This window comes from Phaethon aethereus (genome assembly GCF_964289735.1).
Source record: "Phaethon aethereus genome assembly, chromosome: Z".
NCBI classification, from domain to species: domain Eukaryota; kingdom Metazoa; phylum Chordata; class Aves; order Phaethontiformes; family Phaethontidae; genus Phaethon; species Phaethon aethereus.
Window position 1 is genome coordinate 73,434,346 of NC_138577.1, and position 51,833 is coordinate 73,486,178.

At 51.8% G+C, this 51,833-nt stretch overlaps 2 protein-coding genes across 2 annotated transcripts in view; one reads left to right on the plus strand and one right to left on the minus strand.

The window, feature by feature from the left end:
* Positions 1–20,238: 20,238 nt before the first annotated feature.
* On the plus strand, positions 20,239–21,123 carry FOXE1 (forkhead box E1; the record flags this gene model as incomplete). The annotated part of the gene is made up of 1 exon (XM_082012904.1): positions 20,239–21,123. The coding sequence occupies one exon, from the start codon at positions 20,239–20,241 to the stop codon at positions 21,121–21,123; it is 885 nt and encodes a 294-aa protein (XP_081869030.1).
* Positions 21,124–49,070: 27,947 nt separating this feature from the next.
* The window catches only part of SPINK4 (serine peptidase inhibitor Kazal type 4), a gene marked incomplete at both ends in the record, with an annotated part of 2,819 nt that continues 56 nt past the window's right edge, over positions 49,071–51,833 (minus strand). Inside the window, 4 exons of the mRNA XM_082013332.1 lie at positions 49,071–49,125; positions 50,358–50,470; positions 50,787–50,821; positions 51,829–51,833. The exon at positions 51,829–51,833 is cut by the window's right edge and continues 56 nt beyond it. Of these exons, the coding sequence (XP_081869458.1) occupies positions 49,071–49,125; positions 50,358–50,470; positions 50,787–50,821; positions 51,829–51,833 (208 nt within the window). The remainder of the gene's footprint in view (positions 49,126–50,357; positions 50,471–50,786; positions 50,822–51,828) is intronic.

The following is a 51,833-nucleotide window of genomic DNA, read 5'->3' on the forward strand; positions in this document are numbered from 1 at the left end:
TTTCATACTGCCGCAAAGGTGGCCAGCAGATCATGTGCGAAGACCTACAAAAACCCCAATGACGTATGAGCCATCCCAAAAATGCTGAAACATCTCGATTGTATAAGAGATCCTGTGTTGGAGGAAGCAGTGCTAAGCTTCCTCCCCTTTCTGCCTGGCTTCCATTTGAAATCTGCAGCAGCCATGCAGGAAACCAGGGAAATGTGACTCACTAATTTACACTCATGAGTGATGCTGGATTCTCACCAGTCCTGCCCAAACTCCAGCTAAAGGCACAGCATAAACAGGAGGATGGTAATTATAGCAGTCAAATGGCTTTGCCAGCATCTTCCACTTAATCTCATTTTAGGTGCCTAATTCATATCCCTTGAAGATCTGTGATGTACTTGTCACATGGATTAAAAAGCAAGCTACTGATAAAAAATAACTCTTTGTGGAAAGTCCTATTTCTGATTATTCTTGACACAGATCCAGCAGGCACCTGTTCTCAGCACATCACTTCAAAGTAAAGTAGCCGGAGATCTCAGAGAAGATGCTGTTTCTGGTGAAGTTTACAGCTGATAGAGGCACAAGCAGAGTGGTACCTATGCAAACACACGGTGTTGTGCCACACCTCCCACACATGGAGGATGCATGACTGTCAGCAATTTTTGGAGAGTGAGGACTCACTGAAATGCATAGGAAAGACTCAGTGAGACCACTTGAGCAGCCCCCAGGGGAGCAACAGCTGGAAGAGTTAACAGGTCACAGGTAGCCATGGGAGTCAGTGGTCCCCTCTGTATGGCTCTAATTAGGGGAGGATCATGGTTTGGGTCTATAGTACAGATAGACCAGCCCGCTTGTAAGAACATTACAATGGTGGTGGGATTGTAATCAGAAACTGCACCCCTCCATGCTTTAAAGAAATTAGCAATTAAAGAGTTTTTAAAGAACAATGTCTATAAGAACCTGCCTGAGAGGTGGTGTGCCCATCACCCTGCTTCTCCTGATCTCCATCCTCCCCGTGAAGAGAAGACTTGTTCGCAGCATGCAAATGCTCAAGGAAGGAAAGATTCTAACTGTGCATGGCAGCGGGCGAGCCAGAGTATTTGTTCCACCTCACCTAGACCACAGGGTGAAGTGGAACAACACTCTTTCTTCCTTTTAGAGGGTTTTTAGTCATTTAAAAAAAACCAAAGCAAAACAAAAACAGTTCAAGGTGAGGTTCAAGCTGAGAGCTCCTTATGAAACAAGAAAGCAAAAGAGTTAATTTGGAAAATATCAAAAAGGGTTGTTTCTGCTTTAAGGAACTTTTACTTCCCACTTCTCAATTAAAGCTCTTTGTCAGTTTGGATCAAATTCAAGAAAGAATTTAATTTGACACCAAACACACCTTGACCGGCCAAAGTGTGGGTCTGGAAACTCCAGCCAGGGTGCTGGCCCTGCTTGTCTGCTATCGCAGCGTTCCGGTGTGCAGCGAAGGGGTTTGCATGGGAGCATCACTACAGGTGAAACTATATGGACAGGCTTCAACTGCAGTACAGTACTACCTTTACCAAACCTATCAGCTTCAGCTAGAGCAGGTCTTTCAAAAAGAGGCAGTCTGAATCTTAAGGCTGTGTAATTAAATTACTGACGAACTAGTAACCAAGTCATCCATGGTCTGATTCCTCGCTGACAGACTTCTGTCTCAAAAATGCAAGAAATCCCTAAGTAAACAGTGCAGAGCTGTCATCAGATTTGGAGATGTGTAGCTTTGAAAGTTATCAGGAGTTCTTTTGCTTGTGTGCAAAGGCTGTAAAAAGTTTCTTAAGCCTCCAGTGCCAGAGCCAAATCTGGATAGCGTTTACCAGCAAAGCAAACACTGGTTGCTTTGGTGTTTGACTTAGTAGCTTCCCCCCGAATTTGCCAGGCTTCTTGACCAGATCCCTGGCCTGATCTCACAAGACAGGAACATGAGGACACCAGAAGCACCCACCTGCCCAGTGGTCCCTGGGCAGGGATTGCACTTGAGCCCGGCCAGGTCCCAGGGCTGTTTCTGACACCCTCTTCTCTGCGGTGGCTGTGTCCAGGGCTTGAGCCCACCCTGGGCACGTGAAGTTAAAACCCCCTGTCTTCAGGGTCCTTTATGCAGTCTGTTGAGTTGAGAGCGTGGATCTCACCAGCTTGGCCTCCCCTACATGTGTCCTTTCCACTGTGGTCAGGGACCTGGGAAGATGCTCCACTGTTTAAGAGCAGTACCAGACTTGTCACTAGGATTTTCTCCATCCCCAGAAAAAATAAACTGGTTTTCCTTTAATGGCAGAATCACAGTCATATTATAAATAGCAACTTCTGTCTTACTGGTCTGCTTCCATAACGCTCTCAGTGTTTGCCTTCTCAAGAGATAGCCGATTGCCGGCACAGACAGCAAGTATTTCATACTTATTCCAGTCAAAAGATAGCAAATGGGTTTTGCCCAGAGCCCATATGGATGCCGGTGGGTGTGCTCGGAGACGACCTGCAGCTGGTTTTCTTCAGGCGGTCGCAGCAGTGGCTGGCACAGGGCCGACGGATGTTGTGGCAGGAGAGGGGAACAACATCTGTGAGCCCGGAGGAGAGACCCCCCGCTAAGGACAGGAGCCGTGTCAGGTGCGAACATGGCCCTGTAGAGGAGGAGTGAATTGCTGTATGAAGAAAACCTGCCACGCCTGCTTCCACCAGTAGGAAAGCATCCCCTGCCACTGGGAAAATACCGTATTTTGAGTCAAAAGAACGCAAATACACAGACAGAGCATTCACACAGCTGCTTGCTGGTCCTGTTAAGATTTTTAGTCACCAAATCAAGGAAGATTCATGTGGGAAGTAACCACCAGAGGTGTCTGACCCAACCTTCGGCTAACTTCAGAGCTCAGTGCCTTGCCCTTGAAGAGTCTGTTGGTACCGCTCAGCAGCAGCAGCAAAAGACGGTTATCTGAACCACTCTGTGCCTTGGCCCTGAGATCGCTGCTCCGACTGCATCAGCGCAGGATGCCTGGGCATGATTTCGGCTGGGACCCTGCTTTGCCTGTGCCATCCAGCACACCGGGTGACCCGGTCCCGCCGCCGGTGCATGTGAAGAGCCTGCAGCCAGAGGCTCTCGGGCTCCTCAGAGTTCAAAGGGGCTTCCGAAATCACATCAAGGGTGGGAAGGAGAAGCCCTGAATGGCATCCATGCTGAGCTTCAGGCACTGCACTCACTGGTGAGCCCTCCCAGGGTTCTTCTGGGGACACCTTCTTTCCGATGAGTGTTGCTGGAATCATGTGCCTACAAAAACAAGAGAAGTGGGAAGGACATGACAGTCAGTAGCTTTTTGAATAAAAAAAAGGGGAAAGGAACAGCTGTGTTTCCCTGCTAAGGCCTTGTTTTCCTTTCATTTGGTGTGTTCAGCTCCTATACAGAGATGTGACAATACTGATGATGCTTGTGATTAATTATTAATACAACGCTTAAGAGGCTGAGCTGTGAGCTGAGCTTACTCTGTCCAGGGTAAAAACACAGAAGAGAAAGGTGAAACAAGCACAGGGCACAAGGAGCTGGAGAAAGGGAGCAGCAAGACAGCATTACTTACCTGATAAGCCTAAATTATTATCTGTAGGTTTTCACAGGTACTTCAGAGAGGAAAGCCTTAACTAGAGATCAGGAGGAGAATGATAACCTGTGAATAAAGCATTGATAAAGGAAAATGATGTTTAGCCTGTGGAACAGATGGAAATGTGGAAAATGTTTGTTTCTTTTTGCCAAGTATACCTCCTAACAGGAACACTATTTCAGCTTGATGTGGTCAGATATTTTAGAATCCATGTAGGAAAACTGCGCCCACAGCCATGGACATGTCTGCAGGAAGATCCTGCAGGGTTGTCTGGGTTGCTTTTAAGGCTTTAATTTTATACTTTGTGAAAATCACAAAGTTGACTGAAGCCAAAATTCACAGATGGGAGGGAAAATGACAGCAGTCTGTTCTTGAGGGAGGATTATTCTGTCACGCAGGACACAATAGAGACCTCTTCTTTTACTACTTTAACAAGTTTTGCTTCACGCTGGCATTCCTGCTTCAGAAAGGCACTGTCATGGGAAACGGATTCTGCCTGGAGACCAGACATTGTTCAGGATATCCCTTCTACCTCTGTGTGCTATTCAGCATTAATGCAGCTGTAAGCAAAACTCTGAGACTATTGAAATTTCTTTCTTCATCTCCCCCTTTCTCTTTGACAAATGTGTGACAAGGATGCAATTGTTTGAAAGAGCAGTGACGGAGAAAACAGAGAGCGAAGCCTTCAGACGTGCCTCAGTGATTTAGAAACCTACCCCCAAGACTTGTGAAAGGGGTCACTGGAGGTCTTCCATAGGGTTCAGCTTCCCAGCAGGGCTCTAGATACCAAAGTAAGGGCACTTAAATGCCTCTAACAGCTGACCCTTTTGCGGATGTTCCCACCTAGGATTATCCTGGCTCTCTGGCTGAAGAATAGCCCTTAGCCAACTAATGGATCACAGGCTCTTCTCTTTGAATATCTGCAGTTTGTGTTGCGTAGCCGCCCATCCAGCCAGCAGGAAGTTGTTTCTTCGTTAAAATGACTAAAGCTTTTGAAAGGTGAAGATAAGGGTTCTTCTGATGAATCGCTGCAGGGCTACATTTGAGGAATATTGTTTCTTGCTACCCAGAAGTTACTCAGCAACAGCTTGCTAGTAATGAAGCATGAACACAGCGAGGATGCTCAGGTGTTGATCTGTGAATACATTCCCCTGTCAGGGTGCAGCCTGGCCCCAAAACCAGGCTTTTTCTCTTGCAGCTGCTAAGTCACCTTGTGCTTGAGGTGTGTGCTGGGCCTTTGGCCCTCTTGGTGTGAGCAGACACGCATGGACCCAGCCTCTGCTGGGCCATGGGGAGCACTGGGAGCAGGTCTGCAGTGGAAACCCGCAGCCTACCACGCAGACACCGTGCCCCCCTCTCCTGAGGGCAACTTTGCTCTGCCTGCCAAATGTGGAGCACTCTCCCTCCCAAGGCCAGCACTGGGTGAGCTGGGTCCCCACGCTGACCCCTTCTCTGCCTGAGGGAGACCCTGAGGGGTCACACCTCCTCCTTCCGAAGAGCAGTTACTGCTCCTCTGGGCTACGTGCTGCCCCATGAGTGGGAGGGCATGAGGAGGAGGTGTCTGAGCCCTTTCCACTAAGGCTAAGCTATTTAATGGTCAATGGGCTGGAAAGAAGGACCAAGGGTCAGCATCGCTTGTGCTCCAGCTGAGAGGAGTGTTTACGCATTTTATGCATTGGCTGTTTCATGTAACAGCACTCCAGAAGTCCTTGGAGCAGGACAGGCACAATCGACTCCTCCTGGCAGGGGCAACTGTGACTGCCAGGTGACCCTCTCAGGCCAGCTATTTCGGCTGGAGACTGGGGCTCTGCCAGCCCTGGAGTGTAGCACAGCTTGTAGTGGGATGGCCTGGCTCTTGCGCCTCTGCGGTAGACACTCACACTGGTCAGGAAGATGATGCTGGATGATCCAGGAAAACCATTCCTGTACCGCTCCAGCCCCTTAAGGGACTTGGCACGTGCCACCAGTGCCACCATGACCAGTGAGTGCCCAGAGCCGTGCTAGCTGCTGTCCCCCACCCCTGCTCAATGCCAAGAGCTGAACGTGTTGCTGGGCTCGTCCTTGCTCACAGGGGTGCATATTTCCCTGTGCTGCTGCTAAACTGGTCACCCTGCTGTGCCCTGGATCTACTCAGACCCCAGGGTCCACAGGAGCTGCCAGCCATCCTACCTACAGCCCCCCCATGGGGCCAGAAGCCCTGGGAGCCCACATGTTTTCCCATCCTCATCCCTGCAGGCTCAGGGTGGGAGGCCTGGGGGCTGCTGGCACCAGGCACCCCCGGTGAACTTGCTCTGGGCTCTGGGAGCAGAAGATCAGCCCCTCAGCTGCGGTTCTGCAAGCAGTGGTAGATCGCTCTCCATCTGCCCACGAGCTGCCATGCACAGTAGTGTAGCTACAGCCCAGGAGAAGTGACATGCCTATGAGCTTCAGGTGCCTCCATCGCTGGGCCAAGAGAGGTGTTTGGGCAGCAGACTTAGATCCCAAGTCCTTTCGTAAATCTGGGCACCAGACCTCCTACGCTGAGTCAGAATAAAACCAGAAAGAAATGTCTGTCTTTCTGCTGCCTCTCTCCCTAAGTGACCCCTCCTGAAAGCCCTCTAGGCTTCCAAAACAAACAAACAAACAAAAAAAATCAAAGAAATGGAATATGATGAAAACCAAAAAAGGGAGAAGGACCTCAGGCATCATTTAGGAAAGGCACAGTGTCTTGCTCCGGCACTGTGCCATCTATGCTCAATGCCTAGAAGGCTGGGAAAGGTTCTGGGAGAAAAGTCCGCTGCGCGGGAATGTTTTAAGGGCCTGAGTGGTAATGAGTCAGCACTGAGGTTTGGATTCAGATGTTTCCTACCTAGTACCTGCCAAATGTGCCAGACCTTGCTGGGGAAGGACACGAAATACCATTATGCCTGGTTCACAGAGAGGAAACAAGAGATGAACAGAGGGAATGTCTGCCCAGGATAATGCCAGAAATCAGCTGAGGGTCTGGGATGAAAATGTACAGGTTTCAGGCCTCCTGGGGCATAAGATACAGGAGATGGAAAACTGTTTATCCCAATCCCATAGTCATTGCTGCTCTGTTGGTTTGTGGGAGAAGGAAGGTAGGGTGAAGAAAGGAAGGTGATGCCATGCTTTTGACGCAGAACCATTTCCTAATGGTGCAGAGACAAGGGCAGAGCAGAAGAGCAACGCTCTGCCCGTGGAAGATCTGGCTGAGGTCATTTCACACCCCTGGGGACCATCCTGGTCCTCTGCTTCAGCCTCTCTGCCCGTGCCCACAGCCGTACCGGGCTTTGTTCTGCACATGAGTATGAGTCTACTGGTTTTGGCTAGGATAGAGTTATTTTTCTTCACAGAAGCTAGTAAGGGGCTATGTTTGGGATTTGTGGTGAAAACAGTGCTGATAACAGAGGGATGTTTTTGTTACTGCTGATTAGTTCTTACACAGCGTCAAGGCCTTTTCTGCTCCTCACACCAGCCCACCAGCAAGGAGGCTGGGGGTGCACGGGGAGCCGGGAGGAGACACAGCTGGGACAGCTGACCCAGACTGGCCAAAGGGTTATCTGATACCGTATGATGTCACACTCGGTATATAAAGCCGGGGAAAGAAGAAGGAAGGTGAGGTTGTTCAGAGTTACGATGTCTGTTCTCCCCAAGTACCCATTACACATGATGGAGCCCTGCTTCCCTGGAGATGGCTGAACCCCTGCCTGCCCATGGGGAGCGGGGAATGGATTCCTTGTTTTGCTTTGCTTGTGTGCGCGGCTTTTGCTTTACCTGTTAAACTGTCTTTATCTCAAACCATGAGTTTTCTCACTTTTACTCTTCCGATTCGCTCCCCTATCCCACCACGGGGGAGTGAGCGAGCGGCTGCGTGGGGCTTGGTTGCCGGCTGGGATTAAACCATGATGATGAATCAGCCTCTGTTTCTCTTTGGCAGTGCTTGGCAGGCTTGGGGGCCACGGACTTCAGGGGACAATACGGTCCAGCCACTCCTGTCACCGTCAGGTCCCAGGGCCACCTGTGATGGTGGGTACGCCAAATTTGGGCAACAGCTGTTGTCCTGTGTTACAGGGAAGGGAGAAGGACCATGGTCTGTTCCTCCTCTCAACCCACGATGGAAATGGCATTCCTTGGGTCTGCTGTGGCTTTTTTGCAGTGCCTTCAAAGCTTCCTTCATGCCTTTCCCACCTCCTTCTGAGCAGCTCTGAAGGTTCAGCTGCCCCCAGGTCTGTAGTGAACAAAGAGCTGCAGATGGTCTTAGGCAGATCATGAGCCAGATGTGTGCCTTTCTGTCTCATGGGGTCTCTAGACTATTAGCTGGGACTCTGCCTTGGTGTTTAGCTGCCCGGACAGGATCTGGGCAGCTGAGACAGATCTCAGCTGGCTCCATCAAGCAGGAGGACAAGTAAGCTCCACGCCTCAAGCACCCAGCACATTTAATGCTGGACTAGCTCCTACGTCTCTGCTTCATGCAGCAGGACAAGCTATATGCCGGGTTAGCCACATGCAAAGCTGGGTGCTGCCAGGAATGCGCCTGCTGACCTGACCATGAGGGGAGAGGATCCCTGGTCATCGCAGCAGCGTCTGGCATCTCCTCTGGATGGGGAGCAGGAGCAAACCCCAAAGCAGCTGCTGCCTGACACAATTTTCCCTGGTAGCTGGACCAGGCCAAATGCCTTCATCTATCGCATGCGGCTGCTGCCCCTAGAAGGAGGTTAAGCAATAATCCGGCAGAAATTTGATCAGCAGCTAAATCCCAGTTACCAAATACGGGTTGCACCGGGGCAGCGTGTGGGCACAAACCTTCTTCATGCTTCGTTTGCCCTCGTTCTGGCGCTGACCCCACCATGAGCTCATCGGAAACCGGCTTTGTGCACAGCAGCCCCACAAGATACGCTTCCCTCCACACCCAGCCACGGCCCCCGAGGCTCACGCGGTGCTGAAGCACCAGGAGAGGCGAGGCAGCACTGTCTGACTGCCATGCGAGCTGTGCGGAGCCCGGGGCCAGGCAGAGGTTTGGGACCAGAAAGCCAGCTGTGGTCAGTCCCCCGGGTGAGCACCCTGGGGAGAGGCTGAACCCTGGGATGGAATAAGTTGGGACGAGCATCAGGGATTGAGTTTTATTTGGGACTTGCTAGCTGGCCTTAAAACAGCAACACGAGCTAACGTTGCTTTGCTGGCCACAGTGACGACCCTTGTTGCCCAAGGGGTGCTGTAGGCAAGGGCACGCAGCGGCACCCACCTCTTGATGCCACTGCTGCAGGTGCTGGTGGCTCTGGAGCGAGGTCAGCCTCTACACCAACAGCTATGCCAAGCAGCTGGATGTGAGAGGGTGGGGAGAGGACCCTCAAGCCCCAGGGTGTTGAAATGAAACCCCGTTTCCCCATAACCAACCGCCCAGCTTGCTCTGTAGCAGTGGCGAGCCCTGGTGCTGCAGACATCAGCAGAACATACCGGCAGACAAATCCAGGCCTGCTGGCAGTGCCCTCACCCAGGGTCCCTCACTCTCAGGGGATGCTCCTTCCAGCCCAGCCACACAGCATGGAAGGCCACCGCTCCCGTCCAGGTCCCCTAGGGTCTGGGCACCTGGCGAGCATCCCCTGTGACACAGCCCCGACCCAGGACCAAGCGGTGACGGCGCTGCCAGAGCTGCAAGGACGCACCCAGTTTTTCATGGGTTTCAGGTTGCGCCGGGAGGACATTCCTCCAGCACCACGCTCCCTGCAGGGCTAATCCGCGGGGGAATGTGCCGGCATGCACGGCAGCCTCGCTGCAGTAGCCTGGCCGGAGGCGGCAGCCGCAGCCCGCACCGGCCTCGCCTGGCCTGAGCCTCATGAGGGACCGGGGAGGTCCCCACCAAGTCCTGGGTAGTCTTACAGCTGCAGCAAGCCTTGTCGTCTTTGCTGCTGCTGGAGACTCCTTTGCAGCTCAGATCTGCCCATTGCAAAGTCCAGTGGACGCTGCAGAAGTCCTGCCACAGGGACTCCAGCATTTCACCGTCTGCCAGGTGTAAGCACCAAGGGATCTACCAGGTCTCAGCTCATCCATAAAGGCCAACTGGTTTTCTCCCCCCCCCGGATTGCAGAACAGGACCGGAGTCTACTGAAAGGCTGCAGCACGTCTGCTAATGTTCTGGCCATTTCAGAAATAACTTCCTTTAAAACTTCTTAGTGTTTATGCCTTGTAGTATATGACCTTTTTTAAGTGATCGCCTCATCTCAGCACACCTTTTCTGCAAGTGCCACATCTCTACTAAGAAACAGGTTGTGGGAAAGTCTGGGATGGAAATGTGTCCTCTTCTCTGTGACTCCATGATACTTTTGCTTTTTGCTGTTACCACACTAACATCTTTATCTTACAAGGTGAAATGTTTTTGGGAAAATGACCTCTAATCCACACTCTGGAGGGGAGCTCCCTTGAGCTACTACTCTGCAACCAGGTGGATGTGTCTGCAAAGGTTCAGGTGAAGAAAGGAAGCTACATCTACTAGAGCTTCAACCTCACTTTCCCCAGCCCAGATATTTAGGCTGGGCTTGTGCTTTCACCCCAACTACCATGTTGTCCTTGCTAAAGAAATGTGGTTGCAAATAAGCTTAAACCTTTGTCAAAACTCCAGTGCTGCTCTGTTTGAACTTGGCCAGTGTAACCCTTGCTAAAAAATGCAGAAAATATTTCAAAGTCAAACTTTAAAGGGACAGCCATTGTTTTATTTGTGTTTAATTAAAAATAATAATAATAATAATTGTTTTCCAGTCCCATGATAATTAGCAATCCAATCTACAGCTCCCATGGGAAAGAGCCTCTGTTTCTGGAACAAGTGTGCTTGAATATTGACTTGTTCTAGACACTGCCAAAGTTTTGAGTACAGCAATTTGTTGGGAGGGGGTTTCCAACTTTGACTCTGTAGCAGTTCAACTGTCGTGCTCCAAACCACAGAGTTTTACTACAGCCTCCATTTCCCTTTGTTTTACCTGAACTTCTCATCCCGCTCTGCAAATCCTATGCCAGAGTGAGTCATTCCTGCAGGATTAGCTCTTATTTTTCAACTCCTCTGTCGGTGTTGCCCAGACTAGTTCTGAGGAGAAAAAATTGACACTCCCCATTCAATAAAGCTGTGTAACAAGTGACTGAAAGAAATTACATCCAGTGCTCAGCTATTTACACTAAACCAGCAAGGACCACCCGTCTTACCGGGGTAACTGAGCCCTCTGCACCGCACGGCATCGCGGACAGCAGCGGGCTGGCAGCCCCAGGGGAGGGGATGCACCAGTGCCCCCCTCCTGTGAGTCACACCCCCCCCCCCCCCCGCTGCTGTGGTCCACGACGCGATGTTGGCGTGCTCCTCACCCTGGAGAGGGGTTCCTGAGGATGACCTGCGAGGACCCCCAAGAAGGCTCGGGGGCACCATGTGCTTGTGAGGTGCACTGCCCCCGATGAGCATTGGGGGGCTGGTTTGAGCCCATCTCTGGTCCTCCTGTCTTTGGGGCAGAGGTACCTTCTGGAGGCCCCCTCTCTCTGCTGACTGCCGAGGTCAGTCCCATGCCCCTTGCGTTTAGCACATGGCTCAGGCCAGACAGTCTTTTGCTTTGGGACTTACTTGCTGGAAGCAGATCTTAGCCTGTACCTGCCCCACAGACCTTTTCTTATGTTCACATCTAAATAAACACTTGTTACAGGAAAAAATACCTTTTTTTTTTTAATTTTCGCATTTAATTTTCCACCTTTCCCTTCTTCTTTGTTTTTTTTAAGTAATAAAGACACGCTTGCATAAGCAAAATTGCATTGTCTCGCAGCAGAATAATGAAGAGGAAAACTTGAATGCCTCAAAAAGATGCCACTCTCCTTTCCTTTCCCTGTCCAAAACATGACCCTGCAAGTGATTGTTTCAACAACTTCTGGAAGATCTGATTTCTGATAGTGGTCCAGCACGGTGGCAAATCTGTGATTTGCATATAAAGACCCAAACTGCATATGCAAAACTATCAGAGCCAGCTGGGAGAAATAAGAATTGAGCATCTGGCCTTTTGATAAGCCATTTTGCTTGTGTCCATGGGTGATTTTCCTATATAATTGACAGGACTTGAGCTGACTTGACAAAAACTTCTGGAAATCGGGTTTGTCTCACAGGAATGAGAGACTGCAGAAATTACAAGGTTTCTGGTCCAGCCTTTTGCTCAAAGCAAGGTTATGCCCCAAGTTAGATCAGCTTGCTCAGGGCCATGACCAGCCAAGTTTTAAAAAGCCCAAAGGACAGAGATCCCACCATCCCTTTGGGAAACCTGTCCCACATCACATGTGATTTCATGTCCCCATGTCCCCAGATTTCACATGTGAAACATGGACTGGTCAAAGAACAATTAAGACCAGACTGTCCAAAATGGAAAGAGATTTCTGAAATTTTTTGCTGTCCCTGGAAATTCACAGAATGTAGTGTCTATTTTGAATAGCAGCATAAAACTTAAAACCAATTCTTTCTATCCAGATTACCATGACCTACACGCTTTTGGAAACATGTATGGCCTCAGGTAAACACTGGGCAGATACTTATCTAGTGTAAATCCCCACAGGTCTGTTAACTTCAGCAGGACTCCAGCAATTCACAGCCTTTGCAGTCTTGTTAAAGGAAAGTTTTGAATTTGAGAAAAAACCTGCCTGCTCATCTGGGGCTAGACATTTTGCTACGGGCTCAAGCAAAACTCCAGCAAATTTCTGTAGGTACTTGTAAGTCGGGCATTACTTGGTAATTACCATGGTGATTGCTAACGGGTTGGAGAGTGGTGATGAGAACAAAAAGGCCGAGGGAAAAAACAGGAGCTCTTTGTGAAAGTATTCAGATTTTGTCTGCCAGTGCCAATAAGCGCAAACTATCCCCACCTTACATTTTGTTTTTGAAGTAAGGGCTATTGACATCCTCACTCATGGAATTACCACAGTTGGTAGTGCTGGGTCTTGCCTATCCCTCATCAGTGTCTACCCAACATCTGAATTCACTGACGGCAGTGATACAATTCACCCTATAGCCAGGTGTGACTTACCATTCCGTGGTGCTTTATGCCTTGCACAGGCACGCGCACGCGCACGCACGCACACGCACACATGATATTTTAAGTACAATCTTCCTTGCCTCGGTCAGGGCTCAATGCACACTCCCCATCCTGGGCATCCAGCTGGCTATGCCCAAGGCCAGGAAAAAGCCCAGTGAGGCTCCTCAGCTTTAACTGGGAGCTCCTTTCAAGCTGGTGCTTTTGCCTCCGGCCCCAGGGCCATGCTGCAGCTGCATCCGTGCCCCAACTTGCAACCCCCGATACGGACCTTGACCCACTGTCTTGGCTTCCCAGCTCTGCCTCTGACCTGCCTTGCTGCTGAGGACTTCCCCAAAAAACCTCAAAGCCTCAGAAACCTGACACACGAAAGTGCTGGGTTCCTGGACCTACCTACTGAAACTCCTTATTTTTGTTAATCCAGTAGAGTTGTGAAACCAAGCTGAAAGTTGCCAGGGAAGGGCAACATCTGGTTCATTTAATAATGCTCAGTAATACAGTTTCATCACTGATTTTCCTTGTTTTAAAGAAAAAAATAAGAATGAAAAGAACCCACCAGAGCAGCTCACAGTATTAGAAGTTTTCATACTCTGTGCAGACCAGTCCTAGAAAGCTGTGACATTACTTCTCATGTTTATTTGCTTGTGCAAAATGATGCTGAACATCTTTGATTCCAGGCCAAAATCTGGAGGAAAAGATACTTTGGTGGGCATAGCTTTTTTTGTCCACCTCTCCAAGATCTCCACAAAAAAAACCCTCCCAACCACCAGCAAAGGCTATTCATCTTCTTCCAGCTCCAGCCTCAACCCTTCCTCTCCACATTCACTGCTTTTCCATGGTGCTTCTCCTCCACCTCCTTCTCTTTTCCCTGCTTCACGTGTTCCCGGTGTCCCTCCCCTGCTCCCATCTACTTGCTCCCAAACACCTTTTCTTTCCTTCGCTTCTCTCCTTGGCTGACCTACTCTCTGTGACCATGGGGAAAATCCTCTGCAAGGACTACAGTGCAGAACATGTCACGGGCCAGGAAATTGGTTACTAAATTATAGGACGACTCCACTGCAATTTGTTAACAGCTTTTAAATACCCATATTTGGGTGGAGCAACATGAAGAACGTTACCAACAAAGAACTCCACCAAGAAATTTCTCCCACTTCTGTTGGGAAAATTAATGTCCCAACGCTACAGTTTGGCCAAAATGACCTGTCCTCTCTCCATCTCATGCTGAAGGGCTGGTTAGAAAAAGCCAATGTCCAGGGCAATGTGGTTCTGTCCACAACGAAGGAAAAAGAAAACAAACAACATTTCTTTCCAAACAACTTATTGAAGTAAAGCAGGATATTTGCAAAGATATTTTGTTCACAGTAAGGCAATCAATTAACTTACTTAAATAATTATTCTTAAATAAAATTCCCAGCTTCCAAAGCAAGCAATAAACAATTCTCTCTGAACTGCTGCACTCTACCATTTCCTATCAAGCATCAGGTTTCACCACCAGCTGCAGAGAGGTATGAACTAGTGCTCTGGCAAGCAAAATTTGGCTTCAGATGACAAGCAACCCTTCTCTTCCACAGGCCTCAGGGTCTTGCCAGCCCCATGGGCCCCTCGCAGAAGCTCCTGTCAGATGGCAGCAATGCCAGTTGTGAACCAGTAGAGCAGACAGGTCCCAGCAGGGCACCTGGGAAACAGAGAGTAGGAGATGTTCATCCTGCAAGCCACCACTACATCCGACACGCTTGGGCTTCACCTGCCCTACCAAAGCCAGTGGCATGAGCAACACCAATGACGGTGGCCCCACATGCAGAAGTTCTCTTGGCTGGCTGGCTCCCCTGTCCCCTGCCTTCTGCAACTGCTTTACTGCTGCTATCACACCGGGACACAAACAGAGGAAACTGTACCCAAAGCTGACACCATGCTGCGCACACAGCTGCCAGCAGCAACCACGGGAGGCTGCGAGCGGCAGGAAGGACTTGGAGAGGACAGGTGAACCTCGCTACAGGGAGCATGAATGCCAAAGACCTAGGCCACCCTTAGAGGGGATTAAAGCTCATGAAACTGTTGAATGACTGGCCAAATAGGGCATTTGATAGGCAAAACAGAAAGAACTTATTTCCATGCCAACAGAGCCTGATGGCTATTCAGAGATACGCATATGGAAGATTTTCATGAGGTGCTGAAATGTGGGAGCTTCAGGGGAGCAAAAGCCATGCAAACCTCACACCACCTGCAAAAAAAAAAAAGCAGAGCAAGTGATTTTCGGCTTACGGAAGAGAGCCCGACTCTGCTTTGCAAGTTCCCAGAAAAAGTCAGCTCCTCCTCTTTACAGCATCTGACAGATCTGCTCAACTCCCAGTGACTTCTTGGCGGTGCAAAGGCAAGAATGGGCAGCTTATGCTCTTGCAAGCCAGCTCAGAAAACTGCTTCGGCAAGAGGACAAGCTGATGTGTCATGGCCCATCCAGCTCCGGCTGGATCCGTGCTGCAGCCACCACGAAGGAGGTGTCTGCTCCTTGCTGCCTACACCACACGTAGCGTTTTCTGCTGCTTTGGTTGTGGCTCCGTATTTTAGCTAAACGAGTCTCTCGCTGCCAGTTTGCACCGCGAGGCCGCGTGTTTAACCTGCTGTTTAGGCAGTGCTGGCACAGGCCTCGGTTTGCATGACAAGCCATGTTCTCCTTCATGGGACCCAGTATGGATTGTGCCTTATTTACACCAAGAGTCACTCCTGGCCCACGTCCAGCCTCGTGCGCACCATTCCCCAGACCCTCTGCAGCAGGGCTCCAGCTCTGCCAGTCACCTCCCAGCTGGGGCCGACGCACGGGCTTATCCTGCACGGCCAGCACGTGTCCTTTGCTGGGCTTTGTGACCTTCCTGGCTGCCCAGTGCTCCCATTCCTGGTGCTACCTCTAGGTTGAGGCTCTGCCTCTTCTCATGTCACCCACTCCCTTTGGTCCAGCACTATCATCACCCTTCAGCTCCAACCCCGCACATCACCCACGCTGGGTGCCAATCCCTCTGCACAGAAAACCACGGCACTCACACCGAATTCCCCCCAGTGGGGCAGGGGGTCCCAAGGGAGCGGGTATGGGGCTCCCCATGCCTCTCGCCCCAATCAAATTTTCTCTCCTACAGCACTGAGACGTGGCCTGTTTAAAAACCACCATGGGTATTTCTTTTATTTTTTTTTCAGAAGAATGACCACAACAGTTAACTTGAACTTCCCTCTTGAACCTGGCTACATCCACATGATACATCCATTTAGTCTGGAGGACCCTAAGGGGACACCTTATCACTCTCTACAACTACCCAAAAGGGGGTTGTGGCAAGGTGAGTGTTGGTCTCTTCTCCCAAGTAACTAGTGATAGGATGAGACGAAATGGCCTCAAGTTGCACCAGGGGAGGTTTAGATTGTATATTAGGAAAAATTTCTTTACAGAGAGAGTGGTCAAATATTGCAACAGGCTGCCCAGGGAGGTGGTGGAGTTGCCATCTCTGGAAGTGTTCAAAAAATGTGTGGACGTGGCACTTCGGGACATGGTTTAGGGGACATGGTGGTGTTGGGTTGATAGTTGGATTTGATGATCTAAAAGGTCTTTTCCAACCTTAATGATTCTGTGATTCTGTGATGCTCTCAGCAAGCAATTCTTTCTCCTCTGCAGCCCCAAGTTCCTGTAGAAAACTCGTCCAGGGGATGAGAAGCAGCATTAATTTGGAAAAACAGGACAGATGATAAACAACCTGGACACTGATGCAGGGTGCATCCTTGCTCCCACAAGACAAGGCACGTGAACGCCTGATGCAAAGATGCAATGGACCCATCCCACTAGTCCACTGCTTTCCAGCCCCTCTTCTGCCATGTGACCAGACTCCATGTGGCAACTGCACATCAGTTCTCCCTCGGGGAGAACTCAGGTTTCACCTTGGTCCCCACGCCACATGTGGGATACAGAGTGTTTCCAAAATCCATGCAGTCACCTCTCTGCTTTTGTCTCCCACTAACTCCAGTCAGGTGGAAGACTTCTTAAGCTCAGTAACTGTGGACACCTCTTTGTGGACACATACTCTGAAAGTGAATGAAGGATGTCCCCATTACCTGCCTTGTTCCAAGAGGCTCAGGCTTGTGGATCCCTCTCAGATCTTATTCATGAGCTGCAGGTAGGGCTCCTTTGTCACAAAGTGTCATGAAGTGTCTGGCTGTGATGCTCTCCACACTTCCAGCAGCCCAGTCCTTGCACCAAACACAAAGCCAATAAAAAACCCAAACTTGCCACCTCATCGCAGAGGCAGCCGAGCTTGGGGTGCAGGCTGTGCCACAGGGTATGTGCTCTCACTTCATTCACGTTCAGCCATTCTGATCTGGGATTTTGGCTCTGCTGAACCCTTGGTTTGGGACACATTAAATGCAGCTCTGCTGTTCCTGGGACACAGAGGCAAAACAAAATGTTTCCTCCCCTTTGAAGAGGAGAGGAATTCTGATGGTGGAACCAAAGCCATGAGTTTGCTGCACACGAAGGGGCTGTCCACACATTTAATGTCTGCCTCCCTCTGGTTTGGTTGAGGTGGGAGAAGCCACTCAGGTCACAGGGCTAACAGAGAGCAGGACTTCCCAGTAGCTCACTCCTGAAGGATCTCAATGGTGCAGTTTGTAATACAGGAGCGACTTAAGGACTAGATTTTTTTTCCATGGGTGGAAATTGCTCTTGGAGATCCAAGCAGATGGGATCTTGGCTGGGGTAATTCTCTGGCACCTACTGGTACTAACAAACTTAGGTCTTGAGAGGGCAAGGCACCTTCTGCAGGGTACACTCTGCAGTGCCTGGTCTCAAAATCATTGGGCACTTTGCTCAGTTGAAGGCTGTAGATCTCAGTGTAGGCAGGATTTTGAGCTGGGAAATTTAGTCAGAAAAAACACTGACTCTAAACTTTATTTCAGAGGCCAAAAGAAAGTCCAAGCTATAGCTTTTGTATGGCTAATACTCCTGTAGATTTTCTATGGCATTATGAACTCCAAATGTTTAATCAATGCATGGCATTTTCCATTTTACTTACCTTTGTCCATCCTCCAGTGTAGCTGAATCAAAAGAGAAAACAAAATGTTCACAAACATGAAAAGCACCAACTCTGCTGCTCCAGCAACAGACACCGCTTTGATTTATAGGTGGAGATCTGCACTCTAAGATCCACCTGGGTGAGTCTGGGTTTCATGTTCCCCATAGTTCCCTCCCTAGGGGAACTGCTGCTCAGAAGAGACACCAATACTTAAAAAGGGACATACTCCTGCTCCCTGAGTGGAGAGCTGAGAATGTTTTTAAATAGGCTGATGATAATGTCAGATTGAGGAATAATCTCCAGACCACCACGTTAAACAACTCCCGCTTCACTCACAAATATTGGCATTACAGCTCAACCGGCCTGATGAAGAAAAGAGAAAGGACAAGAGCCAGCACACGCTGTTTGGGTATCCATTTCACTCTGCTTACAGGCTGGGCTCTGCCAAGGAAAGTGCTTTCTTGGAAAAGGATTTTCATCCCCAGCAGGGAGGGCAAAAGCAGCTGTTCAGCACACCACCCCACCTCAGCGCACACCACTCCAGTTCCCATCTTCTGCAAGTGCGAAGCGAAGCACGATCTGACTTTGCCCTCTGGAGGCACCGAATTGGCATGGCGCAGACAGACACACGGCCCCAGAGGAGCCTGAACTACCGTGCTGCTTTTTGGAAGATCTGATAGGAAAACTCACCCACAGCTACAGCTTCCCATGAACCAGACGGCAGAGCATTGCAGGAGAGGCAGCTTCGCCGCTCTCCTTTTGCACTGAAGAAGTCGGTTTCTTGGTTCCTCCAGGAGAATACTACCCTAGTGTTTCTGTGTACTTCAAGAACGTGAGTGACTGTACGGGAGGCTGATTTTTCTGTTGGCACCAACTCTGCAGCGTGCAATTTGAAATACTGCCACACGCCTGCATCCATCTACTGCGACCGCACACATGGGTCCTCAGAAAGTGCCACTTCATGGTTTATTCTGCTAGCTTCACAGTTTATTCTGCTACCTCCCAGATCGCTGGGAAGCTGCACAAATAAGCAGGTGGCCAGGGACTCTGGGGTCGCCTTATATAGCTAGAGACCAGGGCTGGGGTTTGTTTGCTGCATGCAAATGGATCCTGACACACATCTATTCTTCTCCAAGCAGAGAAACAACTTTGCTGGAAACCTCCAAGGGAGCCCTGTTTCACTAGGATGAACATCTCCCACATCTCCTTGCTCCCTCAAACACCATTTGTGCAATGGCCAAGCGGGCTTTGGGAAGCTTTGGGAAGGCTTTTTCTCAACAGAGGTTAAGACTCAGCAGCATGCTGGTGACAAGTTTTGGGAGAACTTAGCAAGAGGCAGCAAGATACGGGCAGGATTGGCTGCACAGCTATGCACAGCACCTGAACACCCATGCACATCCGCCTCTCTGCACACCCATTTCTCTGCACACACATCTGCCCGCATCCACTCCCGCATGGCTGTGGACACTCATGCCTTGTGTCCAGCCACGCGCCTGTGCACACTGGCACATGTTTGTACACACACTCACATGTCAGTACACATCCACGAACTCTCGTGCACAATCCTCAACCCTGCACCAGTGCCCCATGCACCTGTGCGTGCTCACCCTCCCACGCACACACACCCCTGTGCATACCTGCACACACTGGCCCTTTCCATCCCACCTCTAGGATCTCCTGCCATCCCCTTTATCCTCTGGCTCCCCCGGATCACCATGCCAGCAGGTGAGGAGGCTGTGATGTTCCCAGCCCCGCAAGTGGGTGCTGCAAAGGGTACAAGTTCTGGGCAAGTGTTCCTTGCCAGCTGGGCGCACTCATACACTTGTTCTGACCCAGAGTCCTGGGGTCTGGCCCTCAGCCCCAAGTATTTCAGCACGCAGGAGGAAGCTGGCAGGTAAGTGTGTCCCAGCAGTAGCCCACGGAGAGGCTGGCGTCCTTCCTGCTTAGAAGGATCATGTACCTGGAGGTCCTCTGGCACAAAGATCAGGGAGAAGCAGGTCAGATCAGGGGTGAACCATGGGCAGGGGCACTCACCTCCATGCTGAATTGCTGCTGGGGACCAGAGGTGAGGGCCCCAGTCTAAGCGCGTTTTAAGGAGCAGCTCTGCAGGCAAATTGTGCTGCCTAAGCCCTCGCTTACTACCCCTTCCCATGTAGATCGGTCACCGGGTTTTTTGCGCATTTAATTCCTTTCTACTGCTTCACGAGCACGACGGAGCATGGGGCTCCCACAGGCGACTCTGCCCGCAGCCGGCTGCCCTCTGCCCGCTCCGCTCGGTGCCCGCCGGTCCCCCGGCGCTGTGCGCTCCCGACGGCGCGGGGGCCGGGAACCACGGGAAGGGGGGCGGGTGGGGGGTGCCGGGGCAGGGCGCTGCCCCTGCCCGCGGCAGCGGCGGCACCGGCACGCCCGGCCCTGCCCGCGCCTCCCGGGCTGCGGGGCGTTGCAGGGGGAGTGCCGGCCGACCGGGCGCGGAGCCGCCGGACACCGCCGCAATAAAAGCCGCGGCGACCGGGCGCTGCGCCTGCTCGGCTCGGCCCGCCCCGGGGCCGCCCCGACGGCCCCATGACCGCCGAGAGCCGGCTGCCGCCGGGCCCCCCGCCGCCGCCCCCGCCGCTGAAGGCGGACGCGGCGCCACCGGGGGAGGAGGCGGCGGCGGCGGCGGCGGCGGGGGCGCGGGGCGGGCGGCGGCGGCGCAAGCGCCCGGCGGAGCGGGGCAAGCCGCCCTACAGCTACATCGCCCTCATCGCCATGGCCATCGGGCAGGCGCCCGAGCGGCGGCTGACGCTGGGCGGCATCTACCGCTTCATCACCGAGCGCTTCCCCTTCTACCGCGACAGCCCCCGCAAGTGGCAGAACAGCATCCGCCACAACCTCACCCTCAACGACTGCTTCGTCAAGGTGCCGCGGGAGCCCGGCCGCCCCGGCAAGGGCAATTACTGGACGCTGGACCCCCACGCCCGCGACATGTTCGAGAGTGGCTCCTTCCTCCGCCGCAGGAAGCGCTTCAAGCGAAGCGACCTCTCCACCTACCCGGCCTTCCTCGCCGAGCGGCCCGCCGCGCCCTGCCGCCTCTTCCAGCTGTCCGCCCCGCCGCCCGCCGCCGACCTGCCCCCGGCCCCCACCACCTCCTGCGCCTTCGCCGCCGCCGCCGCCTACCCCGCGCAGGGCTGCGCCGCCGCCGCCCTGCCCCACGCCTACGCCCCGCTGCCCGCCGCCCCTGGACCCTACGCGCCGGGCGGCCCCGGGCAGCTGTACGCGCCGTCGGGGCGCATCGTGCTGCCCGCCTCGCCGCCCGCCCCCGCCGGGCTCTACGGCCGCCGCTCCCCCGCGCCCTACCCGCCGCTACCCCACGCCTACGGCGCCGGAGGGCAGCTGGGCGCCGCCGAGCCCGGGCCGCGGCACGGCGCCTACCCCGGCGGCCCAGACAGCTTCGTCCCAGCACTCTGACCCCGTCCGGGAGAGGCCGGGCGGCCCGACGGCGCGGAGCGGAGCCCGGGAGAGGGGCGGGCTGCGGGGCTCGCCGGGGGCCGCCCGGGAAGATGCTGGAGGACCTTGGTCTGCGCCTCCGCATCCCGCCACCCACCCGGGCCCCCGGCGAGGAGGGCCGCCGCCATCCGTGGGGCCGGGGGGCGGCCTGCCGAGCCCCGTCCGCTTTCGCCGGAGAAGCCCTAGGGGCTCCCAAGTGCCTGGATGGGGCGCACAGCCCTTTCCTCTTCTACTGCCTTTCCTGGGACAGGTGCCCAAAGCTTCCCAGCAGGCTCTCCTGCTCCCGGTGCACCCAACTGGGCCCCCTGGGAAGATCTCACTTTTAAAAATCTCTCCACTGTTGACGATTTTATTTACAAAACAAAACATCTTGCTGGGGTGAGGGAGGAGGCAGGCAGGAGGAAGCGTTCCTGGCCTCATGCAGCCAAAGCCGTAGAAGTAGGATGTGTGGCACTAACGTGATGGCGTGTCCCTGGTGTTGCGCAGGGCTGTTGCGTTAGTGCCAGGCTTTGCACTAACAACGTGGTCAAAGCTGGGCAAGGTTTGGATGCTGGGTTTGCAGCCAAACACAGCAAGTCAGATCCCTCCAGGCATCATGCTGTGTGCTGCAGGGGTGGGAGAAAGTTGGGATTGGAAGTATACAAACTTTTACCATGAGCATGCTCAACCCCTGGAAGAGTCATCCAGCGGGGCTGTGGGATCTCTGTCCCTTGGAGGTCTTCCCAACTTCATGAGATGGAACCTGAGTGACCTGATCTGGCTTTGGAGTTGGATCCAACATTGAATTTGGACCTGCTTTGAGTGGAGATGTGGTCCAGAGATCTATGGAGGTCCTTACATCCTAAATTACTTTGATCCTCAGGTCAGCCTAGCTGTGTCTGTAGCCTAGAGAAATCAGCATCTATGGGAGAAAACTTTCCTTCTTGAAACAAGTGAGAGAGGCAGGACATGGTGCCTTTTCATCTTCGATTGCTCCCCTTTCAAGTTTCTCAGGGTGGAAGAAAGGCTAGAGGAGAACATGGAGAGGGGACAACTGATAGGAATGGCTTTGAGAAGCAAAAGCTTGAAAATAGATCCATGGGGAAACTCAAGCAAATCCCTTCCTACAGATCCCGCCACCCCTGGAAGTGGCCTGGAGAGGTGGTGGATGCCCAGGGCTCTGCTTGGGTCTGTGAGTGGAGAGGGAGCAGATGTAGCCCTGCCACTGTCCAGATTGTGTTATCCAGCTCCTTTTTCACGCCTGTGTGACCAGGACCAGGAGGATGTTGGCGAGGGGTACTGCAGCATGGTGGGGCCTTGAATGGGGAGAAGTAGGTGGAAAGTACAGTCAGAGCCTCAGCAGGAGTTTTGGAAGAGCACAGAAGAGGGTGCATATACACCAGGGTATCTCTCACCACAAAAGGGTACAGATCATAATATAACTCTGGTTGGAAGAGACCTTGGGAAGTTTGTGTTCCAACCTTGTGCTCAAAACAGGGTCAGCGATGAGCCAGACCAGGTTGCTTGGGGCTATTTAATTGACTTTTGAAAACCTCCAAGGATGGAGACAGCACAGTCTCTTTGGGCAACTTGACTGTCCTCATGGGGGAGAAGTTTTTCCTTGTATCTATTCAGCACCTCTCTAGTCTTATTTCACGTCTACTGTCTCTTGTCTTGCTGCTATGAACTGTTTGCAAAAAGCTCTTATCCCATGAAGACACTTGGACCTTCTGCTCCATGGAGGATTTTTCAGATGAGTTCCTCAGCAGGATGAAATTTGTGTAGAGGGAGCTTCCTTGCCTTCTCTGGGTGCTAAGGTCCAGGTATCCAAGTGGGACGTGAGAGGGAGGAAATGGAGTGGAGCAGGAGGATGGTTAGGTGTCCCCACAGTACAGCTTTGGGGTGGAGGAGGCTCAAGCCCTCTGCCATCGGTGGACAGAAGTTGTATGTCTGCTTTCCATGGGGCTCTGAGGTCAGAGATGAGCGTTGGATTCAAGGCACTCATCCCTTTCTCAGAGCGGTCAGGGTGGCTTATGGTGGGTGAGCCACCTTATAGGCTTTGAGGCTCAGGTTGGCCTGGTACTGCTGTCCCTTGTCCATCAGGACCTTTTTGTGGTCCTGCAGGAAACTCTGCTGCCTGCACACGGAGATGGGGAGGTTGCATTGCCATGAGTGGGGAGCAGAGGCAGGAAGTGTAGACATTCAAATCTTTGGGGTGGTGAGGTGAATCAGATTTTTCCCTCCCTTGGATTCCCTCCTGAAGAGCCACATTGTCTCTTTTGATGTTCTTTCCGGTCCTGGCGCACTCAGAAGCTGCTTCCATCCCAGAGAGAGCAGAGTCCTGCCTCTGCGGGTCAGCTGCCTCAGCCCAGGGCAGGTCTCCTTGGCAGCTGTGCTAGCTCCTCTCCCAACTTCTCCCTTCACCAGCTGGAAGAGAAGCCATAGACCTGGCTGTACCAGCTCTTAGTTTTTTGACAGCTGGCTGCTGGCAGTCTGCTTTCATTGCTTGGAAGGACTGGACTGCGTCCCTTTGCTAGCAAGTCGTGCTGACCTCTTTCTGGTTTGGGGGTAGCTGGGAGAGGAATCGTCCTGCTTCTTAATACCTGCCTGCCTTCCTTTAGGAGCAGTTATCAGTGTGGACCAGATCATTTTTCTGAGCCTAGAGACCTTCTGGCCCTTGTTCCCCGTTACTTCAACCTGGTTTTATTCTCTGCTCCAGCCCTGGTGCTAGTCTAAGGTTCAACCCAAAAAAAAAAAGGTCACCAGTCATGATACAGGTCTTGTGTAAGCTGCTCCTAACCTCAGATAGCATCTGTAGCATGTTCAGGGAGCAAAACTCAATGTCTGGAGGACATGTGTGATAGATCTTGATGACTCAGAAGGCACAAATTGGGAAGGTTCAGTTGTGTATTGTCTGCAGATAAGGTCTAGATGCTTGTTCTTATTTCTGTCCAGGTCTTTCATACCTACGAGCTAGGGGAACCAGACATACCTAGATAGTATACTTTCTGCAGCAAGTGCAGCGATGAGTTTGTTGCATCAAGGACCTGAGACATGTGGTCACAAAATGCTTAAACTTCAGCCACAAGCATCTGGAAATCCTGGGCAGGAGCTGTGTGCTCAGTGAAGAGCTAAGTGGACCCTTCAAGGGACTCTACATCTCCATGGGATCTCTGTCCTTTGGGCTTTTCAAGACAAAAATAGACAAAGCTATATTTGCCCAGTGCGAGTGCTAGCAATACTCCAGCTGTCTGCTTGCAGCAGGCTTGGAGACCCCAGAGATCCCTTTCTGCCAGCACTGCCGTGGTTTGGTGGCTACTTCAGCCTCTCCAAGCTGTTATGCAGGCTCAGACGCAAAGGGTGAGCTGAACATTACAGGTCTGTCCAGGCTCTACCTTGTGGCAGCGGGATGTTCGGACCCTGTGCTTGTGCATGTGGCTATGTGTCTCACGTGACTGCGTGACCACTAACAGAGGAAGATGACAGTTGTCGCATCCCTGGGGAGCCTTGTGGTTGGGCCTGTCTGTGAGGATATGGGGATATGCCATGTCTAACATATGTTAGACAATTGGATCTCAATGTATGTTTGTGCCATGGGGATATGTTAAACATTTGGATCTCAATGTATTTTTGGCTAGCACTTTGCTTGTAATTCTCAGGCACCATTCAGAATAAGGAAAATTTTGGTTTCTGGAAGCTTTATTGTAAATATCTGAGGGCCTTCCTTTTAGCAAAGCTAGTCTAAGTTTCAAACTAGTCTTTTTCATTTCTGGGAGATGAGTCAAATAGGTTTGGGTTATAACCCTGTAGGAGACACTAAGTGTAAGCACTGATGAGAAGAGAGAAGGGCCTTGAAAATGCTCATTCCTCAAAGGAGAGAGCCTCTCGGTTCCTGTTCTGCCTGAGTTCTGGTATGGTCAGGCCCTGTGCTAATTTTAAGAGGGAGGTGCATTGTTAGAGCCTAGGAGAACATTCTATGATATATTGGAGATTTTTTGTATTTACTCTTCTACTTCACTTGTAATGGAAATAAATCTTTGTCCTGTTGTTTGTAACAAAGTCTCTCTCTGAGTTTTTCAAGCCTTCCCTGAGCTCCTGAAACCAGGAGAGCAATGATACAGAGCAAGGTGCGCACCACATGCTGCTCCTTGCATTTCGCTGTGCCTGTCTTACCTTGGTTTTTTTTGGTCTGCCTAGGATTGCTGAAGACAGGGAGGAGGGGGTGGCAAGGCCTGGTCAGAGGTGGCTTACCAAATTTCTGCAACACCCCCTGAGTCACCAGTCTGCTTTCAAAGTCTCCTGTCAGGCCATAAGTGTGCCCCAAACATCAATGCATGAAGCTCCAGCCCAGCCAGGTGCCTCTGCTAAAAAGGGAAAGGTGGGGAAACCAAGGCTATGACCTGTGACAGGAACACAAGCGGAAAGATGGGCAAGGGAATCGTGCTTGGTGTTAATTACTCTGTGATTGCCCCAGTGTGGAGCCAGGCCAGCTGGAGAAGGTTTTACTTCTGGAGACAACTGAAGTTATGTTGCCTGTCCTGTGGCAGCAGCACCAGAAATGCTTGGTCTTGCCTTCTGCACCCCAGGCCAGTGAGTTTATTTGGCTGCAGAGATGGAGTTCCTGAAGCCGCTAGTTAACACGGTGTTCACCTTGTGCAACAGCAGCATCTGTGGGAACAATTCATCTAGCAACAACCGTAGCTAATGGGGGGTGTAACAGGCCTTCAGGGGGAACTCCACACCTCAGGGCGATGATCTAGCTTGCACATGGCAAAGACAATGGCAGATGTTGCCCCTTCTCCTGCTGAGAGGGTAGTGACTGGCTTCTGGAGGGGTTTTGAGGGAAAGCGAGCTTTGCAGCTGGTGCCCTGTCAACAGCCCAAGCTGCCTGGAGGACTATGAATGAGATGGAAACAGGTAGTTTAATCTGCTAAGTTATCAAAGAGCAGATAGGAAGGTCTTCAATAGCTCTGGGGCTCCCAGGTATGATTTATCTGCCTTTGGAACAGGCCAAGAAGTACATCAAATTTATGAGAAAGAGTAGGCGGGGGAGGCAGCTGTCATTTGGCCAGGAGGGATTGCCTTGGAGGGAGTCCAAAGCTTTGTCAGTTGTAGTTAAGAGGTCAGTCTACGCAGCTGGAGATGGGCTGTAGCCACATCTGTTACCTAGAACTGCAGTGCCAGCTTTAGTGATCAGAGAGGATGTCCCGCTCGTGCTTTGCCTGGGTGTGCACTAATGTGAGCACAGGAAGGCTGATGCTCTTTGGGGGACTAATTGTACAAAGAACAGCGTCACACGCCTGTCTTGGTGTAGGCCTGGAGCCCTGATTCACAGGCGGCACCATCTAGACAGCAGAGCTGATTTCTTGACTCACTCCTTCTGCTCGAATTTATGTCTTCTCCCCGTCTGAGGCCAAGAAGTCAAGGTGGGAGATGGTAGGATCAGCTATTCCTGGAAGCTGGGATTATTTCTGGGAGCTACTTTTGGATCTGGAGCGGTCACCCCAGCCCCTCCTTGTGTGGGCAGACTGAGAGGGAGGGAACAGGGGTCTCTGCAGGGAGCCCCAGCGCAGGGCTGCCAGACTCTGAACTCTCACCACCTCCATCAGTATTTGAACACAGGGTGCAGCTGGTGGTCCCTGAGGCATATAGGGACCAATAATGTAGTGAGCGTGAAGCAGCCTCGCCACGCTGCTTGGGCCAAGAGGAAGAGACCATATCCTAGCCTCTTCTGCTGACTGGAAGTCTATGGGGTCGTTGTATGTTTAGGGACAGATGTCTGGCTGAAAGTGGCCATGGAGTAAGCAGGAACGGTGGCTGTGGGCTGGCTCAGAGCACCTCACTGAGCCCACTGCCCTCCCTTTTTTTTCTGGTGCCAGGAAGCTCAGATTTGCTAGCCAATGAGGAATTTGCAAAGCTGTTGTCAGGGTGTGAACTACGAAAAGAGATCTTAAGTAACAAAGGAGCTAACGAGGAGCTTCTGACCGTTTTGTTTGGAGGCAGCCCTGAGTCAGCAACTAGAGTTCTTTGTCTGATGCTAAAGACACCGCTCACTTGGTGCATGAAGCCCTCTGGGTCGATCATACCTGTGGCTGGCTCTTGCAAGGAGACTGTCCACACCTCATGTTGTCCTCTTCCTCTTGGAAAAGGCACTCATTAGTCCAGGCTATCACCTTCTGAGGTTAACAAGAGGCTTCATACCACTTCTGTAGCTATATGTTTTAGCACATAGTCTCTCATCAGGTTAGTGCTCACTGGAGTGCGGGCCCTAGACTTGGCCAATAAAACAGTGGCTCCCTGGCCACCCCGTCCCAACCCATCATACTGAGTCTGGGGTGGGCTAGTCAAAAAGTAGCAACCACAGAGATGTCTGCTGTGATAGGAGCAGCAGGAGGCGGTGAGTCCACTGGGGGATCTTGCTGTGCAGATCAAGGTCTTGCCAACCCATCTGAGTGTGTGAGGGATCCTCAGAGCCATGGCAAAATGGCACATTATTTGTAAGTGACAGCCCAGTGCTGGAGTCTGGAAAAGAATACCTAGCTGCAGAAATATTCCCCTTGCTTGAATGTTGTAGTGGGATGGATCACTGTCCAGCTGTTTAAGCAGCAGCCAGCTGGATGTAGGCATAGATGTGCCAGTGTGAATTGTTTTCTTCCTAACTCCTGTGTCTGTCCCTTCCTTTACCATTACTGCATGCAAAAGTTTTAACAATATAATATTTTCAGTTATTAATCTCATAGTCCAAATGAATGCAGTGAAACCTCAGTAAGGCAGCCGAGATTGCTATACGCACACAAAAATTCTTAGTATCTACCCCTGTTTCCTGATGTTATGTTCACTCTTGCTGTGTCCTGAGGTTGATGGCTGCAGGGGTAGGGGGAAGGGGGTCCTACAACAACTTACCACCATCCTGATGTCTTCAATAGACAGATCATGATGTTCCTGGTGAAGGTTTCCTTCTCTTCATCAGGAGGCACATAGTGATGATTTCTTCCTTCTCAGTCTGAGGTTCACTTGATTTTATTTCTGCACGTATGTTGTTTTTCAATGTTTCTCAAATTATTTTTTTTCCCGTTCTCCTTGTTGTCACTAAAATTGCCTTTACTTGAATAGCATAGTTTGCACTTCTGCAGCAATGAGTGACTGACCACTGCGATAGGCTGGGACCCATGGTATATTGCCCTGGAATCACAGACAGTTCAAGACACACAGAATAAATAATCGTTATTGTATAAATTAAAACAAATATAGGTGCTAGTTGTCTGACCACCGATTGCTGTCACAGCCAAGCAAGCTAAAATCAGCTCAGGCCAAGACAAGACCAGCCAGGTCCCAATCCTCTGCACTGTGAGGTCAACACAAAGCCATGGCCCGTGAATTATAACATATTTGCAAGCTGCTTTTAAGACCAGGTCCTATCCACCCTCACAACCAAAAGACCTCACACCAGGGGGCTGGGAGAGGACTGTCTCCTGAGGTGTGCAAAGTTTGTTCTTCCTTCTGTTGTGTCTCAGGGCTCTACATCTGCTGTGGCCTGGCCTCCTCTGCTGCAAGCGGGCAAGTCTTGGGTGTGTGAGACAGATGCAGCCCAGGGAGGAGGTTCCTCTGCTGGGGTTGTGTCCACTGGCACCAACTCAGAGACCTTGCTGTGGGATGGAGGCTGGGAGCAGGGCTGGAGGCTGAGGAAACACGTAGAGGCAGTGGAAATCTCAGCACCTCAAGTCTCACCATGGATTTTTCTGCTGATGAACCACACTACGTATGACTTTGTCAAACAAAAGGAAATATGAATGGGAGAAATTCGAATGCAGCCCCATACGTGAGAGGTCTCACCACTGTGGGATCCTGACAGCGCTAAATGCCAACCCAGTGGGAAGGAGAAGCAGAGGAGAGATACAAAATTTCCTTTTTTGGAAAGGCCAACCTGAGCTTGTGGTTGCTGAGGTCTAATCACAGAATGGGGGAACCAGCCTTTTCTTTCACTAAGTGAACTACAGCTAATGTAAGTTATTTGCTTGAGCACAGTCCATGGTGCAGGAGAGCCTTTAGTTGTGCATTTGAGCAAAAATGCTTTCTAGCAAATGCATTTCAGATTGACCGGGATAATGATCCTAAACCCAGGAAAAATGCAATGGAAAGCACTCCAAACCCTGCCCCTTTGTGATGCACGTAGCGCCTTAAGGAGCTCTGGGGGCTGTAGTGAACGTAGTTTGGCTGGGCAAAAGGAAAGTGGACTGGATGGTCACATGAAAATCCCATGTTCTCCAGATGTCCTCACATGGCTTTGTATAAAGGCTGACCTCACGCTGTGGCTCCATTCTCCAAACAAGAGCAGAAATGACCGAGTTGGCCACAGATGCCTTGAGTGGTCCCACTCTGCCATGATGTGAGAGGCTATGCCTGGAGTATTATTGTTAATATTGGTGGCTTTACTCATGGAGGAAGCAGAGGATAATTCAGGGCTTAGACCTCTATTCAGGGAACACTAATTTTAAAAAAAGAATTAATGTTGTGAAGAACTGTTTTCCTTCTTGGGTCACCTCTTTCATATTTTGCCTTCATAGAGGTTTTCTCCTCCCCTTCCCTTCTAGAGAAAAGGAAAAAGAAAGCCCCACTTGAAGCAACTGGGGCAAACGGTTTCAAGCCTTCCCACTTAAGTGGATATAAAATATGCCAGCTCTCTGCAACAACAGGAGCTAGGCTTAAATCTATCACAAGGCCACCAGCGGTGTGACAATTGGCACTCTTACGAACGAAATCCTCATGTTTCCATCTCCAACAGAGCAAAGCCTTCAGAGAAATGAGGTGTCCTCCTCATCTTTAACAGCCACCGCATCCCTGCTGCTGGCACGCTGAGTGAGATACCGCGAGCTAAGCCACGCTCGGGGCTCTTTTAACACCCACGAGGACGGACGTTCACCTTGCTGCAGGCATTTCCATGGGGCCGGGACGCCTCTTCACTGCTCGCTTCTGCAGACGGCCCTGCAGGTCTCACAGTGCCCGGAGCACAAGGACAGGACCTTGCGACCACCCTCCGAGCCCCCCCGCGGGGGTGGCGACCGCCCGCAAGCCTCCCCCTCCCCCCCGGCCTGTCCCCCCGCCGCCGCCCCCTCCAGGACACACCGCCCCCTGCGCGCCGGTGCTGCCGCTTGAGGGCGCTGCCGGACCGCGCCGCCGGGGCGGCGGGCGAGGAGGGGCTGCGGGGCCGGCGGGGGCGGCGGGGCTGGCGGGCGCGCCGGGGCGGGCCGCCGCGGCTTCCAGGGCTTGGCAAGCCTGCAGAAGCCGTCGCAGGGCGCCAAGCGGCTGTGTTCGCGGCGGCGTTGGTTTCACGCGGGGGCTCGCCTGGCCTTGGCTGCGTTCACAGCCCGTGGAGCTGCGTGCTGGGGTCGGACGGCCGGTCTCCGGCTCATTGCTCATGGCGTTTCCCACGGGAAATGCAAAGCTTCAGCCTTTGGGTACCTGGAAATGGACGGCTAATTCCTGCATGGGGTGTAATGCTGAGCTGTGAAAACGCAGCGCTAGAGCTGCACCACCAGTCTGCAAATAAACTTTTCGACAAACAAGCAGTAATTTCCAGCGGCACGTAATTTTGCGCTCAAGCCACCTTTAGTGCTTTTGCAAATTACTTGGAAGTGGAGTATACAGAAGAGGGCTGAAAAAACAATCGTTATTAAGGCCACAAAGCTCAGAACACACTGTTTACCACACAAGCCGTTATCTTGGTTTCTTCACTCTGCATTTCCTGTGTTTAGTCGGTGAAAACCTCAAGTGGTCTGAGGGAGACAAAGGCGCAATCAGGCTCAAAGCCCCAGGTCCATCCAGATGGACAGAGTTTCAGCCAGTGGGCTGAGGCAAGTGGCCATTCCCCCTGCTTGATGTGGATGAGCCCACACCTGGAGTACTGGATCACTGGATATGATATATGATGGATATGGATATATTATATGTATCTCATATATGTGATATATCTGTATCATATATATCTCATATATATGGATATGGATATGATATATGGTAACCCAGTACAAGGAAGACATAGTTACACTGGACCCCATCTGAGGCCATAGAGGTAGGGAGCTGGAGCATAGGACAGGCTGAGGCAATCAGGTTTGTTCACCTGGAGAAGAGAAGGCAAGCGTGGAGCCTAACTTGCAGTCCTAAAGAGAGTTACAGAGAAGATGGAGCTGGGGTCTTCTCTGAAGTGCACCGTGATGGGGCAAGAGGCAAGGAGCAAAAGCTGTGATGAGCGAAAAGGAAAAACCTTCTTCCTGTGAGAGTGGGGCAGCCCCAGGGTGGGGAACAGAGCGGGGTGGATCTCCAATCTTGGAGGTGGTCAATAGTTCGTTGGAAAAAGCCCTAAGCAGTCTGGTCAGTTAGCCATACTTTGAGCAGGAGTTGTATTTAAGATCTCCAGAGATCTCTTCCCACAACTTTTTCTACAGTGAGGCCCCTTGGCCTCTTGCACTAGTGAAAGACCTCAAAGGACCTGAAGGAGGTTTTTCTAAGAGGAATACACAGCCGCAGCCCAGCTGAAGTGCCTCTACACCAATGCACGCAGCGTGGGCAACAAACAGGAGGAGTTGGAAGCCACAGTGTTGCTAGAAAGCTGTAACCTGTTTTCTGTTACTGAAACTTGGTGAGGTGAATCCCACGGCTGGAGTGTGGCTATTGATGGTTACAGGCCAGAGGGGACAGGCAAGAAAGGAATGGTGGAGGCGTTTCCCTCTACATCAAGAAACGGATGGAGTGCAAAGAGCTGTCTCTGAGGAACAGCCATGGACAGGGTAAGAATGAGCTTACGGGTAAGAATCAGGGACCAAGGCAACAAAGGGAACCTCATGGCTGGTGTCTACTACAGGCCACCCAGCCAAGGGGAGCCTGTTGACAAAGCCTTCACACTCCAGCAACAGGAGGCATTGCGCTTGCAGGCTCTTGTCCTGCTGGAGGACTTCAACCATCCCGACATATGCTGAAAAAGTAGCACAGCGAGGCTCCTGGAGTGCATGGAGAATAACTTCACGTGCCAGGTAGTAGACAGTCCTACCAAAGGGGATGCGATGCTGGACCTGTTGGTCACCAACACAAGTGAGCTAATTGGTGACGTGAGGATTGGAGGCAGCCTGGGGTGCAGTGATCATGCACTGGTGAAGTTCACAGTCCTGAGGGATATGGGGCAAGCGAAGAGTAAAGTCAGGACACTGAATTTTAGGAACGCAAACTTCCAGCTCTTTAGGGAGTTAGTCAACAGGACAGCCTGGGAAACTGCCCTCAGGGACAAGGGAGCAGAACAGAGCTGGCAGACCAGCTGCACCTGGGTCGGGACAGCCCCCAGTATCAGTACAGGCTGGGAGATGAAGTGATCAAGAGCAGCCCTGCCGAGAAGGACTTGGGGCTACAGGTGGATGAAAAACTGGACATGAGCTGGCAAAGTGCGCTCACAGCCCAGAATGCTAACCGTATCCTGGGCTGCATTGAAAGAAGTGTGGCCAGCAGGGCAAGGGAGGTGGTTCTGCCCCTCTACTCTGGTCAGACCCCACCTGCAGCTCTGGAGCCCTCAGCATAGGAAAGACATGGACCTGTTGGATTGGGTCCAGAGGAGGGACACAAAAACAGTCTGAGGGATGGAACACCTCTCCTCTGAGGACAGGCTGAGACAGTTGGGGTTGTTCAGCCTGGAGAGGAGAAGGCTCTGGGGACACCTTACTGCAGCCTTCTAGTACTTACAGGGGGCTTAAAGGTTGTAGATGCTCCATCCCTGGAAGCATTCCAGACCAGGCTGGACAGAGCTCTGAGCAACCTGATCTAGTTGAAGATGTACCTGCTTATTGGGGGGGACGGCAGGCTTTGGACTAGGTGACCTTTAAAGGTCTCTTCCAACCCAAACTATTCTGTGATTCTATGATTTCCTGGTGAAACAGGAGAGCCAGGTGAGCCCATGGAGTGCTGCTGAGCCCAGCTGGGTGCACAGCTGCAGTCCGTGGCAGCCCTGGCAGTATTAGAAAGGTATTTATTTAAGTGGTGAACACAGAACAGGAAGGATCAGAGCAAACACGGTCTGAGGAGGAAATGGTGGCCAAAGAGGGAGTGGGTATTTGCTGTCACCAGGATTTACTGCTTAAAGTCAATATTAGTAAATCAACCAGAAAGTTGTCTTATCTCTGCAAGACCAGGCTCTTGCGGGTTTGTATGGCTTTTCATCGACCTCTGGTAGCCTCCAGCTCTAAGTTGCTGGCCCACTTCTTTCTGCTTAGGCTTAGCTATGACCTCACTTCTGCTAAGGACGAGAAAACCCTCCTGGCTCAAAATGTCACCCATAAGCAACAGCCTGCCACAAATCACTGCTGACTTTCTGCAAATGCGGAGGACCCCATTGCACAAGAGCAATTTGAGAAGCGGGAAGCCAGGGTGCAAAAGCCAAGTGGCGTCTCTTCTCCCATAGAGCTGGAAGCATGTTTCCTGGAAGGTTACTGAAAGGTAATTGGCAGGGGACAAGGGAAAGTCTGGTTCTCCTGGATATGATGTCAGTTCCCCTTTTCTTAGCTGTCCTGTGATGGCTGTCAGCCCTCAGGATGTCTCCCCAGACTCTGCAGGACATGGGGACAGGACCTGTGGCCCTGAGATGAGCTTAGAGCAGCATGGTCAGCCCAGCGCAGCTGACATTAACAAACACCAAGCTGACTCTCAGGAGTGAGGAGACCGTCCCAGTGGTCATAGCCACTGCATATCACAGCATGCCTGCCATGGTCTGCGTGGTTCAGGTAGCAGGTCAGAGTGTCCTGGAAGAGCCTCACGCAGCCCTCTCACCCATACAGCACAGCAAAGAGGAGAGCATTGTGTTGGACACAAACCCAGCTCACTGTGATGGCCCCAAGGCTCAGAGGCCAACTCCCTGTCCTCATCACCTGCTCTTCATCACCAGGAAGGCTACAATCAGTCAAAGGTCTCTGAACTCCTCCAGCCTTCCCCTTTGTGTCAGACCCAGACCCTACTTGTCATGCCAGAAGCTGAAAATTTCCCTTATTGGACACTCTGTTGATGGCCCTGGGTAAAGACATCTGTCTGGGGCTCAGGAAGGAGGGAAGGGAGGGAGAAGGTGATGCACTGCGTCCGCAATACAGCAGCCCCCCCCCCGCCCCCAGATACAGCTGCACCTGCCAGCCTGTCCCCAGCTCCATTCAGACAGCAAGGACCTACATCAGGGGTGCACATGGACCCCCACGTGTCCAACTTTGCACCTGAACCCCATCCATATAAGCAAGACCTCTGTTATCTGTCCTCTTGTCAGAGAAAGAAACAGTGCATTGCAAGTAAAAGTGCTGTTAAGGAGGGCTTTATCTTTCCCTTGGTTATTTTGCGATAAGATTTGTTGCTTGCAGGCACCATCTGCCAAAGGAGCCAGTTAGAGCGAGAGCAGCTCTGAGACTGAGCCTGCGGTACCCAGCGTGACTCCAGGACCTCCTGGCCACCAAAGGCATCTCCACAGAGAGGGACAGAGGTGCTTTCTCGGGTTCCTGTGAGCCTCTGCCCACGGGGAGCTCCTCACCCCTCGCAGCGCAGGACAGGCACCACTGCCCACGTGGGTTTCAGCAGCAAGCATTGCCCCATGTTCACGGAGACCTCATCCTGCCAGGCCTTCGCCACTGGTGACCACCAAAGCTGCTCTGTCACTCCCCTCCTCAGCTGGACAGGGGAGAGGAACCATAACGAGAGGCTCGTGGGTCGAGATAAGGACAGGCAGAGATCAGTCACCAGTTACCATCACGGGCAAAACATACTCCACTTGGTGAAATTAATTTGATTTATTGCCAACCAAAATCGGAGTAGGGTGATGAGAACTAAAACCAAATCTTAAAACACCTTCCCCCCACCCCTCCCTTCTTGCCGGGCTCAACTCCACTCCCGATTTTTTCTACCTCCTCCCCTTGAGGAGGAAGGAGCAGCAGAGACAGCGTGTGATGAACTGACCACAAGCCCCATTCCCCGTTCCCCTGCGCTGCTGGGGTGGGGAGGAAGAGACAATCAGGAGTGAAGGGAAGAAGGAAGGACATGGTTGCTTTGTGCCCTCCTTGACTGATGGGAGCCGTGAGATGAATCTAAAACCTCCCAGAAGTTTCTTCTCCCCAAAATCTAAGGAGCTCTGGGATCCAGGCGAGCCTAAATCTCTGCGGATGTGGAGGTGGGCAACGTGGCTGATGCCCTCCTCCCTGTGAGCACTGCAGAGAGTTGGAGAGCTGGAAAGAGCCACCAGCTCTTGCTGGCCTCTACCATGGCACATGTGGGGCTCTGCCAGGCAGAGGGTCTCCTGGCCTGACTGGCAGCAGCAGGCCCTACAGCCCAGCCTCCTTGCAGTGTGGTGTGGACGCCATACTTGCAGGAAGATCCTGGTAGAGCTTTTGTGACGGTACTTAACCATAACATGGCCTCCTGCCTCCAGCTCCCTTTCAGGCCAGTGCAGCCTCAGCTGCCTTCACCCAGTGCCTTGGTCTGCGGTCAGCGTCCTCTCCGGCTACAGCTCCCTCCATGCTGCCGGGCTTCCACAAGGCCCTCTGGTTATGCCTGAAGTATTTGGGGTTATGAATGAGGTTTGGGTGGTTCATGTCAAGAAGGTGAGAGATCTTGCTCTGCTCCCACCAGTACCAGTACTGAAGGGGAGAGCGCAACCTTTGTGCTAGCTGAGATGTCTATAGAGACCAAAACAGTGCCAGGACACCTGCCATAGGGAGACCTGTCCCTCCAGGAGCTGCCTGTGGGGAATAGACTGCATTTGCTAGGTTGTGGGGCTGCTGGAGGCTTTCTGCTTTGACACCCACCAGGTGCTCTAGAGCTTCTGGGAGTGTAACTGCAGAGGCCATCCCAGGATTTTGGGGAAGGCTGTGCTAAGCGCCTGTGAGTGCATGCCCCTCATGTGGTATCCCTGGGACTGAAGCAGGGGAGTGAGTCAGTGATGTCCATCCTGTCACTGGAGAGACGGTGTTACTGGTGTCACTGGTGAGATGTCACACCTCCTGAGATAGACCCTGCAGGACTCTGGGGCAGCGGCAGCAACATCTCCGGAGCCACAAAAAATCCGTAAGTCCCCCAAATCAAGGGTGACCTCAAGGCCTGGCCAGCCCTGTGCTCTGAGAGATGGGCCCTTGGCAAGTCAGATAATGGCAGCAGAGAACTCCACCCCAAGAGGAGAAAGACCTCCTGTGTCCGGATACTACAGGAGCATAAGAGAGCCAGCCCCCCCCGCCACGCATGAGAGAAGGCTACCAGACCCAAAATGTGGGAAGAGAGAGAGGACACCCCGTTCCTGCCTGGCTCCAGGAGGAATCCTGGGTGCGTGGCTGGGGAGCCAGGGACATGGCAGCTGTGCAGAGTGGCTCCTGTCTTTGCCTCAAATGGCATTTCCTTGACAAAAGTGCATGGGAGAGCCAAGCTTTAGCCTTGTCACACTCAGTTGTTTTCAACTGTCTTTCGTCTGCCTAACGCGGCGGCTCAGCAAGGTTGGAGTGGGGTTGCCCAGAAATTGAAAACAAAATGCTTTCCAGGCTTTAGGAGACCAAGCTGTCTAACAGCGAGGGAAACAGACCGTGAGAAGGACCTTCAGTCTGAAAATAATAACATAAGGGCCCGTAGGGTTTACCGAGTGCAGGAAGAAGCCCAAGCCGGGCAGCTCCAGCCGTCTAAAAATCGCGGTGGGTTTCAGCTTTGCAACGCTGCTCGCATTTCTGCAAATCAGAAATGCCTTTCAGAAAGGCGGTTGGAGGCTTGTCTGTACACTTAAATTGCAGCGTGGTGGGGCACTGTGCAGCCCTCCATGGGACCACCACCCAGGTGAACCAGCCTGCCAGCAGCAAGCGCAGGGGGGCTCATGAGCCGCAGGCCGCAGACAACTCCCAAAGGGCTGGCTTTGCACCAGTAGCCGCCTTTCCCCCTCGTCGTAACCTGAAAGAAGCACAGAAAGTGGAGCGGCCAGGAGAGTGTGGGCTTTATTACTCACAAAGACCTGGTCAAAATCACCTTGCGGTACTTGTCAGGCAGTAGTCACAACATGAAAAAAAAACCCAAACAGAAAATTAAAATAGAACATGGGTGCTGTATTCATTATCCTAGTCGTCATTTTCCAGAGGAATATTCAAAGCTTCTGGTATTTCTGCTTCTGCTGGTTTCAGCACCTCCTCTTCACCTATAAGGCACGTAAGAGACAGTTAATTTCATGCTGGGGGGTTCTCGTGCGTTACCCCTCCGTGCTGTGCGAAAGCCCCCGTGGCCAGGCTCCCGTCATCGCCTGTGATGTTAGGTAGCTCCTGGTGGCCTGCCTCCTTTTCACAGGAGGCGGCAGTCCCAGGGGTTGTGGAGGAGAGCTGGAGAGGGTAAAGCCCAGGTGGGTTTAAACGCAGGAGGCAAATAAATGCAGCCCTGATGCTTGCCCATTTCAGGATCTCAGGGCTGGGAGCAGGACTGGTGTGATGTGGCCCCGTCAGCCCCAGTCCCCAGGGTGCAGAATGGTTGTTTTCCGTGGCACAAGGGCATTGCACGCCTCGCAGCAAGAGGCCTCTTCTTCCCCCTGACAAAGACATTGCTGGAAATGCAGTACTTGGGGGTCAAGAGGATCCTCACCTCCTCTGAAGAAGATCGTAGGTTTTCCTAGTTTTGAAGCAACCTACACGCTTGGCCCAATGACCACTAAAGTAAATGTGCTCTCCTCATCCCAAGCCAGATCTGGGACCAACTCCTGTTGGCCCAGGCTGTGTTAGCTGTAAATGGATTTCCCAAGCCCAGGCAGCAACCTGCTATTCAGACCAACTTTGTGCCTTCCATGCCTCCGTCCTGGCAGGTCCCAAAAGGGTGGTCCCCTGCAGACACCCACCCCTTGCCCTCGTGCCCACCTTTCCCTCCCAGCCAACCTGGTGTCAGCCCCGAAACTAGGTGGGCTGTGGACAGAGTGTGTCTGGGCTTTGGCTCTCCCTGGCCAGCTCTGGCATCAAGAAACCTTATCTTCTCTCCACAGCATCTCTGTCCTGACCTGGCTCTTGGCAGAGCCACAGACGTGTCCTTAGTTCAAGGAGCTATTTAGGACCTGGGACCACAGACCCCATGCCAACGATTCTATTGACAGTAGCAGGACTTTTATCACTCCCCATGACTTGGAGAGCAGTATCTGCCCCCACAGCCCCAACCTCCCCCCGCTCCCCGCCCTTTCACAGCTACCCAAGTCATGTTTGGTGGGGTAGGGACCCATGCCCTAGCAGTGCCACGGGCTGGTGGTTGATAAGGTGGGCAAACTTGTCTGGCAGTCCTCAAGAGGCAGCACTGCACTGTCCCCCGAGCCCCCATGGGGCTAGCAGCTCTCCGGCAGCTCACCCATGGGATCCTGGCTCCTGGTTGCCAGCTCCCCCTCCGCCGCTCCCGGTTGCATCTCACTGATCAGGTCCTGGATGGTCATCATGAGTGGCTGCTCTTGATGCACCAGCTCAGGCAGTGCTGGCTCGGAGGGTGCTGGCTCAGTCTCCTCCTGTGGGTCGGGCTGGGGGTCCGGCTCTGGTTCTGGCTCCAGGCTGGGCTCCACCACAAGCTGTCGGCCCCGTCCTCGCCTGGCTCCTCTGCCTCTCCTTTGGCGTTTGCTTTTCTCCTGCTCCCTGCCAGGGGTTTTCACCAAAGTGAAGAGTTGGGTGTGGGGTGGAGGACTTTCCCTCCTGTGCTGAGGCCACTTTGCCAGGCGACCCAGTCCATCCCAGCAGAAGCTGCACTTCTGCAGCCCTCCTCCCCAGCCCTGCACAGCAGCCTTCCGTGGCTGCACTGTGGGGCTTGATCTTGGACACCAAATCTTTCCCTGGCCGCATGCTGTGGTTGAGGATTGCTGACCACCCAGCCCACCACCTATATAACCCACTCCCCATCCATCTCTGCCCCCCAGTGACTGCCTAGACCTTCAGGACCTACCGGCTGCTTTCCCCACTGAAGACTGATGGGGACCAGCTTGGCTCTGTCCTTGGGTGAAGGCAGAGGGGCCGGTCTGCCATGCCTGGGCTCTGAAAATGACCACCAAGAAAATGACTCCACAGCATAAGCAAGATTTACCTCAGAACCCACTGAATTGAATCTTTCTCCTGGGCTTCTGCTTTTCTTTTCCGGAGCAACTCCCGGTCTCTCAAGCGGCGGGTGATGATGACATCTACAATGACAAATTGAGTGCTAATATGACATCCTGGCCAAAGGACAATTCAATCCCTCCCTGTCTGGTGACAGAGCACTGATGCAAGAGGCCATGTTTTTTTTGCCATGAAGCGGATCTTGATACAAAACTGCTTGGGCATTGTCCTTCCAGCTCAGCCTCAGTGGGTAGGATCTGATGACACACCACCCAAAGCTCCCAGGGTCCTGTGCTGAAAGTTACACTAAATTTCTAGCTGCAGTTTTCCTCCTGCTGCTGCAGCCTTGGAGTGACTCTTGTCCAACCTACTCACCACTGTAGGGATCTGGGGCCTGATGGAAGCATGGGGCAGGCTTCCCATGCCATGAGGACACCATGAAATCCCTTGGCCAGACGTCACTACAGGCTGCAAGATAATTCTTCATTTTTGCTCTGTTGCTCTGTTGTTACCCATTTCCCCAGATAGCTGCTACTGGCCACCGCTGCAATTAAGATGCTCTAACTAAGGTGAAAGCTTTGCCCTGCAGAACAGCCAGCCCTGCAACAAGTAGAACTAAGTCTGTGTGGGTGAGGGAGGGAGCCAGTGGGCACAGGCTTTCCTATATACAGATGCTCATGGGTATTAGACTGAGACCCTGTAGGGGATGGTGACCCAACCAGTGACCAGAACAGGGCTAGCACACACTGCTGGGGCTGGGGAGACTGGTCCCAAAGACCACACAAGCAGTCCCAAGCTGGTCTGCAGCTAAAAAGAAGACCACAGCAGGGCTGAAGACACACTGGCTCATGTGAGAAAGCTCTAAAAGCTAACTTTACCATTTGGGCAAGATGTGCAGGTCATCTACAGCTGCCAGGAGAAAGGGGCACCCCCCGCATGCCAGTCACCCTGTGCAACGCCTTCTTAGGCCGAGGTAAGTTCTGCCCATTTCAGTGGCTGCAAAGGGCTCCATATGGCTTCCTGAGGCAAAGACCTCTCAGCCATCTACACCTTGGCAAATGAATTCCTGAACTTCACTGAAGCCAGCGCTGAACTTCCTCCCCCATGTCTTTGTCCTAGCAGACAACATCCCTGATGATGTGCCAATAGATCTTGTGGTTTCTGATCTAGTCAGCCCTGAATTTTCTAGCTGGGACTCCAGCCTGTGACCTGGCTTAGATCAAGTAGCAAGAGACTGCTCTCTTGAGACAAAGGACATTGTTCAGGAGCGACACCACTTCCCCAGGCCTGAAAGGAGAGGGGACTCTTCCCATGTGTATACACTGAAGAGGTTACAAAAGCGCTGATTTTCATAGTTTCAACAAAACTCACACAATGAAAAAGCAAAACTACGACCTGTTCCTTCCAGATGTGATCAAATCCAGCTCCTTCCACAAAGAGCATCATCTCACACTAAATTATTAGGTCAAATCAGTGAAGAATGGTCATCTTGTCATTTCCTTGTCCAGGCTGGGAGAGCTGGCAAGGTGAGAGGGGCTTCCAAAGCTGAGCTGGGACTACAGTCCTTGTATCCCAGATGTCTGATCTCCCTCTCAGCCTTCTCTTCTCCTGGCTGAAGAAGTCTGGTTTCCTCTGCCTGTCCTTGTATGTGATCTGCTCCAGCCTTTAGCAGTCTTGGTGGCCCTGCACTGGACTCATCTGAGCATACCTTTGTCTTTCCTGTGCTGAGTTGCCCAAATCTGGGCATGGTATTCCAATTGCTGTCTAATAACAACAGCCACCGGCACAACCACAAAATAAAAAATAATCCTACTTTCTGTTGTTGCCTATTAGTTTTTCTGTTCTTTTACTGCTGCTTTTTGTACAGTAGTTTCAGGGCCACCCTTTGCTCTGAGCAGAGTAGAGCCATACAGAAGATGACTCCTCTCCTAAAAAAATTCCAGCCTAACCAGACCAAAAAGAAGGGGCACACCAGGATGCCGTACAGATGTGAAGACAGTGCCAGAGTTTCTCAGTCATGGCAGGGGTATCTCAGCGTGACGAGAGACGGCATCAGCCTTGGAGATGAAAAACACTGCACTTGGACTGCACAATGTACAGCTGACTAGATGTTCCCCAAACCGGAGGCTGTTCCCCAACATGAAGCAATATCAGAGGCAGCAGGGCACAGCCAGCAGGAGATGACTCTGCCATCCACATAGCAAAAGGCAGGAAGCTGCCTGGGAGGATGAGGTTACAAGTTGCTGTAGCAGGACCTACACAGGGCTTCAGTTTAACTGCTGAAGTACATAATCCGTTCCACATCCCTTTGCAGCCAAGGTAACTTTCTCCCTTTCAGGACGTCTTGTGAGCCGTAAAAGCATTTTTAGCTGCTCAGTTTCCTTCGCAATCTACCCTAAAGCAAATTGTTTTGCACAGGTAGCAAACACCTCCCATTCACTTCTAACTGGTCCAAGAGTTAGCAAATCCCACAGTTGCTCCAAAGCTGTCATCTGCTAGCACTAGGCAGGAAAGATCACAGTAAAACATCTGCATCCTGATGAAAAATTATTTAGCAGAGGACACAAAGATGCAGTGATGAAATGAAAAGAAAAATAATAATCCATCAAGCTAAGAGAACAATGAGACATTATTGCCAGTCTGCAAACAGACAATATACTGATGCTGCCTGAGGGACTTTATCTGAGTTGAAAAGCCTTTAAAGGTGCTTCTGCCTTTGTGATCTGAAATACAACATGTAAAAAGCCATATATATTTGCAGTTAAATGTGCATCTTCTATCCCCCAAGCATAAACTGGTAATTATTAACTCCTTTTTTAGAAAACACTGGTGATAAAGATCATTCTTTCCTTTCTCCAAAAACTCAAGTTATCATTACCTGGCACAGCATACTCCTCATGGGCTGCGGAGGGTGGCGAGGAAGAGTCCAAATAAGCATGGTCTTTGCCTAAACTCTCCATTGCTCTTTGCAGTTTTGGATAGAAAGCAGCTTAGTTCCTTGGGAATGGCATCTGGAGATACTGGTGCAGCACAATGAGAGCTTGAAAAAAATGCAGACTGCCCGCCCAAAACCTCTTATCTGGCCAGGCCACTAGTAGAGTAATAATATTCTCCTTATCAGAGTGCAAAGGTGTCGGAGTCTCTGTGCAGGATCTACGGTGTGGATTGCAAAACATGTTCATGCTTTTATACAGCAAATTATTCCACTTCAGATAGGAAATTTACACTCATTGCTGCTAAACTGTGACTCACATGCCCTCCTTTATAGTAGAGGGAAGCTGCACGGCAGGGCAGGATGCAGCACTGCCTTGCTGCTGGTTTCCAGAGTGAGATGCAGGAAGGTGTTTAGTCCTTGAGGACCCCTTGTGAGGTCTGAAGGGGGACATATGCTGTTTGAAAGGTGTTTGCATATGACCCTAGCAGTGCTGGTGGAAAGGGACCTCTGCTACAGTCCCCCTCACAGCAGGACTGTCTGCTGCACAAGGTCAGGGCAGCTGTGGCATCATATGCTTTGGAAACCCCCAAACCAAATTCATGTCGCCTGTCCAAGTGCTGCACCACCTTCCTGGGAAGTCCAGACAGAATAATGAACCCATAGCGGCACTCCAGCCAAAGGTCTGTGCACGTTGAGGACTTCCCAATAATGACTCATTGGTCCAGTACCCAGTGGATCAGGGCTCTGAGCAAAGCACTTCCCTCATGGAGCAGAATGGCAATGGGCAGCCCCAGTAACACCAGTGGAAAGACCCAGCTGGTCCCTTGCTCCCACAGGAGGATATCCTTTAGTGGTTGCTCCTAGCTCCCTGTTGCCCATCGCAGTCCCAGACCTGCACAGCATGCAGGCTCATGCAGCCTTTGTAGGACCATCTTCAGGGCCAGTATAGCTGCAAAGGGGAACCTTCTTGGTACAATGGCTTCAATCCTGAGATTCTGCTCCCTGCTCTGCAGTCTGCATGGCCAAGCCCCCAGGACAGTCTACCTCAGTTTCCTGCATGTGAGATGAGGTGGCAATCCTGACCCCCTCTGCAAACTGCCTTCAGAGTTTCTCATGCCAAGATAGCACAGAAAAGCTTAAAATTTTACCTGTGTATAATAATTCTGCAGGGCCAGGGACACGTCACCACTATGGCCAGTTTCTAATACACTCAGTGCCAGGGTATTTGGGACTCAGCTTCTACCAACACTTTTCTCCATGAGATACTCAACTGCTTATGATCTGGTGAGGTGCCTCTAGCCTGCCCCTGCAATGAATTCAAAGTAGCTCCCAGGTTGGTACAAGAATCTGACAATGTGTCTACCCCCAGGTCCTCTGGAAATGTCTTGCTTTTCATGTCAGGGATGATCATAGAATCATAGAATAATAGAATAGTTTGCGTTGGAAGGCATCTTCAGAGGTCACCTAGTCCAAGCTCCCTGCAATGAGCAAGGACACCTTCAACTAGACCAGGTTGCTCAGAGCCCCATTCAACTTTACCTTGAATGTTTCCAGAATCCCACCTCCTTGTGCAGTCCCAAGACTTGCCCTGGAGCAGAGCAGCTCCTCAGGCGTGAGCAGGTCTGGCCTGCCTCCAGTCTTTACCAGGCTATTTGGTTTTTGTTTTTTAATGTACAGCCTTTGCACTCAGTAGGTTCTCTCTCTAGGTCTCTGGAAGGTCCAGAGTTTGAAATTTCATGCATGCGGGTGTCTTAAGACATAACTTGTGGATCTGTGGTCATCTCTCCTGCCTTTCTGTTTATCCCTTGAGTCACCACTTCACTCTAGGGCTCCTCCCCTGTGTCCACTGCAGATTACATGGTACCTCCAGAGAGGTGGGGCAGGTTTAACAGCCCCAAAAGAAGCAGCAGGGTGGTGGCAGCAGAGCAGATATGGGAAGGCTCTGATATGGGAGGGTGGGCCAGGAGCATGGATAGCATAAAGAGATGGGAGGCTTCCAAGTCATTCACAGGGGAGTTTCCTGTAGCTGAGTCACACCTGAAAGAAAGATGTCCCATGCTGGTGAGCATGTCCATGTTCCAGAACTGCATGATGCCGCATGGTCCTTGGGTCACCCTGCCTTATGCAGACATCCTGAAAACTGTATCTTGCAGGATGTTCTACCATGCAAAAACAGTGCTTGGGGAAGAGGAAAACATACCACATCTTAAACACTGTGTTCAGTTTTTGGCTCCTCACTACAAGAAAAACATTGAGGTGCTGGAGTGTGTCCTATGGACATACATACACACATAGAAGGGCAACAAAGCCAGTGAGGGTCTAGAGCACAAGTTCTATGAGGAGCAGCTGAGGGAACTGGGGTTGTTACATCTGGAAAAAAGGAGGCTGGGGGGAGACCTTATCACTTTCTACAACTGCCTGAAAGGAGATTGTAACGAGTGTTGGTGTTGGTGTCGGTCTCTTTTCGCAAGCAACAAGTGATGAGAGGAAACACCGTCAAGTTGCACCAGGGGAGGTTCAGATTGGATATTAGGGAATATTTCTTCACTGAAAGGGTTCTCAAGCACTGGAACAGGCTGCCCAGGGGGTGGTTGAGTCACCACCCCTGGAGGTATTTACTAGACATGTAGATGTGGTGCTTAGGGATGTGGTTTAGTGGTGGATTTGGCAGTGCTAGGTTAACAGTTGGACTTGATTACCTTAAAGGTCTCTTCCGACCAAAATGATTCTACTCTATGATTCTATATGCCTGGCTGTAGGGGGACATCACATCTGGAAAAAAGCCTGCCATATTCTGCGCTGCTTGCAGGTGATATGAAACATGGAAGAAAGAGTGGAAATCCCTTGGTGTTTCAGTGGTCCATGGGAACTGGGTGCATGCTCAGGCTGTGGCTAACTTAGCTTCTCACACACCCATCTATTCAGTCACTCCAAAGCCTGGTGAGGTCTGATAAATCACTCTTGACTCAGCAAAACATTGCCATATGACACTGCAGAGCTGGTACTGTGAATGTTTCTGCATTCCAGCCATCTTCTAGCTGGGTAGAAACTAATAGATTTGTAAAGAACTTTTGTAAAAGAAGGAGTCCCTCTGTGCCCTCAGAGTCTTTAGAGGTGCTTAATAGAACAGATGGGCTTCAAAATCTTACAGACCCTGTGCTTGCATCTCTCAGGACCAAAATCTCTGTAAAGATTAGGCTCTTGTGTGTGAACTGCTTTCGATCCCAAGGAAGTTGATTTTATTATTACATGGGAAGGCTTTGGTGATGGATAACAGCGTGGAAATTGCAGACTCCATCTCCGAGTTTCAAGCTGTCTCTGCTCTGAGGTGGAGGGACTGAGAGGCAGAGACTCATCCACACTAGCAGGGACACTGGCCCAATGTTACCTCCTTGTCCACCACCAGCACCATCGACACAGCAGACTCTTCTTCTCCAGATGAGCTCTGTAGCAGATGTTGCCAAACTGCATCCCCTTTGCTACGGATGAATTTATGCAAGTACGTTAAACTTTCTAGCCAGTCTCGGTGGCATGAACTGTTCCAACTGGACGTTTTACAGTGTGCCAGGCACTGCTTCCCTCTCCTTTCTCTCCACGTTTTGGTTCAGCTATCCCTGAGCCACCTTCACCGATGCATCCAGTTTCCTACGTGAGGACCTGGAGGAGCACAACCACGTGTCCAGCAATCTGAGCAGCTTCAGTGTCACAGACTCCTCAAGTGTCACTGGAGCTGCTCAGTAGGCGAACAGCCCCAACCTTGGGTACATCTCACTGTGCTGGTCCCCCACACGGCTTTCATTGCCCAAAAGCCCTGGGAATGCTTTGTCTAAGGGACAGCTGGACATAGGGCTGGATCCCGCCACCAGACTTGTCTTCTGGCACTGTTGGGGCTGCTGTCACTGCAGACAGAGCAACACCAGGCTTTGGATCTATGTATAACTCAAAGCTCTTTACAAGCCTCAGTGGTATCTCTGTTTACCCCTGTCTGGCATTGCCACTGGAAAGCAATATCCAGAGACGTGCCTATCCCTCGCTGCAGTCATGGATGCAGCCCTGAACCCAAGGTTATCTGGGGGATCAACATGGGCAGCTGGGGGAACCACGCCACTGTCACTCTAGCAGGGAGTCAGGGCACTTCTTCCAGATTTGTCCTGCATGACAATGACAGAGAAGCAATTTTCAGGCTTGTCCTTCACTCCCTGACTTGAGACAGGTTTGTGGGCAACACGCCTATTTGCAACACGTTTCTCTGGCAGCAGGACTACCAGCAGCTCTGTGAGACAAACTATGGCACCTGTGAAAGCAGATAATCCCTTCCGCCCCCAGCCTTGACTGAAGCATGCAAAGATGGGAAAGAGATGGATAAATTCAACAGGCAAAACTGTATGCAAAAATGCAAATCCATGTGCATACCCCTTGCCACAGACCAGTGCCTTGTAGGCATCTTGGTGTCCACCAGCTGCCTCCTGAGTCTTGCCTGACCTTGCTAGACACAGATCTGCCAGGCTCTCTGCACCAGGCTGGATCCAGCCATCCTGCACCGGCCCCTGAGGTCTGTGGTGGTGTTAAATCATTCTCTTCGCCTCCCCTCCGTCTGCCACTCATCCTGCAGCTGTGTGAAATGAAAAGCAAACCCACCAGTCCCTGGGGAGGACGGGTATCTCTGAATTCGCTGTGTGTAGCATCAACACTGATCCTGTCCGGAGGCTGCCCACGTGTTGATCTTGCAGGTCTGACCCACAAGTGTGTGCTTTAGCTCTGCAGTTTCTGAATAAACACTCCACATTGTGCTGGAGGCATGCGGTTTCCCTCTTCAGAAGAGCCCACAAATTGTCTTACGCTGGTTTTTCCTAGCCTCTGCAAATAAATAGACAAGGCTCTCAGGGGATACGCTGTGATGGGCTGCAGCCGCTCTGCCTGTGTTTCTTGAGCCACGTCCCTCTCCGTGGGGCTGAGATCCCAGCGCCTCGTGGAGGAGAACGGGTCCCAGTTACGCACTGGGGGTAATGCCCTGGCAGAGAGCTGGGACGGAGCTGCCCGAATACATCCCGCCGGTGGCTGGGCTGGCAGCAGCAGAAGCAGAAAACCCCAGGAAGTTAAGCCGTGCCTTTGTGTTGTTCACCGTGGAAGTGTTTTGCAGGTGATAACCCCACCAAAGCCCTTCCCTATGGTGCAGGGGAGACACCATCTGAAGGTCTGCATGGAACGACTGGCAACACAGAAAGCGACATGCAGCCAGACCACCTCTCCCTTGCTTACCCGAGGACTGGAAGGGGGCAAACAGGTTTGCAGAGCCCCCGGACGAAAGAGCAGATGGTGTAATAGCAGCAGCTGTGGACAGGTGGGCAAGCTGTGTCCCTTCCTCTGCAGAACTGGAACGGGTCCAGGGAGGGAAAGCGGGGACCATCAAAGCTCTGGACAACTTTGAGCAACTAGCCAGGCTGGGCCTTTTCAGCCTGAGGAAGAGCTTTTAATGAGAGAAAAGCTTTTAATGAGAGCAGCCACCTCTGGGCCAGAAAATGGTGGATGCTGGGTAAAATGGATCTCCCACCTGGCTGTTTTATGCTCCTCAATACTATTTCCAGCTGTAGCATTAGATCTATCAGCAATGTCTCTGTCATGCGTTACGGTGCTGTGGTGTCCCACCTGGTGATTCCAGAAAGCTGCAGAACTAGAAGAGGTGTGTGGGGATGAATTACATGACCAGCTGGCCAAGCACAGTAGCCATGATGCTGGCAGAGCTCCCAGACTTGTAGGGTGGTCACTGGCTTCAGCGAGCTCGCTTGACCGTATGATGCACCCCGGACCCTTACCCAGATGCCTGCAAATGAGTCTGAGTATAGTAGCAAGTCAAAGCAGCAGTATTGCCTGTGGGTGAGCATAGACCTGTCCTTGGAGGGTTTCAATTCACACTGAAGCACTTTTCAAAGCAACCCAGTGCTTTGCTAAAGCTGATGAGAAAACTCAACCAGTCATTCTGTAGAAATACAACATATGGTGCCGGACTGAACTGAATTCAAGTGGCAAGTCTTGGATTAGCCTGTGCCCTCTGATCTCTGCCACTGTGAGCAAAGGGAGCCCCTTGCATACCCGAGTCATACATCCTCGTTACAGGTACTTCATGAAAGGTGAGTTGTGTCGCATCTGGTAGGAGTGGGAGATGAAAGAGCAGAGGGAGCCCCAAGGACTGCACACTTACACCGTTACCTGGGTTGGACCATGCCCTGCCACAGTCCCAAAGATGGCCCTAACACCAGGAGGAACCTAGACCTGAAATTTGGCAACCAGCTGGGAACCTGCACTTCCTGGAAAGCATTTCTGAGTACTTGGAGGTATTTGGAACCTCCTCAGTTTAGAGGTTGCTATCAACTGTTGGAGCAGAGACCCTTGCATTTCGGGTCTCCACTCAGGCTCTTTCCATGCTCCTATGTGTTATCTGGGCTGACTCCTGTTGTGAAAGGCTCTTGGATAAAAATCTGAGTAACATCTAAGATGAGAAGTGCAGCTCTGGAAGTGGTGGTGTTTATTAGGGAGCTGTGGAAGAAACTTTACTCCCTTTGCTAAATTGCCTCCTACAGAAAAAAAACTGCACTTGTTCAGCATCTTCTTCACCAGTATCTGTGTATTTCTTGCTGCTCCCACTTGGCCTTTCTCACAGGAATGTTGGTGAGATAATACTCACAGTGCGGAGCCCTGGTGTATCATGTAGATTTGAAAGGAATGTTTTTACTGTACACTTTTAGTAGCCCTTTGTGGGAACTGGCTTTTCCCCAGCCTTGCATAAAAAAGTGCTGTTGAAATAAGATTGTGCATGTCATTTTATTATTTACCATCACTAACTTAGATGTGCAATCAGCAAAGAGCACACAGGATCAATTAATCACCTGTTTCTAGGCTTAGGAAAGCTACCAGAAATCTCAGGCATCTTGGCACTCCCCATCTTTCAAAATCCGGATATCTTGCCTGGTTTTCCTAGAATAACATAGGAAAAAAGAGTAAGAGCTCAAAAAAATCCTCCCTGAGTCATACTTTAGGGAGCCCATGGAATTGAGACATCTATTAGAAAATTGGCTTCCTCATTTTCCTGTTTAAAAACCTGAGGTGACTGCAAACCATCCTTGTCCTCAGATGTCCCCTCCCTGGGTGTGCACCTCCTTGCAGCTTCCTTTGACACACTGCTCATCCCTCTCCTTCTGCACACAGTTTCTATTATTTGCCAGGCAAGTGCACTGATGACCTGTGTTCAACCTGATCTTCACCCTCGGTCCCTTTCTAGCAGGAACGCCTGCTCAGTCAGTCAGTTCCCAACCTTTACAAAATCACTGCCCCAACGAAACACTTGCACTTCTCATGGGGTCCCTGTTGTCCAAGTCCTCAAGTTTATGGTTATACTTTTAGCTTGAAGCTCTGCCAAAAGAGCCATGAGGCACATAATAGGGCATATGCATTCACAGAACTCTCTTTGAAGGACTTAGTGGTGCTATCTTCAGGACATGGTTTAGGGGACATGGTGGTTCTGGATTAATGGTTGGACTTGATGATCTTAAAGGTCCTTTCCAACCTAGTGATTCTGTGATTCTGTATTTGACTGTCCAGACTAGATGCCTAATTGACCTTTTTGCCCATAAGTTCAGCTCTCTCTTCTCTAATTGCAGGCAGCACAGACAGTGGTACCTTCCCCATCCTCTGTGGAGCATCTGGTTTGTAGCCAGCTTGCAAGCACTTGTGTTGGAGGGTCTCCTGGCCACAGACTCCTGACCTCACCTTTTGGATCTGCTGATCATGCAGCAGAGTGGTCTGATTTAGCAAGCTGATCCAGCGGATTAATATTCAGCTCTTCTGTGGGATTAGTCCCCTGGCAACACAATGAGCTAAATCCCTCACCCTGCAGCTGCACAGTAGTCGCTAAATGTGGTGCCAAGGATGGGGCAGGAACCTGCAGGCAAGGGCTGGGGTCATGCCTGCACCTACTGCGGGCACTGCCAGCACAGGAGGGTGAAGCTCAGAGGCTTCGCAGCCCAGCACCCAGTTTAGCTGACATGAAAAAGTCCTCTTCCACTTTGCTAGCAGGAATACGTGGGCTTTCTGTCTGCCATGTCTTTCCCCAGGCACGGGAGAGCCTGAATGATGGTATTTGGCACGCACACAGTTTCATATGGCCAAAATTAGACCCCTGGAGGTCTCTCCCAAGGGCATGAGCTTACATTTGCTGCACACAGAGCTGGCATTCGTTGGCATAGGTGTTCCCATCGGTCCCACAGACAGGCAAGTGCAGGAGGGGGCAGGCCTGCAGCTCAACCATGTCTCCACACACCGGCTGGAAAGGAGAGACACAGCACATATTTCAGTGCCAGCAGCACCGTCTCTTCCTCCCCCAGCACCCGGGCAGGTGCAGGTGCCACTGGTGGCCCATCTCGCTCTGTCCCGGACAGGGACTGCACACAGAGCAGGAGAGCAGCGAGGACAGGACACCATGTTCTTCCATGGGACTCACAGCTTGGGCTTTGATGGAGGTTTGATGCTGGAGCACCAGTACCCGTGAGGCTGGGGATGATTGCTAGCCTTTCTCCCAGGTACACCGGTCACTAAATCCCATCTTGAGACATGAAGAAGAAAAACCAGAAGCCTCTTACCCTTCTCAGGCCATTCTCTTCATTCAGCTCTGCCCCTGAAACAGAGCAGAGACCCGTGAGCATGGCACGCCCGCCACCGGTGGCAGGAGCATGAGGCATCGACAGAGGGTCATGTCCAAACCAAAGGCAAGGCAGGGTTGTGCAGGGCTCACTCAGGACCCGGATCAGCTGTGTGGGTTTCATGAGGGGGTATCACTTTGCTGCATGCCACCCACCACCCATGCAGCAGCACAGTGCTCAGCCTCTGTCCGCAGCTGAGCGGGCTGGGACAAAGCTGGGAATGCCTGTTCCCACCCCCTAATCCCTCTCCTGACAGCCCTCTCTCCCACTCTCTGGACCAGGAGCTCCATAGAGCATCCAACACATCCCAGGAAATGTGAACCCCTGTTGTGCTGCATGGGGACACAGGATATCTGTGGAGGGCTGAGGCTGGGTGACGCTGTACAGCCGGACAGCAGTCATCCCCAGGGAGAGCTGCATTTGGTGAGTTCCTTTTCTGCAGTCAGGCAGAACAGTAGCAACAGTTGACAGCCCGTCTGTGTGGTGCACAAATAGCATGGGAGCATGAGGGCTTGCACGCAGGCTGCTGCAAGACCATCGCTAGTGCACCTCGGTAGCACCAGTTCTCCAGAGCCTACAAACAGCTGCTTCCCACCCGAACATGCTGAGCATGTAGTGCTCTTGCAAAGGCTTGCTGGTCTTCATGGAGGCAGGAACAACAGTAGCTGCCACCCCAGCGTATGTGCTGTCCCCCCAGATCCCTGTTCCCATTCGCATCACAGGCTCTCCCCTATCCCATCCCTCTCCCAAGTGCAATATGGCCGATGAAGCAGCATGGAAGCCTTGCCCGGAACTGCTAGGAAGGCGCAGTTTGTTTGCTCCGGTGCTTCTTCCTCACCACACTGCAGCTGTGTTTGCTTGCCCTCACCTCCTCTCCAAACCAGAGTTTCTGGGTCTTTTTGCCCTCCCACCCATTTTTGGTCCCTCCATGGTTCCCAACCCGCAACCGAAGAGCCAGCGGCCAGCAGCAGAGCGGACTTACCACCA